The following is a 72,089-nucleotide window of genomic DNA, read 5'->3' as shown; positions in this document are numbered from 1 at the left end:
AGAGCTGATTTCTTTTTCATCTAATTAATTTTCATCCCAAAATCTTCTCTCTCGGGTTCACAGATAAAGTCACTTACTCTAGGGCTCATAGGGCTCTTCTATATCTGCCCCCAAATGCCTGGGAGGAGGGAATGGGCAGGAGCTCACAGATGGATTGGTGGGGACCTAATTCTGGATTTTTACCAGCCCCTTTACACCAGTCCAGCTGGAGTAAGGGCTGTTATGGTGTTGGACACCTGATGGCTTTGTTGCACATAGTTTTACAAGCTTTATCCACAGTGCTCACACACTAAGAAAGTCTTGTCATGTGGTTTATTTTGGGAGGAACTGTTGCAAGCAGCAGAAGCGTTTCTCCCTAATTTAATCTCCCCTACTAGAGTCAATTCTTAGGTTAGGTTAGAGATGCTCCCTAAGAATCAGGCACTGGCCTTTTAGCAGAGATTGCTGAAAGAGATGCTTGCCTGCATGTTGTGACCACCTCTGTTCAAGGAATGGTGTATACATTGTGGATGAAACAAGTTACACTAAGAAAATAGCCGTGCTCTGTCATTGATTTCTCTTCCAATGAAAAACCAGCCTGCAAGGCTCTGAAATCTGTGATCACTGAGTAGCGGGGTGATTAGTGGCCATTTCTGACTGGGTTTAGGGCCTTATGAATAGTAATGCCTTAGGACTTCTCAGGTTTGAGTCACGGACCATTCTGGTCCTAGGCCACCTCTTGGATCCTGGAGTTGAAAAGGTAGTACAGAACCGCATTTGCAGCGCTCTCTCTCTCTCTCTCTCTCTCTCTCCACTTCAGTTCAGCCCCAGACTTAGCTTGTCCAAAACAGAGACTCAAGTTTTGGGGGATGGGATTCGCTTCCTTCTTTCAGGCAGGCTGTGGGAGAGAATTATTATTATTTTTTTACTCTCTGCTCACAGGAGAGACAATGTCTTGGTGTTCTTCCAGCAGCTCAGGCCTGCAGCAATGCATGCTCACCTCTACCTGGCTCTTTCTCTTCTGGACCCAAAGTGAGCAGGGATTGTAGGGCATGGCTGGGAGAGGACTCTGGCACCTCCAGGGCACCCAAGATACTGAAAGAATCAACCTTAAAAATATCCTGCTGAGCCCAGGCCATGGCCAGCTTTTCCCTCCGCCATTCCGCGCCCCCCCCCACTACTGGCAGCTCTGAAGGGTTGCAGAACTGAACCCGAGACGATTGGATAATACCATTTATATACATCAAAGGAACATATATTACCTGTAAAGTGTATATCCCATTAATGTAGAACTGCTAAGTTGGGGGAAATTTTCCCAAGGACAGTTCTTGAAATAAGTCAGGATCTAGGGCCATAGATGCTGGTCCTTAAGGACCTATCAGATCCTTTAGGGTCTGAAGATCAGGGGAGAGATGCACATCTATACCAGATCTTTGGGTTCTGGTGTATTATTCCGAAGAGGAGAAACTGCAGGGGGATGGGCAAGAGTACCCATGACCTCTTCTTCAATACCCTGGAGCTGGGGGAAGAAACTCTCCTGTTGTGAGTGGAGGCAATTATTTGAGAAGCAGCACTTCTGGCTCTTCTTCTCCATGTTCACTGAAAGTGAGGGCAGCCTTAGAAATAAGGGGAGAAATGTGGGAAGGGGGGAGCCCAGCAAGCCAGGTCCAGCCCTGGCTCTGAGCACTGAGGTCCCCATTCCTCTCTGTCTGACTGAGAGCTTCCAGCTGCCCCCACTGCATTCTGATAGCTCCTTGCTCTGTTTCTCTGAGAGGAGGCAGGGTCTGTGAGGTTTCCCTATTGCTAGAGCCCTGTGCAGATACAAAATTTGTATCCGTGTCTGATCTGCGATATTGGCATCCATCGATATAAAGCAGATGTCTGCAGATTTGCAGGGCTCTACCTATTCCCTCTCTCTGAGCTTTCCCTCCTCAGTGGGAAGGAGAAATACCCACTTGGTACCAACAACATAATTTCATTTAATGTGGCCACCTCCTTCCCAGAGACAGTCTGCCCAGCTAGATTGCCATGTAGGAACCAGGTGCTTGAGAATATTAGAGAAGCATGGAGCTCAGTGCATCCTCTGACATCCATATGCCTGGATGAATTCTTCATAGACAAATTGAACACCAGCCAACTGGTGAAGATATTTGGGCCATGGTCCCATAAAAATTCTCCTTGACTTCCAGCTTCATTCCCATCATCCAGGGAATCACAGCAGCCAAACTATCAATTTGGGTTCCCTGCAGATGCTGCATGTCAAATACATTAATCTGTCTTTTTTTTTAATTAATCTTGCCAGTGCTTCCAGTTCTGGTTGTTTAGCTGAATATCTGAGTGGACTGCACAGGGCTTCCTCACCCTTTCAGCCATGTGAGGCAGGCGACTTCCCACAACCATTTCCCAGGAACCTTTAAAGAGGCCGGCTACTTCAGAGGGGAGAACAGAAAAATACCAAAAGATAGCAGTAGTTGTGACACCAGCTGAGGATCAATGGAACTTCGGAGTCTAAATAGCTCTGTGGATCTGGGGCATTAAGGTTGAATGGAGAAGAGCTGGACAGCCATGTAAATACACACAGCCATCTACAGGAGGACACTCTTCTCCCTCAGGATATAAATTGGCCTCTTCAGCAGCAGAGCACAGTCATGGAGGAGAAGAAGGAGAAGCCTCGTACCCCTAAGGCTGGGAAGTCTGCTGCCACCACTGCAAATAGGAAACGTAGGGTAGTGGTGGTCGGAGACCCTCTGCTGAGAGGGACGGAGGCGCCCATCTGTCGCCCTGACATTTCATCTTGGGAGGTATGCTGCCTGCCGGGGGCCCGTATCCAAAATGTTACGGAGGCATTATCCAGCCTTCTGACTACTACCCCATGTTACTCATCCATGTGGGCACAAATGATACTGCGAGGTGTGACACTGAGCAGATCAAGAGTGACTACAGGGCTCTGGGAGTACGGGTGAAAGAGTTTGAAGCGCAGGTGGTATTCTCTTCGATTCTTCCTGTCAAACGTAGGGGCCTGGGCAGAGACAGATGCATCACGGAGGTGAATGCCTGGCTGCGAAGATGGTGTCGCCAGGAGGGCTTTGGCTTCCTCAACTACGGGATGCTATTCGAGGAAGGACTGCTAAGCAGAGATGGCATTCACCTTTCGAGGAGGGGAAAGACCCTATTTGGACACAGACTGGCTAACCTAGTGAGGAGGGCTTTAAACTAGGTTTGACGGGGACAGATGAGCAAAGCCCACAGGTAAGTGGGGAACATGGAGACCTGGGAGATGGGTCGGAAACAAGAGGGAGCATGGGCTATAATGGCAGAGAGAAAAGAGGGTCAGGGCAAAACTGGGAAGCAAGATCAAACCAGTATCTTAGATGCCTATATACAAATGCGAGAAGAATGGGTAATAAGCAGAAAGAACTGGAAGTGCTAATAAATAAATACAACTATGACATTGTTGGCATCACTGAAACTTGGTGGGTTAATACACATGATTGGAATGTTGGTGTGGATGGGTACAGCTTGCTCAGGAAGGATAGACAGGGGAAAAAGGGAGGAGGTGTTGCCTTATATATTAAAAATGTACACACTTGGACTGAGGTGGAGATGGACATAGGAGATGGAAGTGTTGAGAGTCTCTGGGTTAGGCTAAAAGGGGTAAAAAACAAAGGTGATGTCATGCTAGGAGTCTACTACCGGCCACCTAACCAGGTGGAAGAGGCTTTTTTTAAACAACTAACAAAATCATCCAAAGCCCAAGATTTGGTGGTGATGGGGGACTTCAACTATCCGGATATATGTTGGGAAAATAACACAGCGGGGCACAGACTATCCAACAAATTCTTGGACTGCATTGCAGACAACTTTTTATTTCAGGAGGTTGAAAAAGCTACTAGGGGGGAAGCTGTTCTAGGCTTGATTTTAACAAACAGGGAGGAACTCGTTGAGAATTTGAAAGTAGAAGGCAGCCTGGGTGAAAGTGATCATGAAATCCTAGAGTTTGCAATTCTAAGGAAGAGTAGAAGGGAGAACAGCAAAATAGAGACAATGGATTTCAGGAAGGCAGATTTTGGTAAGCTCAGAGAGCTGATAGGTAAGGTCCCATGGGAATCAAGACTAAGGGGAAAAACAACTGAGGAGAGTTGGCAGTTTTTCAAAGGGACACTATTAAGGGCCCAAAAGCAAGCTATTCCGCTGGTTAGGAAAGATAGAAAATGTGGCAAAAGACCACTTTGGCTTAACCACGAGATCTTGCATGATCTAAAAAATAAAAAGGAGTCATATAAAAAATGGAAACTAGGACAGATTACAAAGGATGAATATAGGCAAACAACACAGGAATGCAGGGGCAAGATTAGAAAGGCAAAGGCACAAAATGAGCTCAAACTAGCTATATGAATAAAGGGAAACAAGAAGACTTTTTATCAATACATTAGAAGTAAGAGGAAGACCAAAGACAGGGTAGGCCCACTGCTCAGTGAAGAGGGAGAAACAGTAACAGGAAACTTGGAAATGGCAGAGATGCTTAATGACGTCTTTATTTCGGTCTTCACTGAGAAGTCTGAAGGAATGCCTAACATAGTGAATGCTAATGGGAAGGGGGTAGGTTTAGCAGATAAAATTAAAAAAGAACAAGTTAAAAATCAGTTAGAAAAGTTAGATGTCTGCAAGTCACCAGGGCCTGATGAAATGCATCCTAGAATACTCAAGGAGCTAATAGAGGAGGTATCTGAGCCTCTAGCTATTATCTTTGGAAAATCATGGGAGACGGGAGAGATTCCAGAAGGCTGGAAAAGGGCAAATATAGTGCCCATCTATAAAAAGAGAAATAAAAACAACCCAGGAAACTACAGACCAGTTAGTTTAACTTCTGTGCCAGGGAAGATAATGGAGCAAGTAATTAAGGAAATCATCTGCAAACACTTGGAAGGTGGTAAGGTGATAGGGAATAGCCAGCATGGATTTGTAAAGAACAAATCACATCAAACCAATCTGATAGCTTTCTTTGTTAGGATAACGAGTCTTGTGGATAAGGGAGTAGCTGTGGATGTGGTATACCTAGACTTCAGTAAGGCATTTGATGCGGTCTCTCATGTTATTCTTATCGATAAACTAGGCAAATACAACTTAGATGGGGCTACTATAAGGTGGGTGCATAACTGGCTGGATAACCATACTCAGAGAGTTGTTATTAATGGTTCCCAATCCTGCTGGAAAGGCATAACAAGTGGGGTTCCGCAGGGGTCTGTTTTGGCACCAGCTTTGTTCAATATCTTCACACATACAGAATGGGAAGAGACTGTCTAGGAAGGAGTACGGCAGAAAGGGATCTAGGGGTTATAGTGGACCACAAGCTAAATATGAGTCAACAGTGTGATGCTGTTGCAAAAAAAGCAAACATGATTCTGGGATGTAATAACAGGTGTGTTGTGAGCAAGACACAAGAAGTCATTCTTCCGCTCTACTCTGCGCTGGTTAGGCCTCAACTGGAGTATTGTGTCCAGTTCTGGGCAATGCATTTCAAGAAAGATGTGGAGAAATTGGAGAGGGTCCAGAGAAGAGCAACAAGAATGATTAAAGGTCTTGAGAACATGACCTATGAAGGAAGGCTGAAAGAATTGGGTTTGTTTAGTTTGGAAAAGAGAAGACTGAGAGGGGACATGATAGCAGTTTTCAGGTATCTAAAGGGGTGTCATTGGGAGGAGGGAGAAAACTTGTTCACCTTAGCCTCTAAGGATAGAACAAGAAGCAATGGGCTTAAACTGCAGCAAGGGAGGTTTAGGTTGGACATTAGGAAAAAGTTCCTAACTGTCAGGGTGGTTAAACACTGGAATAAATTGCCTAGGGAGGTTGTGGAATCTCCATCTCTGGAGATATTTAAGAGTAGGTTAGATAAATGTCTATCAGGGATGGTCTAGACAGTATTTGGTCCTGTCATGCGGGCAGGGGACTGGACTCGATGACCTCTTGAGGTCCCTTCCAGTCCTAGAATCTATGAATCTTTGAATCTATGTTGCAGAGTGCCTGTGACCTCAGCCCAATGGACAACAGTATGCCCAGCATTGGGCCCATATAAAACGTGAAACGTTTGCTATCCTCCAGGAAGACTGATGGGCACCACTAATAAAGGAAGAATAGAGTAAGTTTAATGGCGACGTAAATCCATAGGTCAGAAGAAAACATTTAAAGGCTATTCAGCCATGCAAAGTAATCTATGATGATCTTTCGCCAAAATGACCACACTGCAACTGAAAACTAATATCCACTGTGTTCTTTCAGCCAATATGTAGTAGTGAATAGGGTGACCATATTTCTCAAACTGAAAACCCCACCCCACACCCCTTGGCTAGCCCGAGTCCCCCTGCCCCTTCCCATGCAGGGCTAGCATTGCTGCTCGCCTAAGCCCCCCCAGCCTGCGCAGGGCTGCCCGAGCTGCTTGGCATCACTGCTCACCTGAGCCCCACTGTGCAGGGCTGACATTGCCACTTACCCTCCCCGAATGTTCCTTTGCACCCCATGGAGGGGCGCGCCCCACTCTTTTGGCAAAACTGGGCATTTGTCTCATTTGATTTTTGGCAACTGATCATCAGATGGCAAGAGCAAATGGGACAAATGCTTAATTTTGCCAAAAGAGCTTGGCCGTCCGGGACAGGGCTTAAAAAGAGGACTGTCCCAGCCAAAACAGGACATATGGTCACCCTAGTAATGAATGCTGCAGTCAGCTTATTGATGCAGAATGGGCGTTTCAAAGGTGCCTATTGTTTTTTCGAACACTTATACTGCTAAATTACTTAGGCGCTTTTGAATGCCCCACCTATAACGTGTTAAATACAGGCAATATGTATTGACTTCAGTTTGAAAAACAACTAAAAAACCCCTATCCCACGCTCTAGGCTGGCAAACACACCTTTAACAATAACAGTTAAATCTCAGCAGCGTTGAAACAATCAGTTCAGCAGGAGTTCAGCCAGACAGTTACAAAAAATCCTTCTGGCCCCTTCATTGCTGTGGGAAGCATACCCTCCTCTTTCTTCAAAAACTCTCCCAAACAGGGGTCTTTTGCTGTCACCAAATTCAGACTGCTTTGGGAGGCAATGTGTTCCAGGGTCAAGGACCCTGATGGAGAACACCCTGCCAGCTACGCCATCTCTTCTGTAATTCTGGATATCCACATCAAGGGTCTCTGCTGACCACAGATGTGGGGCGAGAGAGAATATTCAGTTCTTTCCTTTTCTTTGCATATGTTCCATTCCCATTTCTAAAGTTCTATATCTTTTTTTTATTATTATTATTATTTTAACCGATGCTCTAGACAGAGGATGAGGCATTTGATCAGAATCAAGAGTCAGTGATGATGATGAATAATTGGCCTACTTAGTTTCAAAGCTGGAATTCCAAAATAAAGCCCATAAGCCCATTATGTCATCTATGACTGAAATATCTCACTTTAGAAAGGGCTATTAATGTCTGATCCAAGTTTGTTTGAAAAACCGTTTTTAAAGAAAATACCCTCTGCTCCAATGGATTTTCTTTAAAGCTGATGTGTTAAATCTTTTTTACTGGGTTTTTACCTTTTAGCTTTAGAAAACTAGAGACGGATATAAGAGCTAATACAAACAGCTCCTGGCTCTAACAAATGATCCTCATCTAATGGGTTAAGAGTATCACAAATTAACCATGGAAATTTCAGATTGGAAGTCAAATTAGTGAGCCAAAAAAGACTCTCCTGGAGGTTGTTCCAAGCAATAATGAAGCTTGTAGAATGCCTTTCATCCCAGGTTTACAGAACACTTTAAAAACATTAATTAGTTATTATCTCATTCACCTCCAACACCAGGGAAGCAGAACAAAAGGGGGAAAACCAGAAGCTGTTATTGAAAGAAGTTAGCAAAAAATATACCCCTTTCTCCACTGTAGGAATAGGGAGGTGATCTTTACTTCTGCACATGGCTTTACTGAGACTGATAGTGGAATACGGCACACTGTTTTGGTCTCCACATTTTGAATAGATATTGAAAAATTGGAGAGGGTGTGGAAAGAGCCACAAAAATGTCTGGAGGCTGAAGAAAATGCCTTACAGTGAGAGGCTTTATAGCGCTCAATCTGTCCAGTGTATCAAAAAGAAAAAAAATGTTTGAGAGGTGACTTGGTTACCGCGTCTAAGTAACTTCGTGGGGAAGAGCTCTAGAGTACTGAGAGCTCTTTAAATCTAACAAAGAAAGGCATAACAAGAACCACAGGCTGAAAGTTAAAGCCAGACAAATTCAAATGAGAAATAAGGCACAAATTTTCAACTGTGACAGTGAATTAACCATTGGAATAAACAACCAGGGGTGAATTCTCCATTTCTTGAAGTCTTCAGATGAAGATTGGATGCCTATCTGGAACATATGCTTGAGCTGAACACAAGTTATTGTGCTCAATACAGGGGTAATTGATGAAATTTAAGGGCCTGTGATACATGAGGTCAGACAAGCTGATCTAATGGTCCCTTCTCGCCTTGAACAGTATGAATACTTCAGTTTGTTTACTTTGTGCATTTGACAGTACTTTGTACAATTACTTTCACTGTGTCTTCTGCATAGTCCGTTCCTTCCTCCCTGAAAAGACTCTTACAAACATCAACAGGGCAGCAGAAAAACCTTCAGGAAACTTTTCTAAAGCAATTTATTTACAAAGAAAATTCAGAACATGCAGTATTATTTAAGGAATGCTTCACCAGAAAATTAATCAGTTTTAAAATATCAAAACTGAGTGTGTCCCTTAAACAAGCAGAAGTCAGTCAGTGCTGACCTAGAGAATGGAATAGCTTTGACAAATAAAGAGGTGCCTTGCCAGTTAAACAATCAAACAAAGGTAAGTAAATATAATCTTGCAAAGAAAACATTCCTGGGGCTATATTGAGCTGCAGAACCACTGGGAGACAAGTTGGTGTGTGACATGGTGACAAAGTGAAAGTCAAGAGGCTTGGTATGTGGTCAGCCTGTTCCAGAGAATCAAGAACACACTGGTCAGAAGACTTGGGAATATGGTCACCACATCATTTCCTGCTCTCCCCCTTCCATGTCTACAGAGGTGCATCTGCTTGGGAAAAGGGAGGAGGGTGGCTGCTGCTGTGGCTCTCTTTTCATTGCGCACTGGTAATACTTTGCAGCATTTGCACTAATAGCGTTAGGTCAGTGCCTCAAGAGTTTGACAGCTTGGAAATATATATAATATTTTAAAAACAAGAAGGCAATGTAATTTTTTTCTAACCGTTCTTAAACTGAGTGGAAATAAACTGATTTTACCCAAATAGAAAAATACACTGTAATCCCATTTCCTATCGTATGGGGGTACAGCCAGTGTAAGGACTATCTAGTCTTGCACTCATATCTAAATGAGACTCAATGACATGCTTATTAGGGTCAGGAGGAAATGAAATCCACAAGCACGCATTTGTTGCCTCATCTTGGAACACACACCTCGTCTGCTGCAGTTGTAGCATTTGGTACTCCTCATGCTGCTGGTTTAAACCCCAACACTGATGGGCTGTATAACTTGAAGGAAAAGACCATTTAAATTTAATAGGGATGAGAAATATTAGGAAACTTGCTAGGACGTGGGATTTCTCTCAAGCCATGTGTGACTAGGCAGTGCTCTGTCCTCATCCGCTGATGGCCCAGACACTGCTCAGGCCCACTTTCTTTGAGTGTTCAGTCTGTAATTTTTTCCACTCCCTCCTACCAACATCAGTGCAGTGCAGAATCCCTACATTTTTGAGTCCAGCTGCACCAGGACCATAGGAGGAAAAGAGATCGCCTGGTTTTGAGTGCTTCAGCCTGGATTCAGCTAGCGCTGCCCTTCCCCCACCCCCTTTGTAACATTTCCTTCTGGGCTTTTATCAGGTTAGCCAGCTGAGGGCTAATTAATTCCTTACCTCCCCCAGTCTTTCCTTCTGATTAGCTAATGGCTCAATCAGCCGTCACTGAGGAAACTAACTGCGGCTATGGTGATCAGAGTGCTGACCAACCTGTCAGGCCACAGCACTCCGTCACATCAAGGTATGATTATATCACTGTTTAAATATTTCACTTCAGTTAGATCACTAAAGCAGAAACATTCTTGTGTGAAAACAGTTTTGAATTGGGGATAGTCATCAGTATATAACAGCACTAACATTTCGATATGAGCAGGTATTGCAAGCGTTAGCTAGTCCAGTTATACCTTGGTCCTGTCATTATCATTCCCCAAAATAGCACTCTTAAGAAGATTATTCTTCTAGAATTGATGCTGCAAGGGTAGTAAACACTAACTATCCCAATAAAAGAAAATTCTTCTACTAAGGGTCTTGGGTCCTGACCCTGCTAAGTATGGAGCACCTCCTGTGAGAGTCCTCAACTTAAGCAAACCAGTGTTATGGCTAGTTCAGCTCAGGATCCCATTTTCTCCAAACCCAATACTTTTTCGGGGCTCAGAAATTTTCTGTTTTGGCCCATCTCTAATAGAGAAGAGAGGCAAAATCAGGCAGTGGGTGAAGGTTGACAAACTTTGTTGGGTTTTCATTTAGGAAACCCCAACCCAGGGTGGTTTAGATTAGCTGGTAAAGGAAATAGTATTTAACTTGCCACTGGCAAGCTGTCCTGGTACCGCATTCCAGACAAACAGGGGCTCTCATGCTGCTCGTTGTAGGGAATGGGGGTGCGGGGGAGGAACACTTTAAGTAATCTAAAATATAGGAATTTGCACCAGGGACATCACAGGATCCACCCACTTTATCCTTTCTTGCATTAAATTCTCCCTGTTTGCCAAGTATAAATGTTGGCATGTGCTGCTATACACATTGGTGTTGATGCTGCATCATAGAAGGGTAGGATTTTCTATCTATCTTTGAGTTTTGTATTGTGCACCTTCCGTGTTAAATGGAGTGGCAATCACGAAGTGGACTTCATGGAGTCTGGCTCTTCTCCCTTTTTGGGTTCTATAAATCCTCCTTGGAAGAGGTTGCTTTTATGGGGATTGAGGAGGGTGGTTGACATTGAACATTCAATTGTAGTGGAAAAGCTTCATCAAATAAGTAGGTTTTGAAACATTTCCTTTAAAGAGGATCAGACTCTGGATTCATTTAATCTCCTCTGGAGTTTTATTCCACAGCTGCATCCCTCTACACTGAGAGTGCCTTGTCTGCAGCTCTCATTCTTCATTCTGGGTTTGAGATTGTTCAATACTAGAATATAGTTTGTAAATATGTTTAGATATTGTAGTGGGGCAGCTGCCCCACTCCCTGAGATTATGGGCTGCAGCAGGCCAGTGGACCTGCACAGACACACAGCCAATGAGAGAAGGGCTTACTGGGAGCCAATCAGGGCCCAGGTTGGAGACAGCCAATCAGGGCCAGTCTCAGCCCTATAAAAGACTGCACAAGGGGAGAGCAGTCAGTTTGTCCTAGGCCTTTGAGAGGGGAAGGTCTATCTCCAAACTGGGAGACTAGCACCGTAGACAGCGTAGTGCTGGCCAGGCTCAGGGAGCTCTAGCCTGAGGCCTGCCAGGCTGCAGGCCTTGAGTGGAAGGGCCTAGCGGGTGCAAGGGGCCGTAGGGGAAGCGGCCCAGGGAAGCTGACAGATGAGGGGACAGTAGGAGGACAGCGAGGCTGCCGCCAGAGGGTCCCTGGGTCAGGACCCAGAGTAGAGGGCGGGCCTGGGTTCCCCCCTACCCCCTTGCAGTACAACTAGCCATTGGCCGTAGGGAGCGGCTATTACAGACCACACCAGATCCCTGACAGGAGGGATTAGACTTTGGGGTGGGTGGTTGACCACAGTGGCTGGAACATAGAGACTGCCGATTGACCCCTCTCCTGCCCTGGAAGGGGGCGTGGAAGGACTGAGGGGCACTGCTGGAGGGCAGTGGTCCCAAAGAGGATGCCGCAAGTTGGTGAGCGACGAGGGCTCAGACACACCAACCGAGGGCGAGACGATGGACGGGACTCCACCAGGAGGGGGCGCTCCACTGGACTGAGCTAATTCCCCAAACAACCAGTAGGAGGCGCTGTGGTGGTGAGTCCCAACCCCGTTACAGATATGCAAAGGTGTTTTTACTTGTCTCATGCAACATGAGGAAAGTTCTTGCCAGTTTGCATCAGTGTTAATTTTAACTTGCTGAATATAAATCCTCTCTAAACAGTACCCAAATACTGTGATTTATGTCTGGGATCAAAATGAACTGCAGCATAAGAAATTCTGTGTTTCAACAGATTTCAAGTTCAAATAGTTAAACTCCAATTAATAAAATACACTTTTTAAACTTTCCTCAGCATTCAGTTTGTTGCTAAAAATTCCCTTTGATTTATTTAGGAATTTGAGTATGTTCAGCAAATCTTTAAGTGACTTAATAATCCATAAAGGGCTTCTATTTAATGACAACTTTAATACATAAAAGGCTTTTGAATTAGACTACATGTCTCAGGGGAAAAGAACATACACAGCTTTAGTTAATGTGCTTAGACTACTTTTATAGCTTATCATATGGAAAAAGTGTAAAGATGACTTTACACTTAAACTCAATTTATGGTCCATTCTACAACAATCAGATCTGAATATAGGAGACGGGGGAGCCACTCTTCCTGTAGAGGCTCATAAAGAACCAAAGACATTCACAAAATTTATTTTCCATTGGTGTTGTACATCACAGGGCTAAAATGTCAAAGAATGGTGTACAGAATTGTGCACACCCACTTGCACATATGTACCTAATTTGTGCATAAAAATATCACAATTGCATGTGCAAATAGAGTACTTGTGCATCTATGTGGCCAGTTGCATACTGTGGCTTGTCACACATGGTGGCTGTGTACAAATACCTGGTTTGCCATTATTGTTTTTAGAATCTGCATGTACCTAATGTACTCTGTTACCCATGCCTGTCTCTGAAAACTTGCCCCATAAAAGTGATGATTATAGATAAGCAAAGTATTTTAGATCCAATAAATAGAAGTGTGATGAGCTGAAGGGGGAAGTTAATTACATCCAATGATGATGTTAAGTAGGTGCTGTTTTTTTGAAGGCACAGAAGAGAGGAGCAAGGGTGATCTACCTTTGAAGTGACAGCATCACTTCTCAGTAGCAAGCTGTTTATAAGACAGCAGCCAGGGAGAAATAACAATCATCCTCAGAGTGTTAAAAAGAGTGTTGTATGGTAAAAATGTATTCTGATATTAACTAATCTTTGTGATACTCCTTCAGCATAATAGGTGGCCCCCCTTTCATAGAAACCAAGGCACACAGGTGAAGTGATTGAGTTAGGATCAGAGCAAGGAGTGAAGCCTCAAGATCCTAACTTACAAAGGCCAGGCTTCTTCTTCAGAGAAGAAAAAGGGGAGGTGGAGGGAAATCAGAAGCTACTTCTGTCATTTTCACCAGCCAGTGATTATTCTACAGCAAGAGGCTTATAAAAGGTGCAAGAACTCACTGTAGAGGGTGTTATTTGTTGATCCTTAAAAAATATATCTGACAGGAGTGCCAGAGTGCAGATCAAGAAGTGTCAGGTTTTTTGCAGTGTGTTCCAGAGATGTCTTGCTAAATGAAAATACCTGTGTTTCATCAGCTATTGTAAAGGTGCTGCTTTTCAAGAACAAAATATTGCTAGATATAACCAACACTTATTAAATAAACCAGTAGAAATGTACATTATCAGGGACTAACAGCTAAAGTGACAATCCTGGTTGCTCAATCAAGTGGAACTATTAAAAGAGTTTGGTTCATAGCTCTCTAGTGTTTAGGGCTCTGATTAATATCCCTCAAAAATCCTCCTCAAATGTGCTTATTAGATTTTATTTATGTAACAACGGTGATAGTCCTGTGTGCACAGTTGGTTCAAGATCTGAACACTCCTAAAGTTTGGATGTGTTTGGAATTCAGGTTTCTGTTCAGGCCCATATCCATATTCATAAGCTGCATCAACTATTCTAGGACATATAAGAGCCTAGGTACAGTGAGCCTGATTCTACATTGCCTTGCACTTCGTGTATTCATTTACCCCTGTGCAAAATGAGTATAAAATGCTACCACTTGCCCTACATGGGTGTAATGACTGCCTTAGCTCTTTGTGTAATGGGGAAGCATGCCCGCTGTAACCAGAGCAGGCATGTTTCTCACTGTGGGTTTGATCTTGCAAACATCTGAGTGAGCAGCATTTACTCAAAGGGATTGTCCTGTTGAACACATGGGTCTATCATAAATCAATGGCTATTCTTGGAGCTGAGCTGCAAAATTCATATCCATGTGTTCTAAAAGTTTAAGGGTTTTGTCTCATGGGCTTTATTTTTGCCCAGTCTAGTATCGATGTGAAATCACTGAATCACTTTTTTTTTCAACCCACGTTCTAAAATAGTTGAATATCTAGTAGATACTCACCTACTTAATGCACTCAGATTTATTTTCCCCATTCGTCTGAAGATGATCAGAAACCAAGCAGAGGGCCTGATTTCATGCGCCACTTATGCTGGTTTTACATTGACTTCAATGAGGCTACGTCTTCACTACCCGCCTGAATTGGCGGGTAGAAATTGATCTATCGGGGATCGAATTATCGCGTCCCGACGAGACGCGATAATTCGATCCCAACAATCGATCCCCAAATTGATGTTTGTACTCCACCAGCACAGGTAGGAGTAACCGCCGTCGACGGGGGAGCCGTGGAGGTTGATTTGCCGCCATCCTCACAGCGGGGTAAGTTGGCTCGGATACGTCGAATTCAGCTACGCTATTCGCGTAGCTGAATTTGCGCATCTTAAATTGACCCCCCCACCCATCGTGAAGATGTAGCCTTCACTTTTAATTTATACTGATATGAGATCAGAGTCAAGTATAGCGTGATTAGTATTCTGTCAAACGGCCACAACAGATAGAGCTACAGAGAGGAAATATTGGGAGGTAATTCATTGGCAGAAATCAATCTTATTGACTGTTTTGTGTTACAAGGATTCACAGTCACTTATTTTTTCTAGTGAGAATTTGACATGTAGAGTCCCCAAGGCTAGTAGTTTGTAGATGTTAAACGTTTAGAAGCATTGCAGAGGGAGGAGTTATAAAACAGTGAGTGGCGGGTTTCTAGGTGTATATAAAAAGGCAAATGAGCTGCTTTCTCCTTCTTAGAGGCTTTTGCCTTCTTAAAAAATAGAGATTTGATGGAAGAGGCTGGCATAAAACTAATGCTACTGGGTCAGAACTGCATATTTCATACTGTATACAATTTCATTGTATTCCTTCAGGGAAGGTCTTAAGTATGTCATTCAATAGAAGGTTTCATGGGCATCTCAAGCTAATAAAAGTGCACTCTAAAGAGGTGACCTAGATTGCTTTTAAAAACTAAGACACAAGCCAGTGGAGAAAATGCTGGGGTTTTTAGAATGGATCAGTGCTTACGGTAATACTCGGGAGAGTAATAATGGGACCAGATGATGAGCAGAAACTGGAGAAGGGGAGTAGCAAAGGAGGAAAATGCAGAGATTCCTGTAATAGGGTATGTCTACACTACGAAATTAGGTCGAATTTATAGAAGTCAATTTTTTAGAAATCGCTTTTATACAGTCGATTGTGTGTGTCCCCACTTAAGACCATTAACTCAGCGGAGTGCGTCCACAGTACTGAGGCTAGCGTCGACTTTTGGAGCGTGGCACTGTGGGTAGCTATCCCTCAGTTCCAGCAGTCTCCTCTGCCCATTGGAATTCTGGGTTGAACTCCCAATGCCTGATGGGGCAAAAACTTTTTCACGGGTGGTTCTGGGTACAAGTCGTCAGCCCCCCTTCCCTCCATGAAAGCAACGGCAGACAATCATTTCGCGCCTTTTTTCCGGGGTCCCATCCACCGGACCCGCTCAGCCCGCTGCCTGCCTGGATGATCGGAACCCCAGGCAGGCAGTTGGCTGAGCGGATCGGCCCGCTGCCAGTCTGGGGCTCCGTCTGCCGGCTCCTGCCAGCCGGGGTCCTGCTCAGCCCCGCTCAGCTGGCAGACCTCAGTGAGGTCGATCAGGGGTGCCTGGACAGAATGGCTATCCTCCTCTTAGAGCACCGAATGGGAGTGACTACAGGTCATTCTCTTCTTTAAGTTTCGTCTCATGGACATTCAGTCCTGCCTGGAATATCATGGGAGCTGGAGGTTTCTGCATCAGGCTGCTCTCCCAGCCGGCATTACTGCGCGGTCGCACCTACCCAAGCCTGCCCCTTGTTCCCATGGCTCATGAAGCCTGGACAGTAGTAAGAAGCAGTTCAACTTGTGGAATGACAAATCCAGAATGAAGGATTGTACTCTATGAGCCAAGTTAAGATTATTTCAGAGTCCTAGATAGCATTAGTCCCTATACAAGGCTTCATGAAAATTCCCCCTCCCCCCAACAAAAATGTTAATTTAACAGAGCAGCTGAAAGAGTAAGGAACCCGGGACTATAACGGGGAGAGAGAACTTCCATATTATTTAACTTATAATTGATATAATTCAAAGTAAAATTTCACAGCGCGGTCTGTTCTAAGACTAAAAATGCAGCAGGGAAGTCAGAAAAGGAACAGTGACCTGTTTCCGCCCGGTTTCAAACCGGTGACATTTTATGTGTTAGGTGAACATGATCACCACTACACTACAGGGCTTTCATGTGTTAGGTGAATGTGATAACCACTACACTACGGGGCTTCTCTTGTTTTGCCACAGACTTTGCCAAATGGACAGGAATGTTTTCTCTAGCTACAGAAGCTACCTAATGCAATGTCTATATCTATGGCCTTCCCACTCACAAAGCAGTCATGCCCCCGCCCAAGGCTGACACAGCGACCTGGCTCGGGCAGGATCGCTAGCGAGGCATGATACTTTTGCCTTTAAGCAAACACAGCAATTCTTTCCTGGCCTCTGCCACTGAATGCCTCCATGTATTAAGCTGTGCCCTATCAGTGTGGGAGGACTGCATGAGCTCAGAAAACATGTCATCGCAAGGTGTGTTTTTTTTTTTTTTCCCCGCCTTCTAATCTGCAATAACCTCAGGGACAGAGATGATAGGGGGAACGTAGACACATTCTGGGGGGACTGCACGGTCACCTGTGCTGCTGAATTCGCCACGCTGGCCAAACAGGAAATGAAATTCAAAAGTTCCCGGGTTTTTTCCTGTGTAACTGGCTAGTGCATCTGAGTTGAGAGTGCTGTCCAGAGCAGTCACAATGGAACACTCTGAGATAGCTGCTGGAGGCCAATACCGTTGAATTGCATCCACACTACCCCAAATTCGACCCAGCGATGTTGATTTCAGCGTTAATCCCTTCATCAGGGGAGGAGTACAGAAATCGATTTTAAGAGCCCTTTAAGTAGAAAAAAACTGCTTTGTCGTGTGGATGGGTGCAGGGTTAAATCGATGTAACGTTGCTAAATTCAACCTAAACTTGTAGAGTAGACCAGGGCATAGACTGTTCTCCAAATCTTTCCTGTATATTATGGGTGTGGTAGGGGTGGCTGGGTTTGGTATATTAGTTTTCCTGCAAATTCCCACTGGCTTCTAGAGGAAATGAAGCAGTCCCCACCCCCTTGGTTTCAGCAGTGGCCCTTCCCTCAGTCTTTCCCTACCAGAGACAGCAGGACTGGGGACATTGCCATGGAGGGGTTTGACCCTCTTATTCCTGTGGCCAGAAGCAAATCCATGGGTGAAAGAAACTCATTATAGACAAAGGGTAATATTTCCAGGAGGGCCTGAGTGACTTAGGTGCCTAAGTTTTAGTTACAAAAGCAACTGAGTCACTTACGCACAGCTTTCACTGAGCGTCAGGTTCCTTAGTGCCTCAGTCACTTTAAAATGGAACTGAGGATTCTAAGTCACTTGGGTCCTTTTTGTAAAATTTCCTCTAAGTGACTAAGTGGGCTGAGCATCTTCAACTGCCAGTGGACCTGCTCCTGCTCCCATTTAAATCAGAGAGTGTTGTCCTTGACTTTACTGTGAGCAGGATCAGGACTATCAAGTTCTCAGCATCTCACAGACTCTAGCCCATTCATGAAGTTTTGACTGAGTAAATATTTGGTAAAAAAACAGTGAAGGGGTCAAGATTGGGCTTGTTGACTTCAGTGAGAATGGCAGGCACTGAATGGGAGCTCAGGAAAAACAGAGAATAATAAAAGAGCAATGTAGCTGCATCAGGGGCTCTGAAATAACCTGAAAATCAAACAAGAATCCTACAAAAAGTAAAACAAAATGTTAAAAGTAGCTGTTACCAGATTTGCCCTTTACTTTGGGGTATGCTCATTTATTAGGGTTACTCTTCTGGGCAGTGGTTTCTGTATTTCTATCAATGTACTGCTTGTGTCACTTGTGTTCTCATATGGAGCTCTACTTCTCCCTTCTGCAAGTCCCCTCCCAATGGAGCTATCCTGCAGGACCTAGGTTCCCCAGGATCTGAGTTCTTCCAGCCCCAGAATCAGATGAGCATACACACACACTTGAGAGGACCAGGTTAATCAGCACCTCCAAGCTGTCACCCTCCTATGCCATGGGCACCGCACCAGAATAGAGTACACCTGAGCAGGCTGGGTTGAGCAGCACTTCCAAGCTGCCACCCTCATATGTCCCAGGTTTAGCATGTCCCTATCCCCACTTTCATGTTACAGTTGTTCTGGTAGTAACCCACTTGATGTGCAAACCCACCAGGATTTTTGGGTGCTGCAGGGATCTTTAGCTTAGGTACGTGGAGTGTCTCTGCAGAGAGAGAGAGAGAAGCAACCAGCTTAACTATGAAAGTTATTTATTGCTAGATGGTAACCATACAAAGGGAGCCAAACAAACAAAACAGTTATAATATTAAATCTAACTTAAATTGGATTACAAAAGTCAGGTTTAGAAAACTATAACTGATCACACAAGTCAGGGTCAGAAGGCTATACCTTGAGAGAGAGAGCTGGGTTCTCACCACTCTGTGAAGCTTGAATCGATCGGGGGTCCCAGGTGATGGTAGTAGCCAAAGGTCTGGAGTACTGGAGACAGGCAGAACCCCCAGCATGATCAGTCAGGAGAAGATGAAGTCCCAATGGAACTGATGCAGATTTTGGATCTAGGCATCAGCGCACTTAGCTGAGCATGGGTAGGGGTTTTTGTAGGGAAAGAACAATGGTTCAAGGGAGAACACTAGATTTGTTTCTGGGTAAACTGATGGCTTAAGGGAGTATACCAAAGTTTTTTTTGTTTGTTTGTTTGTTTTGTTTTTTCTGGCTAGACAATAGGAACTGATCATTCCTGGCTATGGGTGGTGTTCCTTCCAGGGAGCTCACAATGCAACTAGGCAGCTTCAGTATTTTGGATACCAATAAAGGGCTTATTACTAGAATTGGTCTGGTAACTACTGAGCTGGGTGTGTGCAGGCATGGGTGTTAACGTCATTAAGATCTGGAGCAGAGATCCTCCATCATGCAGTGCTTTTCTGGTCCCAGAATTCAGTGCGGTTCTTGCCTTGGAATCTCTTTATGCTAATAGAGATGCCTCCCTGTCCCCTCTTCGATGCAAATGAGGCTAGGGGAGTTTCCTTAATCCTATCACCATTTCCAGAGGGGTTTAGGTGTCTCCCACTGCCTTTTCATTGCTTTTTGTAAGTCTTTCTTCTGATTAGTTTTGGTTCAAGCACAGGCTGGATGGGGAGGTCTTTTGTGAGTCAGACAGGCTGGGTACTGCGCCCTGGTTCCCCAAGAATACAGAGCTGATAGGTAACATAGCACAAGCATGTAGGGACAAAATCAGAAAGACTAAGGCACAAAATGAGGTACACTTAACAAGGGGCATAAAAGGCAATAAGAAGATGTTCTGTAATACATTATGAGCAAGAAAAACACAAAGGAAAATATAGGCCCACTACTTAGCAGGGAAGGAGAGCTAACAATGGATGACATCAAGAAGGCTGAGGTGTTTACTGTCTATTTTGCTTAAATGTTCACTAAAAAGGTTATTTGTGACCAGATGCTTAGTACAATTACTGTTAGCAAGAGGAAAGGAACACAAGCCAGAATATAGAGAGAACAGTTTAAAGAATGTCTAGATAAGTTGGATGTATTCAAGGCAGCAGAGACTGGAGAAATTCACCTTAGAATAGAAATTACAGAACCATTAGGCTTATTTATGAGAAACTATGGAAGATGGGTGAGGTCCCAGAAGAATGGAGATGGGCACACATAGTACCTACCTTCAAAAAGGACTGGGAAAACTATAGACCAGTCAGCTTAACTTCAACATCTGGAAAGGTACTGGAATAAACTATTAAATCAATCTGTAAGCACCTATAAGGTAACAGAGTGATTAAATCATAGCCAACAAGGATTTATTTGAATCAAATATAATACCCTTCTTTAACAGGGTCACTGGCTTAGCAGATGGGCAGAAGCAATAGACGTAATATATCTTGATTTTTAGTGAGGCTTTTGATACAGTCCCACATGACATTCTCATAAGAAAACTAGGGAAACATGGTCTAAGTCAGGGGTAGGCAACCTATGACAGGCGTGCCGAATGCAGCATGGGAGCTGATTTTCAGTGGCACTCACACTGCTCGGGTCCTGGACACCAGCCTGGGGGGCTCTGCATTTTAATTTAATTTTAAATGAAGCTTCTTAAACATTTTAAAAACCTTATTTACTTTACATACAACAATAGTTTAGTTATATATTATAGACTTCTAGAAAGAGACCTTCTAAAAACATTAAAATGTATTACTGGCACGCGAAACCTTAAATTAGAGTGAATAAATGAAGACTCGGCCCACCACTTCTGAAAGGTTGCCGACCCCTGGTCTAAGTGAAACTACTACAAGATGGGTGCATAGCAGGTTGAAAGACCATACTCAGAGAGTGGTTAGTAATAGTTTGTTATCAAACTGGAAGGGCATCTCTAGAGATGTCCAGAAGGGGTGTATCCTAGGTCTGTACTAATCAATATTTTCATTATTGACTTGGATAATGAACTGAGAAGTATGATTATAAAAATGGCGATAACACCGAGCTAGGAGGGGTTGCAAGCATGTTGAAGGACAGGATTAGAATTCAAAATGACCTTGACAAATTAAAGAATTGGCTTGAAATCAATAGGATGAAATTCAGTAAAGACAAGTACAAAGTACTACCCTTAGGAAGGAAAAATCAAATGCACAACTACAAAATGGGGAACAACTGTCTAGGTGGTAGTACTGCTGAAAAGGAATTGGGGGTTATAGTGGATCACATATTGAACATGAGCCAATAATGTGATGCAGTTGCGAAAAAGGATAATATAATTCTGGGGTATAGTAATAAGAGTGTGGTATATAAGACACAGGAAGTAATCATCCTGCTCTACTTGGCATGTGCGAGGCCTCAGCTGGAGTACTGTGTCCAATTCTGGGGGCCACACATTAGGAAGGATGTGGACAAATTGGAGAGAGTCCACAGGAAAGCAACAAAATGATACAAGATTTATAAAACCTGACCTATGAAGAAAGGTTTTAAAAAACTGGACATGTTTAGTTTTGAGAAAAGAAGACTGAGGGGGTGACCTGATATTTCTTCAAATATGTGAAAGGCTATTTATGAAGAGGAAAGTGGTCAACTGTTCTCCATGTCCACCGAAGGTAGGACAAGAAGTAATTGGCTTAGTTGAAATGGAGATTTAGGTTAGATATTAGGAAAAGCTTTCTAACTAAAAGGATAGTTAAGCCCTGGAATAGGTTCCAAGGGATATTATAAAATTCTTGTCATTAGAGGTTTTCAAGAACAGGTTGGACAAACCCCTGTCAGATATGGTCTAGGTTTACTTGGCAAATCATTTTCAAGATAACACTTAAGGGACACCAAATTTGTCTAGTATGCCAGGAACTTTGAGACTAAAGTGATCCTCATCCCTTTGAAATGAGGGACACTTGAGAGGTATGTGAATGCTGGTGCAAGAGACCAGCCTTAAAGTAGTAGAAGTTGAGAAAAATGAATGCAATATAGTGATGCATGTGACCCATGTTAAATGATGCAAGTGAAGTAGCTTAAGCTTAAGAAATGCCCACAATATCTTTTCACTCAGATGTTTCTGATGTCCTGTTCATAGGACTCTTTCAGATGCTAATGAAATGTTGTCAAATTATTTCAAGCTGTAACTATACTATGTATACTTGGCATTAGTTCCTTTTTCTATTATTCAGTCAATACTCCATCTACTCTCCCTTATAGGTCACTTGTTTATAATTTAATGCAGAAACATAAACCAAAGAGAAGCATAAGCATTTAAAGCTCCCTCTTCTTACCAGGAATAGGAGGGATATTTTTACAGCTCTGATCCTGCAGGCAGCTCCATATGAGGAGAAATCTGCACGTTAGGCCCATCATCATGAGTGCAGGAATCTGCCTGTGCGGAACAGTTTGCAGGGTTGGGGCCCTATACATGCAGTGTTGATAAATAGTTAAAGATGTATCCTATTCTTATTTCATATCTAAATATAGATCATCTGTACAAACACTGCTTCCATCTTCACTCAGGGATGGTTTTAGAGAGCCGACAAAAACAGCCACCTGCTATCCAAGGAGGAAAAATAAACATTGGTTAATTTCCAAATGCTTTACATTTAGCTCTGTTTTGCTTTAGATCAGTGTGTCCAGGGTCCGGGGAGCCACACTGAAGTTACTCAGTTAGGGCAAACTGCAAAGAATGGGGCAGACAATCCCAAAAGCTGGTGGATATTCCACTACTTAGATTTACCAAGCCAGCACAAAACAGCTTCTATAATACTTCACTGGTTTCCGAGAAGCCAAGACACAGTTCCCTATAGCAATCCAGCCCTGGGCTTCCACCCAGACACCCAAATCAAATATGATGATTACTGAAAATCTTATTCATCATATAAGAAAGTTCTACCAATCCCAAAGGATCAGGCACATTACCTCCCAAGTTAATGAATATTTCACAAGTTTCCCAAATACCCGCTTACAGCCAATTCTTATTAACTAAACTGAAATTTGTTAAAAAAGAGAGAGTATGGGTTAAAAGATCAGTATAAATACAGACATGAATACAGTACTATGAAACTAATCTCAGAAGAGATGGTGAGCTTTGTAATTGCAAAGAGTTCTTTCAGAATTAGTTCATAGGTTATAGTCCTGTTCATATCCAGGGTGATCCAGTTGGGATTGGAGATCTCAGTCTCACGACTCAAGCTTCCCCTGCATAAAGCATCAAGCAGATCTGAGATTAAAAGGATCAGGACCCAAGGGGTTTTTATACAGTTCCAGGCCTTCTCTTGACAGCTCAGAGTCCTTAGGGGAGTAATAGGTAAGCATGGAGACTCTGAAGTAGACCTAGTTCCTAAGCATCACTGGTAATTAGCTACATGGATTAACATAAGGCAATTGCCTGTTTTCCATCATTCACAGGTGTTTTGCTGTATACTTCAAAGGGAGATCAATACAGTGTTATCACTGTTTCATAGAATCATACCCTTTAAGGTCAGAAGGGACCATTATGAGCGTCCAGTCTGACCTCCTGCACAACGAAGGCCACAGAAACTCACCCATCCACTCCTGTATCAAACCCCTAACCTATGTCTGAGCTATTGAAGTCCTCAAATCATGGTTTAAACTAAAGATTTCAAGGTGCAGAGAATCCTCCAGCAAGTGACCCTTGCCCCACACTGCAGAGGAAGGCAAAAAAGAAAAACAAAACAAAAAAAACCCCAGGGCCTCTACCAATCTGCCCTGGAGGAAAATTCCTTTCCGACCCCAAATATGGTGATCAGCTAAACCCTGAGCATGTGGGCAAGACTCACCAGCCAGACACCCAGGAAAGAATTCTCTGTAGTAACTCAGATCCCACCCCATCTAACCTCCCATCACAGGCCATTGGGCATATTTACCACTAATAGTCAAAGATCAATTAATTGCCAAAATTAGGCTATCCCATCATACCATTCCCTCCATAAATTTATCAAGCTTAGTCTTGAAGCCAGATATGTTTTTTGCCCCCACTGCTTCCCTTAGAAGGCAGTTCCAGAACTTCATTGCCCTGATGGTTATTTACAGTTCATTTAAATGTTAAAAATCTCCTTTTGATCTCTGAATTAACAGAATACAGCATAGACAGGGACCATCTGGTTACATTGTTAACCTCTAACAATATATATGTAAACACACAAACATTATCTACCAATATGTCCCTAAAGGTTGAATTTGGGTCATTTATCCTGCAGGACGCTTAACCCTTTCTGGCCATGTGTCGCAATCAGCTTGCTTTTTAAATACTTATCACCATGTGATTTGATGACGCAATGGAAGCTTCAGAATTTTGGGGTACCATCTGCTTCACTGTGTTACAAAAATGGCATATAGTACAGTATATTCTCTTTAATCTTCCTCGTTTGAATTTAGTTTCTGAGATTTTGCCCTTCAGCATAAACCGTGACATTTAAAAGTCATGATACCTTATAGCATGCCCAACCTTTACCATCCTACTTAAAAGCGTCTTACTTAGAAATAATTATTACCTCTCCATGTAGGGAACAAAGTCTGTTCAGAAGAAATCATTTGACATTTTTACCATTCCCTTTTCTCCTAATAATAGGAAGGTATTAGAATAGGGAGAATATTGTGCATTGTTGACTCTTGCTTTTTTTAATTCTTTAGCTTCAATTTATCAAGACTTACTTGTGTGTATACATACACACACACACACACACGCGTATATAATTTGGTATGAAAACAGAAAACAGTTGTCAGAAGACCAGTTGCCTGATAAAACATTAAAGACGCTGATCTAAAAATAAACAATCTATTTATATGGAAGTGATGGTGTGAAGATAAGCCCTGAAGACAAAATGAGATTGCCAGCATAGTAACTGGCTTGCTCAGAACAAAATATGTAAACTATTCAAACTATAAGAGGGCTTAAAGTAGACATAAATTGCAGGTTAGCAAGGAAAAACTGTACCTGGTGAGACCCTGCACTATTACTGCAGTTCCACTTATAATTGAGGTGAATCATCATGATTCAGAGAATTAACAGTAGACAAATAAGAAATAGCACAGTCTCAGATCTGTGCCACAGTATTCCTATATTATGTGAGGACCCTTTTGATTCCAAAATTTGTAGGGGGTAAGGAATGTGATTATGGGGTCTCATTAAGTAACCAGGCTCACAGAAAGCAATCTGCTTTACAGATGGATAAACTCTCTGAGGTAGAGAACGTGCTAACTGGATGTTCTGGGGGAGTAAGCCAGGGGGGAAATGTATTTATTTCAGGTATGTGCCATTAGGCTGTGGGGAATGTGTTTACTGAATAGGACGAGTTGTATGGAGATAATACTTTTGTAGCCAGGATGAGAAGTGCAGTATTTTTGCAAATTGAAATCAAGGTCATAGAGAATTATATTGAGTATAAATACATTAACAAATAAACCAGAGTTGAATCAAGGAGTCTTAGAATTATTTAAAATATTTTTTCTTAATTAACATAAATTATACCTTTATAAAACATACATATATACAATAAATTAAAATCCTGCCAAGAGCTACAGAAGAAATTACTGTATCAAATTTAAACTCAAATATGGGTCCCAAGAAAATTTATTGCCAGTAACTGGAAAGCTTTCCATGCCGTCTTTTCCTTGCCACGCAGTGCATGGTCAAATGCATCATCTCAAAGTTCATGAATCTGAGGACCAACAAAGACACACCTTCCTTTATCTTAGCTTCACTTAACCTTGGAAATTGTCCATGGAGATACTTGAAAGCTGCTTGTGTTTTGTCAATGGCCTTGACAAAGTTCTTCATCAGATCCAGCTTGATGTGTAAGGGTGGTAACAAAATCTTCCTTGATTCAACAAGTGATGGATGCTGAACACTTTTCCTCCCAGGCTCCAATGACTGTCGGAGTGGCCAATCTTTCTTGATGTAGTGGGAATCTCTTGCACGACTATCCCATTCGCAGAGAAAACAGCAGTACTTTGTATATCCAGTCTGCAGACCAAGCACGAGAGCAACAGCCTTCAAATCGCCACAAAGCTGCCACTGATGTTGGTCATAGTTTATGCACCTGAAAAGTTGTTTCATGTTGTCATAGGTTTCCTTCATATGGACTGCATGACCAACTGGAATTGATGGCAAAACATTGCCATTATGCAGTAAAACAGCTTTAAGACTCATCTTCAATGAACAGTCTCCACTCATCTGGATCGTGAACAATGTTGAGGGCTTCCATCACACCATCAATGTTGTTGCAGGCTACAAGATCACCTTCCATGAAGAAGAATGGGACAAGATCCTTTTGACAGTCACGGAACATGGAAATCCTAACATCACCTGCCAGGAGATTCCACTGCTGTAGTCTGGAGCCCAACAGCTCTGCCTTACTCTTGGGTAGTTCCAAATCCCTGACAAGGTCATTCAGTTCACCTTGTGTTATGAGGTGTGGTTCAGAGGAGGAGGATGGGAGAAAATGTGGGTCCTGTGACATTGATGATTCAGGACCAGAAGTTTTCATCCTCTTCCTCTTCCTCATCTGACTCAAGTGAGAATGATTCTGGTGCATCCGGAACCAGCAGTCCTTCTCCGTGGGGTACTGGGCATATAGCTGATGGAATGTTTGGATAATGCACAGTCCACTTTTTCTTCTTTGACACACCTTTCCCAACTGGAGGCACCATGCAGAAGTAACAATTGCTGGTATGATCTGTTGGCTCTCTCCAAATCATTGGCACTGCAAAAGGCATAGATTTCCTTTTCCTGTTCAACCACTGGCGAAGATTTGTTGCACAAGTGTTGCAGCATATGTGTGGGGCCCACCTCTTGTCCTGATCTCCAATTTTACAGCCAAAATAAAGGTGATAGGCTTTCTTAACCATAGTGGTTATACTGCGCTTTTGTGATGCAAAAGTCACTTCACCACAAACATAGCAGAAGTTAGCTGCACTGTTCACACAAGTACGAGGCATCTCTGCTCACTTTGGCTAAACAGAAATGTGTCCCTTTGCAAAATCAAACACTGACAAATAAGAGAGCACGACACTGTATGATTTCTAGAGCTGATATAGGGCAATTTGTTCAGCAGAGTGATGTAAGCTTCGTTATGATTGCATCATCCATGACTTCTAGGAATAACATGATGCAATTCATATCATGTATGATGCAATACTAGCTTCAGATTGCATCATTCATTGTTTTGCCTAAAAAGCAAGTACTGTCCAAACCTAGTCATAGATTTATTCATAGATCCAGTCAAAGATGTGTTTTAGTCATTTCTGGTTTAAATTGAGATCCCTTCCCTTTATAACTCACTTATCCTACGCCATTCCCAAGTCAAGGGTCGTATATACTGACCCAATAGCATATCTTGAAAACTAGAGCCAATCAACAATTTTAAGCATCATTTTCATTCAATTAGTAAAATTTGACTACATTTGTTTCAGAAGCATTTTGGCTGTAGAGCAGTGTAATTATTACTTTGCACAATGTATAACTCTTGCCAGTCCACAAAGATTTACCATCATTGTTTCTCCTCTCTGGCTTTCCCTTTTTCTTTTCTTTTTTTTGTCCTTTCTCTGTAGTGAAGTTTCTTTCCATTCTACCCTTAGGAGATGAGGTGGATTTACTATGCTAAGTCAGTGGTTTTCTGCTATTTTTTCAGCTCTATTGTTCTCTTTGCTGATTTAGTCCTTTAATTTTTAGTTTATCTTCCTCCATTAAGATTGGCAAGGCATTATACTTTCCTTAAGTGTTCCATGGCATATTTTATTTTTATTTTAAATGTATAAATGATGCTGTAGGCACACTGAGAAACAAATATATAATCGGTAAGAGGGGAAAAAACAAGAGCAAAAATGGCAGCCAATCCTACCCAATGCAAAAAGCACCCAGTCAAGAAAAGCATAACAAACTATCTCCACCCCAACTCTGATAAAAAGCTGCTAGTGAATTTCAATACTACCCCATGATATAGAGCACCAGTGAGATCGAGGTTTTCACTGCAGCCTTGATATCGCCTCATGGTTTCCCCTTCAATCACTAGGTGTGCTCCTATTTGGTGTGGAACATCTCCAGCATTGTAACTACCCTCCACTGCAGCATTATTCCAGATGAGAGAGCCCCACCAGGATGAGGGTCTTGTACCTGTGGAATTGATAGAGAAGTCCCTGACATTTCTCACGTTTTTCTTTAAATTGATATTTCTGAGCCCAATTCTCCCCAGAGATATGCATACATGATATGCTGGCTTCAACGGGAATTGTGTGAACACACTGTATCCAAGGGCAGGTTTGGTTCCCCTGTTAGACAGAATGACCTTCTTTCACTGAGTCATTTTTGCAGGGTGACATTTCACAGATCTGCAGCCTGAATGGAAAGGTGAATGCTTAAAGTTGGTGTAGTTAATTCAGCCTCACCAGATGCAAAGAGAATAATTTAGAATTTTTAGATGGGTTGATCTAAGGGAACCCAGTTTGCTCTGATATGCCTGTGTAAACCTGGAGTAATTCCACTGGCTTTTCTGGAGTTAGTCCAAGCTTACACCAGTGTAACTGGGGGTAAAGAATCTGGATCACAGTGCTTTTCTAGTCTGCACTGATTTGCTAATCGGCTGCTGGTATATAACTGCTCAACTGTAGCAAAGCAGTTTAGAAAAACTTTGATCTAATTTGGTATTTTGTCTTGATAAATATGCAGAAGATTAAACCAGAATCTAAATTCTTGGCAATAAAGCCAAAGAACAAGCAATTATTAAATATTTTCATCCATTTAGTATTTTGCTGGAAAGTCTGCATGAAAGATGAATATTTTATTTTCCATGATTGTCTTCCACTGCATACATCCTTTTATAGGCTGGATTCTTGCTCATTAATTAAGACAACCTCTCTCACAAAGGCAAATTAGTTACCTCATACAAATTCTGTCTCTGTCAGAACATGATGTGATCTCAAGTCTCTTTCATATCACCTTGTAATCTCTTAGCATTCAAGACACTTTCAAAAATACAACCATTAACCCAATTTCTTAAACTTCACATGAAGTATGTTAATTATGTCTGGCACAAGGTACAGTGCTTCACAGATGAAAAGATGGAAGCAATTCATCTTATTAAATAAAGCTGTTGAGAACTCTGAAGCCAAAATATTCAATGAGTTACTTTATCAGCTTCACTGTGAGACTTCAGGGACAGTTCCTCTTCAGAATGAGCTTTCCTGGGTGAAAAAAGCCAGGTGTTTAGTAATCATTCATTCTCTTCAGCTGAGGAGAAGAGGCTGAGGTTACTGGGCTTATTTAGTCTGCAGAAGAGAAGCATGAGGGGGGATTTGATAGCAGCCTTCAACTACATGAAGGGGGGGTCCAAAGAGGATGGAGCTAGGCTGTTCTCAATGTTGGCAGATGACAGAACAAGGAGCAATGAACTCAAGTTGCAGTGGATATAGGTTCGATATTAGGAAACACTATTTCACTAGGAGGGTAGTGAAGCACTGGAATGGGTTACCTCAGGAAGTGGTGGTATCTCCATCCTTAGTGGTTTTTAAGGCCTGGTTTGATAAAGCCCTGGCTGGGATGACTTAGTTGGGGATTGGTCCTGCTTTGAGCAGGAGGTTGGACTAGATGACCTCCTGAGGTCTCTTCCAACCCTAATCTTCTATGATTCTATGATAAAGGTGTGTTGTTATATGCACATAAGTCTTTAAGACTGAAATTGGTCTTCAGTTAGCAAAATTTTGCATACGTACATTTTGCTGAGCTACCCAGTGTGGGGAAAGTGGCCAGGAGTCCATATCCATAGGGGTAAAAGACCTCATTTTAAAGGAGAACTTTTTTTCCACTAAAGCAGGGGAGAATGGGAATAGGAAAAAGTGATTTTTTTAGAACTTCACATATCTGAAATTCCTTGGGGGACATTTCAAATAACAGTGCTTCAGGTAAATGAAGCTTGGGTAACTGAGTTTCTAATCTATAGGAAAGTCCAAAACTTGTTGTCTCGGCCCATAGAATAAATTGCACAGTATAGTCCATACTAGTGATGAGTGAATCTCTAAAAATTCAAATATTCAGCACAAAGAAGCACCAAAAGTTTGTGTGCTTATCTGAATCTTTGTCCAAAGTTCTTCGGTTTATCAATTTAGTCTGGAAATCTCATTTTCTCATAAGATTTTTCAGCACTGCTTGCTTCCAGTTGGGCTTCATATAGTAGGAGAACAAACTTTCTCATTGTATTTTGGTTCTTATGATGAAGTACCTGAGTGCATGAAATTGCAAGCTGCTAATAAAATAATTTAATCCGATTAGGTCATGGAAAAAGACTTGATTTAAGTTTTGGGTGAAGGCTCAAGTCAATTCTTCTTCAATCCAACTCAGCCCAGCTTGTAAACACTTTATTGAATGCTATCCAGTATGCTTACTAATGATAAAATAATAGCAATGAAAGTAGCCTTGTTTAAAAGAGACATGATAGGGTGCTAAGGATAGACATGCTGGGATAGTACATTTGGCATAGCATTAAGTTATGAGGCCAAAGGCTGGATATCAGAGCCATGGGAGGAATGGCGATATATCAATACAAATCCTTATTAAGGAATATCATATTGAAATTATAAAATGGTCTGAAATAGATTTTATAATGTATTTAGAAAATAAATTATTCCAAACATCTTAACACTTAAATAAAACACATATATGGAAAACAATAGCAAAATTAGCTTAACCATGGTCATGGGCTTTGAGTTTGTTTTGTAAGATCTCATTGATTGGGGATAGTCTTTGTAAATCAAGGGTCGCTCAGATCTGGGTTCCATTTTGGATATTGGATAAAATGTTCTGATATGGGCACACCTCTGCTTAACCGTTGAGTTAAATAGATCCCTCCTGTGGAAATACCCATGGGAGGACAAACCATGAGGTTGTCTTCAGACTTCCCTTCCAGTATTGCCCTCACAGGAAAGGGGTGAATTGGTTTTAGGGACCATGGAGGAGGGAGAGATGCAGCTTTCTAACTCTACAGATCCTAAGTATTCATAGGAAAGGGGCCCATCCAGTCCCAAAGATGCCCGATCCCTGCATTCTTCACCTACGGCTGCTGGCTATTGGAGGAGCCATGCACTGCCATTTCCTCTCCCCAGCCTGTTCTGTCCAATCCCAGCTCTACATTTTTCCTAAACCATATACTTGGGAATAATGGATGTATATGTAGAATGCTAACAATTTCTGAACAGAAAAAGGGGCTATATTTGTTGGATAATGTGTGAACAACAAATAATTCAACTACCTTTACTCACCACACACATGCACAAGAGCCTGCCTCGGTCTTTAAAGTGGTTCTCTATTTCCTTTTTATATTATCCTGTATAATGACTGTTAGAACACACTGCACCTTTATAACTGAGCACTGCCTACAGTACAAAAGATAATGATTCTAAAGAGGGTTATACTACAGGTGAGATTAGGGCTCCTTCAGTGAGATCTCTGCTGCAATGCAGGGACCAGAACCAATGCCTTGTAATCTCAAGTTTCATAAAATATCAGGGTTGAAAGGGACCTCAGGAGGTCCTCTAGTCCAATTCTGTGCTCAAAGCAGGACTAATCCCCAAACAGATTTTTGCCCTAGATCCCTAAATGGCCCCCTCAAGGATTGAGCTCACAAGCCTGGATTTAGCAAGCCAGTGCACAAACCACTGAGCTAGCAGATCACAGCAACTCATATGGGGCTGATCCAGAACCATTAAAGACAATGGAAAGAATTCACTGGCTTTAGTGGTCTTTGAAACAGGCCTTTGGAGCTAAACCTTGGTCCAGTTGCAATCAATGTCAAATTTTCCCAAGAAAAGAGGATTTGGAGTCACAAGCAGCTTTAGTTGTGCTGTGTGGTCACATTCCCTTAGAGTGAATGAGTTAATTATCTTCTTCTTCTTTTGTAAAATGCTGGTAATAATTAGATGTTCTGGTGGATCACAGTTCACTTAATTTTCTCACAGCTTTTATTAAAAAATGACTTCCAATTTTTGCTCAATGCTGCATTTCCTTCATCTTTGCTCTAATATATTTCTGTTGCACCCGTTATTGTTCTTTGGAATCCTTCATTTCTTTTTATACACATTTAATGGGGTGAAGCTGCTAGAGTGGCCGGAGGGACAGAAAGAGACTTGATTGGCTGGGTGGGCTATCAGTCATCCAGAGAAACGGGAGAGGACTTCACTTCCCTGCAAAGGTGTGAGTAGGGAAGCCCTCTATAAAATTCCCTGGGTTCTAATTTGAAGTGAAGCATCGTCTGGAGGAACATGGGCCTGTTGGAGTTATTGGTGTAGAAGGTATTCCCTGTTTTCTGTCTCTGTTTAAAATAAATCCAGGTATTTTTTTAAATTCCTCCAAACTGGGTCTTGCTGTTTCACTGGAAGACCTTGCTGCATTCTGCGACATGCCTATTTATTATTATTATTATTATTTTATTTATTATTTATTTTATTTATTATTTACAATGATATTGATTTTCGGAGCAAACACATTTCATAAAACGCCATACAAAGAGAACCAAATACTTTTCTAAAACTTGCTTAATATATGAAAGGTAAAGAGCCACATTCAAATGTGTCTTATCTGGCCAGAGCACACTGAGGAAGAAAAAAAAAATCGTCTGAAAGGCCTTTTATGGACACTTTTTGATAGTGACAAAGTCTTCTAAAGACTTCTGCTTCATGTTTACCAATCAATAGCGTTTATAATCTTATCTTCTTCCTTTTGAAATGGAAAGTTCAGACTCTTCTCTTTACTTCCTTTGGGGGAAACAGCCCAGGAGTGCTCTAAAGAACTGTTATTGTATCACTCCATGTATATGACTTCACTTAAGCTAGTAATCTATATACTGTGAAAAATGTCTGACTTGTTTGAAAGAGCATCACTCAAAAGCATTGTGACATTCATGTAAAACAAAACAATAGCTTGGCAGTTAATTATATTCGCTAATGAAGAGCCAATTTGTGTGGTCTTTAATCAGGTAAAGCTCCCTGTCACAGGGTGGCTGGTAACTAATCATTTGCCTCCCAGCTGATGCTTTGAGGCTAGGGATCAGGTGATAGCTGGAAGATCACCTTGTCCTCATAAAACCCAGCAAATAGTTCAGTTGAGCTTGAGAGCTACAGGGAGCAGGAAGGATCCTGTAGGAGTGCCTTGGCCAGGGGAAGAACCCAATTCATTTGTGTGTCGCCAGTACATGGCCTGTAGAGGGTAATGCTGCTGGAGGCAAATGAGGAAGGAGAAGGGAGCAGAGCGCCTTACTTTGACGTGTAGGCAGACAGGCTGTCATTATTTAGCCTCATAGGGAGTACATAAGCATCTCCAGAAGACGCTGGCCCAGTGGGAAACAAACACGACTAAAATGTTTAACTTGTGTGAAATGGTTTTATTTTTAAGAGCTAAAACTGAAGCCCGAAGAAAGGGGCTGGAATGCTGTAGCTAAAAGTATTCTTTAGTGGACAGGCTGGGGAGACAGCAGCCCACTGGTTTATACTCCCATTGACTTCATTGATAAGGTGTATGAGTGAAGGATCAGGCCCAAAACTTGTATAGTATGGATAATGAAAAGGGACAGTTTGGGCTGTTTAAAAGGGTGTTGTCAAATTAAATATCTTAGGAAAAATCCTGCTATACTGTGCCTGTAACTCTTGCTGAAGCCAAGTCTGAGGCACTTTTTACATACGGATAGCTTGAATGGTCAGGCACCAGAACTTTTTAAAGCCGTTTTGTAGATTGTAAATTCATTAAAACTGAAAATGTTTTAAATCTTTTTTTAATTTCCAGCCAGTTTTGGTTTTGGATGACCAGGCTGTCGATGTAAGCAATGCAGGAGAATGTTTTTATAAATATGGGTTTATAAATATTGGTCTTAAAAGAACTGCATCTGGAGTCTAAGCATGATCTGACATGCTACTCTGGCTTTTCAGTCTAAAAAGAAATCGGACCAGAATGCCGGCATGAGGCCAAAATGATTAGCTGCAGAAATCAAGTTCATATATGAGGAGCCATCACTATCCAATCAGGCTGATCGAATAAAAAATAGTTCTCTTCATCTTCTGAGTCTTATGATCAAATATAGTCAAAACAATCTCTTAAAATGGAAACCAAGCAAACAAAAGCTATGCTAAATGTCTGTCGCTATGTTGTTAAATATAGCCAGGTTAATTGTTGGAGCAGGAGTAGGATATCAATTTTTGGATGATTGCGCAGCTTTACTTGCTGCTGCTGCTTTAGAGACTATTGAGGGATACTACACCAATAGCTGGATGGAAGTGTTCTGCCCATCTGAGAATGGAGACCATCAGAATGCCTCTTGTGGGGCTAGGGCATAGACCCAGGAGAGGAAACAGCTGCACACTTTAGAAATCAAGTGCTGTGGGGAGTTTACGTTTCTTGCAGCCTTGACTCAACTGTTTCAGAACAAGGGAAACGGGCATGATCCTCCTACCCTTGTGCATCCCTGTGGAGCCCCTACCATAGATGGTGGCTATCACAGCTTGCTGATAGAAAGCCCACGCACCAGTACTCTGGCTGCCTCCTGCACGTGTGTGAAAGGAAAAATATTGTTCCCTGCACCTTCCCTACCCCCTTGCATACCCATGAAAGAGCAGCCAGAATTTGCCCCTTGAAGAAACATGTTTCAACTCTCCACCAACGTTCTGCTTTCAATAGTATTTGCAGTGCTTGGCTTGAAATCGGGTGCCCAATACCATCTTCACTTTCCCATGCTTGAGTTCAGTTGTTGTTGTTGTTGTCAGTATTGCAGACATGCCTAGATGCCTCAGTTGAGATCAGGGCCCCAGTGTGCTATGGGTATATCCAACAGAGTCAGTCATGGATTCTGCCCCTAAGAGATTACAACTTAATAAGATCAGAAGTAGCATTATCCCTGTTTTACAGACAAGCAACTGAAGCACAGAGAGATGAGGTGACTTGCCCATGGTCACTCAGGAAAAAGTCAGTAGGAGAGTTGGGAACTGAACCCAGATCTCCAGAGTGTCAGTCCGATACCTTAGCCAAAATTCCTAGTAGTGGGACAGGAGTTCTGAGTGTGCCAGGAGTACAGGAACATGTTGCTCATGCAGTGTACATGCAAATGCTATTCAGGTACAAGTTAGATATTTCTGCCCTTAACCAGTACTTATACTGAGGGCTATCTCCCCTCCTGTCAGACATCTAGAATCCGAGACTTCTGGCATCACTGTTTGGAAATTACCTACTTCAGTCTGAATATTACAAAAACTATCAATGTATTTCGAGAAATAACTTAAAAGAAGTTTGTTTGCAGAGTTGTTGTAGCCATGTTGGTCCCAGGATATTAGAGAGACAAAGCAGGTGAGGTAATATCTTCTATTGGACCAATGTATGTTGCTGAGAGAGATAAAGATATTACCTCACTCATCTTATCTTTTCAAGAGAAGTTTAGGCCTTGAAAATATGTGCAGGACAAGAACTATATATTTCAGCTCGGTATGTTATTTTTATTTAAATAATTTTGTAAATCACTTATTCCAAAGCACAGCATATAAAGTGGGCCCAGTGACCAGCTACAGAAAATCTGCCCTTACCCCCATCATGCCTATGCTGATCCATGTCTGTGCAGATGGGAGGGAGAGATAGATAGAGGGAGAGTCATCCTGAATAAAATAACCCAAACAGGAAAGATTTGCAGCATAAATCTGCTAACAGAGGGAGAAAACAAGTATGGTTACAATCTTCAGGATAGCAGACATGATTTTTATTAGAATTGGTTACTTATACAGCCCTTATTTCTGACATGAATTTTCAGTCCAGAGAGATCCTGCACTACAAGGGCAGCTAGACTAGCTGTCATCTAATCACTTCTACTATATGCAGGGCCGGTTCCAGGCACTAGCTTGTCAAGCAGGTGCTTGGGGCGGCCGCTCCGGAGAGGGGCGGCACGTCCAGGTGTCAGCAGCAATTCGGCGGATGGTCCCTCACTCCGCCTGGGAGCGAAGGACCTCCAGCTGAATTGCTGCCGCAGATTGCGATCGGGGATTTTTTTTTTTTTGACTGCTTGGGGCGGCCAAAACCCTGGAGCCGGCCCTGACTATATTCAAGTCAAAACACCTTTTTGATATTCACAATCTGATGGTAAAGCTGGTTAATGAGGAAACCTATTGATCTGTAGCTTTTTAGCTGAGAGCATAAAGGCAAAAAAGCAGTATTCTATGAATGAAGCGATAGGTCTCTTGTATGTGAATGAGACCGGTTTCTCTTCTTTAATTTTCTGGCTTACTCCATTTCCTTTCCCATGATAAATGCAGATTTTGGAGAAAGTCAGGGAAAGGAATACAAAAAGACAGGAGTTTCATTTTCACTTGTCCCCATGGCAGAGAATTGTTTTCACCTTTCTGAAACACGTAACCAGATATGTGAATTTAATTATTTGATAAATTTGAGCATTTCATTTTATCTCCCAGGAGTGAAATCTGATTTCTGTATTTCAATAAAAGGCTGAAAAGCTTGCCTGCAGGATATTGGAAAGCAGCCAGCTACTTGCATAGATTCCTTCCATAACTGTCAATGTGCCCACTGAATTTCTGAATATTAAAGTTCGTGCTGGATCAATTGCTGATCTCGAAGAGACTTAAAAGACAAGGGGCCTAATTCTATGTTCCATTTACAGTAGCCTTAACAAGGCTGCATCACCATTGATTTCAGTGGAATTACACTGGTGTAAAACTGGCATTACGGAGTGATGCATTGGGCCCAAGAAAACATGAGAGAAAAGGAGTATTATTAGGGAAGGGATTTATTGCTATTCACCAGCCTGAGTACTTTCTATGTAGAGGTAATTTCAATCAGAAATTATTTGGAACAACTAAAAAAGGAAGAGAAATATTCACTTCATTAGCTGCTTGCTGAAGAACACTGATTTTTATTAGAGCTGTAAAAAATGTGCAGAGATTTTAAACTCATGATTTTTCTTCAAACATTTCTGAAGTTTATATTTAGGACATAATAAGATACAGGGAGAGGCACATTCTCTGCTGGCTGCCCATTGAAATGCACCAGCTTAAATCAGTGGTGAATTTGATCCATGATTTTCATATGTGGAACCTATGTAAACTCAACTCAGTCAGTTGGTCCCAACTCTATTTCCTTGCTGACTTCAGTGGGAGTGGAGTTAGGCCACTGAGTGCTCTTGAAAATCCCACCCATGTTTCTACCTTTTTTGTTTTGTTTTTCCAGTCATATGTAATTAGTGACAAGATGTACAAGATTGCCCAAGAAATGCAGGACTGCACCCTGTTTTGTTACCAGATTATCTTCTCATATATATGCATTTAGAGGCTGCTTAACAAATATATTTTTTTAGAAGTTGCCAAACTATAGCTGGAGGAGAGAATGATTTATTTTTTCAAAGGCGTTAAATAAAAGTTTGAAAACCGTCTACCTGTTGGTCCCATTGAGGCCCGATTCAACACTCACTAACATAAGACGTCATTAACTTCAATAGAAGCAGTGTTGGGCTCAGGAGAAATCTATTGTGACAAATGACATTAGACTGATACAATATTGATAACACTAAGAAATGTAAGATGGTCCCTAATGAATGAAAAGACTGAAAAAACCACAGGGGACTTCCTGAAAGACATTCTAGTGGTTTACTAGAGTGAGATGTTGGCACTGAATGTGAAACCACAGCATATTTGCATTGTCTTGTGTAAGCACAAATTCATGATATGTTGTGTATCAAGAGCAGAGGGGGACAGAGACCCTATTCCAGGGATTTGGAATGAACAAAGGCCCAAGAAATGGCCCGGGAGGAAGCAGTTTCAGAGAATTAGGAATTTAATGGTGGGGGATGGAATCCCAGGACACTATTCCTTTAAAGGTCCAAGATCAGGAGCCCTCTAGGTGGGGCAGAACACTGTTCCAGCCAATCGGGAGGAGCTCTCTGGAGGAGGGCAGTATATAGACCGCCTTCTCCCTAAGAATGGAGGGAGACACTGAAGGAGAAGAAAGCTGGAGTCAGAGGACTGGTGGTTTAGGATAAGAGGAGGAGCACTATGTGTGGCAGAAGAACCAGGGCTAACTAAGAACTTTTGTGTTTATTGTTATGGACTTTATTTTGGGGACTCTGTGGATTGTTTGAACCATTTGTTATGGACTGAGGACTGTTGGAGTCTTATTAAACCATCCCTTGGGGGTGGGGGATCCAATTAAACACAAGAGAGATGGAGGGGGAGGGGAAGTGGGGGAAGGGGGAAAGGGTGATTAAGGGACTTGCAAGAGGGAGCGAACAGAGCAGAGTGACCTTGGGCCATGAGGGGGATGCTCAGTAACTGGTCACCCTACTACATTCTGCTAACTTGACAGAAGTGAAGTCAAAGTCCTAGTGCCTCAGCTACCTCTGAAGAGGAGCTTTGCTCTGTGGACCTCCTCCTGAGCTCACACTGGACACAGCCTGTTGCTGTGGTCCATGGTTTTGGCCTCAATAGGGTTACCTTGTAAAAACAACACTATCTGGGGCTGGCCTGAACTGCCTGGCATCACCGCTTGCTTGAGCCTCACCCCCTGCGTGGGGTTGGCCCAAGCCACCTGGCATCACCGCTCACCCAAGTCCTGCACTGCCTATGGCTGGGGTTGACCATCTGAGTCCCGCGCCGCCCGGGGCTGACAGCCGGCACCTTGTATCGCCACTCACCCCCCTGAATGTTCCTTCCTGGCCCCCTAGGGGGGCACACTCCACTTTTGGGGCAAAACTGGGCATTTGTTCTGGTTGCTCTTGCCAAGTAATGATCAATTGGCAAAAGCAAATGGGGAAATATGCCCATTTTTCCAAAAAAGTTGGGACATCGGGGGCAAGGGTCCTGTCCCACCAAAACAGGATGTATGGCTACCCTAGGCCTCAAACAAATGTTGTATTCTACAGTATATCTGGCGTGACTTATTTATTCATGTTTCAGGACCTCTGCACTAGGTCCTGATTCAGCAAGGTACTTAAGCATGTGCCTAACTTTCAGCATGTTAGGTAGTCCTACTGAAGTCAATGGATGCTTCAAATCTGGCACATGCTTAATTATTTTGCTGATTCAGTGCCCTAATGTTGGAGTAATTTAATTAACTTAAAGGATATATCTTCAGCTGATATGAATTAAAACCCTTCTGAAAATTTACCATATGTTAAACAGAGAAACCTTTTCAGTCAAATATTTTAAGGAGTTTGCACTGATTGACCTTGACCAATTTTATATATTTCTCACTGGTGAAATCCTCTACATTAGCAATGTTATGACCATCATTCTTTCCTTCAAAACAAAGTTACAGAGCTGTATTTTCCCCACATCCTTCCCAGACCCATTCTGAGATATGGAATAGCCAGTAGTTCTCAAACTTTAACAACCCGAGGACACCCATTTTTGATTTAAAAAAAATTTTGCGGACCCCCAAGTCCTGTGCTCAGCCTCAGGCACTGCCCCCCACTCCACCGCTGCCCCTCCTCTTCCCTGCCTTTTTCCGCCCCTCCCCCCCCGAGCGCACCCTATACCCGCTCCCTCCCAGCTCCTCCTGCTCACCAGGGAATTGGGAGGGGGGGAGGAGTTGATCAGCGAGGTCCACGGACACCATAGAGTACCCCTGGGGACCCCCAGGTGTCCACGCACCACAGTTTGAGAAACGCTGGAATAGCCCACTCCATCCATCCTATTTCTCTGGTGTCTTCCCACTAATCCTGGTAAGTTATGCACAATCTTTTAAAACCCACTCATATTTCCTTCCTTATGTTTCTGTATTCTGGGACTGAGTGCATTTAATTTGGGTATGGCAACTTGTCATTATTTTTCTAATTGAGTATCATGATTAGAAGTTTAATCATGAAAATCTTCTAATATTTGACTCTGCTCCTGAAAAATATACCTGAATCTCTGCCATGTGAACTTTAGCACCCCCCAGAAACACACAGAGAATTAATTTTGGCTGTCAGCAGCATGAAGATTATATGTCACTGTCTTCCCACTCATGCTTCTTAATGGCTCATTCTCACTGTTTGCTATAACATCCATAAGAATGAAGGGTAAGTAGAGTACATCTTTATTTACTACTTCAAAACTTCTTACAGACATAGCTTTTTTTCAGTTTTGTTTCCATATCTTATAATTATTTCTCATGTCAGATGTCTTCCCTCCACCCCCAAAATAAACCACTGTCTTTATAGCTATTTACTTTGTGAAACCTCCTCATTTATCTAAATACCAGATGTCCGGGGTTCTTTCTTTTTTACATTCCTGTTACACTTATTTTTAATGGTGCACAGTTGGATTTTTTTTTCTGAATAATATGAGACCATTAAAGATACCATGACCCTTTGCAAAAGCAGACATGTTAGCTGCAACTGTCCTAGCCAAATTCCATATTGGGAACTGAATTTCCTTCCAAGGAACATACCTATGGGAAGGGGAAAGTGGAAAAGGAATTCCAAAAGGTCCCCTCAGGGTGTCTCCTCCTAATTCTTCCATGAGATGGGTGAGCTTCCCCCACCCCAAACTCTGGATCTTGAGGTGTAGGGGACTGGGAGAGACGTGGGGAATCCCCTTGGGTCACATGGCCTTCTTAATGGAGGTCCTGTGTGTCCACATGGGCTTCTGGGCTCCTTGTTGTTCTAGGAGTCTCTGGTTACTTCCTCCTTTGCACTTTTCTACGAGCACCGTTTGATGCTGTGTAGCTCTCTCTCTCTCTCTCTCTCTCTCTGCCACTTCAGATGATCATATTTTGTGAGGAAGATGGTATTTATTCCATGCTAGCATCTTGGCTGAAAGTGAAATAAGAATGAAATGGACAGTTTTCCTGAACTTCAGCAATTTGGGCATGACTCTAGAAAAATCTTCAAAGAATTGTCCTACTCACTGAGGTCCTGATCCAAAGTCTATAGAAGTCAATGGGAATCTTTCAGGTCTTACACAATTTAGTGAAAGAATTACATATTAAAATCAATGGGAGTTGAATTAGGCTTTGAGAATGGATATAGTGCTGCCCATACAACATGGGAAATGCTAGTAAGCTAGGCCACCTGGAGGTCACCAAACCATGTCCTTATCCCATGCAGAACCATCATGTGGCACCTCCAACATCTATTAATGTCAAAATGTTGTACCAGTGCTATGGCATGTTTGTCTGACTTAGTGTTGGTAACCATTTATTTGTAACTATATATTGTTGACACCTTAAAAAAGAGAAATGTATTATTAATTTTTGGTAATTTTATTAGCATAGTGGTTCATTTTCAAAAAGGCACAACTGAAGCTATAAACTTGAGCCACAGAGAAGGAATCCAGGAATTGCTTGTGGACAGAAAATAGATCCTAGAAAAACAAAATGAATAATGCAGAGTACGTTTGTCAAGGCTAAAAGTTGGTTTTAATATTTCATACTGACATAAAAGGTGTACATGTTTTTAAGGCTGATTCTTTGACAAAATATAGTCGATGGAATTAGTAAAAATATTACAAAATAAGAAATAACAGATCTTAACTTTTCTTTCTGATAAAACACCAAAATATGAATAGATATAAATCTCCAAAGGATTAAAGGGAGATAGCAAGAGGAGGTTAATCATAGTTTTCAATTAAAATGTGAGTCTGGGCCATGATAAATATTCAGTGACTAGATAATCTCTAGTGAAATAAAATGTCATTTGTTCTCCAGTGTGCATTCTGAACTACTGCTAAACTACCATCACTGTGCAGTTCTTTCACAAAGGCTCCAGGATAATCACAGTTAGAGTGGCCAGGAAGAGAATCCCAGGGGAATGTATTAAGAAAGAAGGAGAATAACATAAAAGCCCCCAGAGGAAATGCCAGTGATAACTAGCATGTGCTCAGTGACCTAAGCTGTGTTAAATGCAAATTATTTGTGTCTGAATTATGCAGTATACGAATTTAACGTATATTTGACAACTCCTAAAAATATTTAACAAACTTTCAGTGGCTCTATATCAGAGTATTAAGTACAACTACCCTCATGTTTGTAGCCTTATAGATGAGCTTTACAAATCCTTCTTGCCCAAAATAGGGATATTGTAAAATGCGTAGTAGTATAATGCAGCCACAGTATGTGGCAAAACTTTTAGATGAGTTTGACACAACACACATGCTAATATTGCTGCATGCTACAATGATTTCACCTTAAACAGAGATGAGGTTTAAAAAATCAGGATTAGCCTTACCTGGGTTGCCTGTGAGACCTGAAGGCTACTTAGTCACCATATCCTCTCTTTCCTGAAAAAAATCTGTTTATTGTTTCTTAATGAATCTGTGTTTGGGCCTCCAATGTCTTCGGAATAACAATTTCTGGTGCTATCAAACCATATTATTTTGATGTGAAACTGAAAAAAATTGCAGTGAAAGATGTTACATATTTCCCTTTAAGGGACAAATGACATAATCTTTTATAAGATCAAGAACACCAAAACATTTTTACTGGGACTGAAGTGCAAAACAAAATGAAACTTAGGGGATTTTTTCATCAGTACTTTATAACACTTGGTGTCAGCAGATCAGTGTTCTACATCAGTGTTTCCCAAACTTGGTATGCCGCTTATTTAGGAAAAGTCCCTGGCGAGCCGGGCCGGTTCGTTTGCCTGCCGCGTCCACAGGTTCTACCGATCGCGGCTCCCACTGGCTCCCATAGGCCAATGGGAGCTGCTGGAAACAGCAGCCAGTACATCCCTCAGCCTGCGCCGCTTCCAGCAGCTCCCATTGGCCTGGAGCAGCGAACCGCGGCCAGTGGGAGCCGCGATCAGCTGAACCTGCGAACGAGGCAGGTAAACAAACCGGTCCAGCCCGCCAGGGGCTTTCCCTGCACAAGCAGCGTCCCAAGTTTGGGAAACAGTGTTCTACATCATGCTTCAGGGTGCTTTTGAAAACCTTCCCCCTGCATTAGCAATGTGATTCCATCCCAACTGGGTAGCAATCAAAGCTGATCCTGTTGTAGGGGTTATTTGAAACATGACCAGTCATATCAATTAATATTGCCACTGTTATACAATTGCAACAAATCTTGTACAAAGTATGTCATGTAAGGTGTCAATGGAAAAGTTGCACTCTATCAAATATGATTATCCTGTTTGTATGCACATATCATCTTCATATCTAAAATTATGAATAATGATTATGTACTAGTATTTCAAATATTTGCTCCTGGCCACAAATAATTTACATCCAGTCTGGTCAGCACATTGTGAATGAACTATTCGAGTTGATGGCCCATTAAGGTACACTTACCTCTTGCAATGAGCCAAAAAAGAAGCTTGTCCCCGCGTCATGGGCTGTCCTGTGGACATTTGGCCAGAATATGGGTAATGGCTGCTCCTATGATTCATCAAAGCATGCAAGGGCATGGGACTTGCTCATGAGACCCTGGACTCCATCTTGTGCCTATAATTTTCCACAAACTAAGACTGAGAGCATTCCCTCCACATGGGAGAAAGCATTAAAGGCCCTGAAAGTATCTCCATTTTGCCTCTTTCCTGATCTGATCTCTGGACTATACTTGCACTAAAAGGAGCAGTCCAATCAATGGACTGAGGACCTTCCAGTCTTTTGGAAGTTACCAGAGACCTTACAAGCCAGTAGTCTGTAATATCGCTGCTTCAAACCTGAATGAGTGTACGTATTTGTATTTACAATGAGTGTATGCATTTGTTTTCCTTGACCGTTTTATCTCTCTCCTCTTTCTTTTCTTTTATAAATAAACCTTTGGATATTAGATTCTAACAGATTGGCAACAGCGTGATTATTGGGTAAGAACAGAGTTCTATATTGACCTGGCTGTGTGGCTGATCTTTTGATTAGAAGAACCCTTTGTTTGATGAAATTGGTTTTAAATAACCACTCATCATTAAGTCTAGTGTATCGGTGGTGAAACAAGGGCTGGGATACCTAAGCGGACTGCATTTCTGACTTCTTGTTAACCAGTGTGGTGAGACAGAAGTTTACTTTTGTTACTGGCTGGTATATCTTACGGATGAATAACCACCAGTTTGGGGTGGGTCTGCTCCATTTCTCTGGTACAGGAGATCAGTGTTCTTTTTTCAAATTTCAAAACTTTAATAAGAATTTTCTTCAAATTATGAAGTTTAACAAAAACAGGCCCATATTTTCATAAAATGTTGTCCTCACATTTCTACTGCTTTCTGAAAGGGGGTGGGGGGGAGGGTGGAAGGAAAATTTGTTTTTGAGGAAAATGGTTTTATTTTCTTAACTTTTTACCAGCTGTACTCTCTTAACCGTTACATGACTTTCTCTATCCATCTGTGACATAAATATACTTTTATTGTGAAGATAAATTAAACACTCTTGTATCTTGCTTTGATCTTCTTCTGTAAAACCAACATGAAATGAGTTGGCTGTCTGTCACATTTCTGGTGGACTGGGATAAACACAAAAGAAATAATACCTCCACAGTTGGCACTCCCTGATGGCAGTGAAGTCATGGGCTGAAACAAGCATGAAAACAGAACTAAACTCTCCCATTCTCAGAGGTGGTCCCTTGACAGGGTTGCTTGTATTCCTGGTGCCCATGCTGTATCTGTCCTGTGGATTAAAAGAGGACTTCTATCTTCAGAGCTGCTCTTCTGACCCCATGCACTAGCACTAAATTCAGTTTTTATAAGGTAATGTATTAAATAGTACTTTTAGTCAGGGGGCATTGATTGGATTAAGCTCATATGCCATTAGATTATCTATACTGTACTCTGTGAGGAGGACAAAGTACTTCAGTCAGTTTGGGATGAAACAATAATACAAGAAAAGATCCAATGTAGTCTTAACTAACTACAAGCAAAAATGTAATGAACAAAAAGCAGTGGCCTTTTCACTTGTTCAAAGATCATATTATTTAAGTGACATGCCATAAATAATAACTACAAAATTTCAGTGTAAATATAACAAAACTCTCAACTAATTAAATGCCCAAATGGCTAATGAGTCAACTAGACAATACTGAGTAATAGATCACAGGATGCCTCAAGGAAAAAGGGAAGACCTCTGGTACACAGTGAGTACAGGGGACAATAAAACAAAGAAGGGAGCTTGGCTTGCTCATGAGATTAGCAATAAAATATGAAGTTTGTCCCCAAAAGGTGGCTGGTTCAAATCCAGCTGAGGTTGGTGTTGATCAGGGCTGGCTCCAGGCACCAGCCGAGCAAGCTGGTGCTTGGGGCGGCAGATTGAACAAAGCGGCATTCCGCCCAATCCTAGGGCGGCACGGCTGCTTTTTTTGTTTTTGTGTTTTGTTCCGCTCCGGCCACCCTGTAGGGGGTGGCGGTGCGGAGGACGGGAGCACCCTGCAGCAAGCCCGGCAGGGCAATCCTCGTCCTTCCCTCCCCAATGCCCGGACCGGAGCGGAGCCCTCCCGGCAGGCGGCGCGTGGCACGGCAGGAGGGGCCGCGTGGCAGCGCCCCGCTGTAACCGCCCTCCTTCTCTCTCTCTCTCTCTCTCTCCTGCCTGCTCCCTCCTCCTCCCCCCGCTAGCCGGTCCCCCTGCACCCACGCTTTGGCGCACAGATTTATTTATTTATTTTTTTTGCTTGGGGCGGCCAAAAAGCAAGAGCTGGCCCTGGTGTTGATATATATTGTTACCATCTGGTGTCTTTGTTGGCTTAGATAATATGGGTTTAGTGGCCTTAGTGCAGTTCCTAGTGGACAAGTTGATCATTTTTGGGGGGGGGGAGAGAGGGAGGAGCGGGAGACATTGCCAAAGTAGGCAATGTTGTTGATGTCTCAGCTACAAGGCTAATGACTGAACATGGAAGCTTTCCATTTCACCCCTACAGTCCTTCTGTTCCAAGTGAAGACTCTGTTCGAAGAACACTGATGGTTTGAAGTAGTGTGTTTGTATTGCTTGCCCTTGCAATGTAGCGCTAGGTTCAGTCTTATTTATTAAACATCTTAATGATCTGGGAGAGGGACTAATTCACACTGATACTAAATTAGAAAGGGCTGAAAATACCACCAAGGGGAGAAATAATACAAGGAGAGAGATTAGAGATGTGGACAGAACGTTACAAACTGAAGTTCACCTTGGAAAATGCAAACCAATAACTGTGGGGTGGTGGTGGAATATTTTGAGATAATTATACTTAATGGGAGGGCAGAAGCTGAGAAATAACTGGTTGTATGGATTTAACATTAAAGTGGCTCATACAAAAGCTCTTAGTGCCCTAACAATAAATAATGTAGCAAGAGATGTAGGGTAGTGGAGACAAAACTAGGCTTGAGTTGGTAAAGTGGGAGCCATGGAAAAGAGAGGCAAAATAATTTTGGGCTGCATTGCCCAGAGCAGGGTCATTAGAAGGCTTGAACCAAAGAAATCTGAAATAACTGGGAGTTTTTCCATTGCCTTTGGCTGAGGCCCACAGTTCCTCTCTGTGCTTATGGAATTATGTTCAGTTCTTAGCAGCATATTCCCAAAAAGGCATTTACAGAGAGTGTTTGGAGAAGAGCAATAAAATGATTAATGGCTTGAAAACTGATTTCTGAGAAAAGATAGTAAGAGCTTAATAGGTAAATCCATTACTCATGCAACAGCAGGTAAGCATGATAACAGACGTGTAAGGAACCAAATGACAGTGCTGAAAAGGAATGATCTAGTGTGATTCATAAAGGTAAAATTAATAATAATCTGCAGACATTACGGTAGTGAATACTTATGCTGAATATCTGCATAACTATGCTGACTTTATGCCCAAGAGAAGAGGTTGGAAACACCATTGCTTGAGACTAACAACTAGGCTGGATAGAGCTCTACAAAATGAAGGGAAACATCCTACACTGGCAGAGAGATGGGCTTAGAGACCTGTTATGTCATCCCCATTTCTAGATTCTATTATTTTAGTGAATTAAACATCACACCACTTCAATTAGTGTACTCTGTTACAAATTGGGACATTTGGGCATATTTCTCCGTGTCTTGAGTCAATTTCTTCTCCACTGGAAATAGTGACAAAGATATAAATAAAAGGGGATAAAGTAGACCTTGAAAATGACAGACCTATTTCTATATTAACCAATGGACATGAAAAAGAATAAAGATTGAAAGGGTACCTACATTCATCCATTCAACAGACGACAAATTGATTTACCTAGGTAGACTTCTAGAATTTGTATTGTATTGCAAACCAAATTACAGATGAGATTGAGTGGCACCCCATGAGCCTCACAGAAAGCAAATGATAGCAACTGAACTGAAAAAAGAAAATTTGCCAGGCATTCTTCCAAAACTCTATTTAAAGTTATCCTAATCTGAACAGCTAAGGCAGCAATCTAAAATGGGAGCAGTTTCATTCCAGTTGCATTGAATTCTGCACTAACCTGAATTCATTTGAAATTACAGAAAACCTTAGAGCATGAGGATTGATACCATGTTCTACCCTATAACTGCTAAGAATGAAACTAAAGTTACATGAGTCAGAGGAGATGATGAGACAGCTGGTAGTGTTGTGTTTACAGGTTATGAAAGATAAATTGTCTGTATCTCTCTTGCCTCTCATACTTTGTCCATTACCATGGTATCCAAGAATCTCTGTGGGATCTAAACAGCTAACAAATAGTTGAGTTTCTATATGTGTGATGGGATGTATCGATCCCGCACTGGGCAAATGGAGACTGACTGATCACTGTGGGCCCATCCCCTTGCCTCTGCTGCACTGCTCCAGGCGGAGGGAACAGATAAAAGAAGGCAGCTCAGCTCAGTTGGGGCTGGCTGAGGAGGAGGAAGGATGTGTGCTGCAGGTTCCTGCAGAAAGAACCCCCAACCTCCAGACTGCTGAGGCTGTAGACCCTGACTATGCTGCGGCGGCCCAACTGACTGTGGAAACTGACAGGGATGCCAAGTCACTGCCAGCCGAGGAGATACCGGAGATGGGCTTTATGGTAGGAAGTGACCCAGGGAATGCATTAGGAGCCAATGCTTGAACCATTAATAGGGAGTTTACTGATTTCATAGGGCCCTGGGTCGGAACCTGGTGGATTAGGGAGAGCCCAAATTCCCCTGCCCCTGCCCCACACTCTCCACCAGGCTTGGCTCTTTATATAGACGGCTTGTTTGCTCTGCCCCGCCTAAGGGTCCAGAGTTCCTGCTTGTGATAGCTTGACTCAGCAGGGAATGACTGTGTGATGGGATGTATCACCCCCGCACTGTTCAAATAGGAAAGACCCCTGCTGGACATGCTGAGCCCCCGTGACAATCTGATTTACATATCTATGAAACCCAACCACTTTTACATATGTGAAAAATGGGGAGGGAAAGGATAGTTTATTGGATAAACCAGTGACTGGAATGCAGGATATCTAGGCCTCTGCCACAGACTACCTGTGAAACCATGGGCAAATCACTTAATCTCTGACCCTGTTTTAAGTCTATAAAATGGGCATAATAATACACCCTTTATGTGTCTTATCTGTAGATAGTAAGCTTTTTCGTGTTTAGAAGACTGGCATCAGTCACAAGAGGGAATTTTCCATTGTCTTCCTTTCCCATCCACCTTACTGGGAGGATTCATCAGAGAGGGTCTTCCCTTCCCTTCCGCTGGCAATGTTCAGAGAGGTTTTCTTCTGCGGGGGGGGGGGGAGGGAAACAGTTTTGGAGCCTCTAGCTGCACAGTTTACATGATCTAGCTATCTAACCAGCTTCTGCTTCTATGCCCATCACCATGATATCTGAACACCTGGTTTGATGCTTTATTTAGTGATTGACCAGAACAATTTGGAACTCCCACAGCTTATGTGATTTGGGGTTTTCAGGATATGCTCAGGTGTGTGTTAAACATGCAATCAGGAAAGCTCCAGATTAGAGAGCACACATACAGCTGGACCCGGCATAGAGAATCTCCTCTACCAAAGAGGGAACATAGTCAACTAGATAGCAAATCTTAAAGTTACAATTTGATTTGGGTCAAAAGATGAACAAAAGTTCAGGCAAGTTCTTAGTCTGGCCAGGCTGACTTATTGGATCCTAATTATCTGACTCAAAGCAGCTAATATTTGAGAAGCCGGTGGCAGAAACATTTTGAATTAGTTCAGCTTTATTTAAAAAGTTAAATTCCAGCAAATGTTCTATAAATGATATTTTATATAGGATGACAGATAGTTCAGTATAAAAGGCAGTTTGTATTTGCATTTTGTCCATCATACTGTATATAGAATTTGAAATGGCTAAGTTAATGGCAATTCTAATACAAATTGATTTGCAGGTGAAATGAAGATCAATGATTCTGAAGAAGTGAAGTCAGGACAAATCCCAAGAATCTATGAATCAAATGTGACAGGGGAATAATTGAGGAAATACAGCATGATGGGGTCACCCAAAGAGAGCTTCCTTAATTATGCTGAACAAACATGTTTAATCATCTGCTGGATGATGTGAGAGAGCTTTTGACTCACCAAGATAAACATATATAGCCAGCTAAACAATTAACACAACTGCTTCTGTTTCCGAGATCCAAACCCACCTTTGATGCTAAACTTCTTGGATTTTTTTAAATTGGTGAAAGTCTGCATTTTTTTTTTTTAGATTTGTGAGTTAAGTTTAAGTGCAATGAAAATGCACCCATTTTACAGCATTCGTTCAAGATAAACTTGAACTACCCAAATTATTATGCATCAATGTTTACATGACTGGACTGGGACTCAGTAGATCTGGGTTCAATTCCCAAGTCTACCACAGACCACCTCTGTCCCCTTGAACAACTCACTCACCAACTTAGCCATCTCAATCAGCCTATCCCCTTGCACCTGAGAACAAGAAGGATGCAAGAGGGGAAATTGTGGCTCAGGGATGCTACTCTGCAGATGGCACAGCTTACACCTTTCTTAGGGTTGCACCTAGTCACAGTCTAGCTGTTGGAAATAGAAAAGACTGATTATGTCTTTGCATCATTCCCTTTGCCAGTGGAAGAAACTTTCTTTACAGTTAGGTATATGGGGGGGTGGGATAGCTCAGTGGTTTGAGCATTGGCCTGCTAAACCCAGGGTTGTGAGTTCAATCTTTGAGGGGGCAATTTAGGGATCTGGGGCAAAAGTCAGTACTTGGTCCTGCTAGTAAAGGCAGGGGACTGGACTCAATGACCCTTCAAGGTCCCTTCCAGTTCTGTGAGATAGGTATACAATAGGTCCCACACCCCACTTGTGTGTTTGTATGTATAAAGCATCTAGCATGCTCTTGGACACTATATGAATACTAATAGTAAGTGGACCCCATTTTCCATCTGTACAATACTCACATTTTTTTTGTACTGTTGTTACCCAGGGTTTTCAGCACCCAAAAGAGTGGTAACTTAACTTTTTTTCTCCAGGCAGTGTCAGGAATAAATCAATGGGGGCACTGCTCATCCATCTGATATATAATTGATAGAAACCAGAGTGCTTTCACCTAAAACTACCTTTTGGTATGAGATCTTAAGCACACACCCGCACACACACAGTCACAATAGGTTTAGAGCATTTCAAAAGTTTATATTTACTGATGACGGAAACATGGAAGCATGTCCTTTGGAATGGTGGCCAAAGCATGAAGGGGCATACAAATGTTTAGCATAGCTGGCAGGTAAATACTTTGCAACGCCGATTACAACAGTGCCATGCAAATGCCTGTTCTAACTTTCAGGTGACATTATAAATAAGAAGCGGGCAGCATTATCTCCTGTAAATGTAAACAAACTTCTTTGTCTTAGCGACTGGCTGTTCAGGAAGTAGGACTGAGTGGATTTGTAGGCTCTAAAGATTTACATTGTTTTGTTTTGAGTGCAGTTATGTAACAGAAAAATCTACATTTGTAAGTCACACTTTCACTAAAGAGATTGCACTATGGTACTTGTATGAGGAGAATTGAAAAATTCCATTCTTGTTTCTTTTTTACAGTGCAAATATTTGTAATAAAAATAATGTGAGCACTGTACACTTTTGTATTCTGTATTGTAATTGAAATCCATATATTTGAAAATGTAGAAAAACATTAAAAATATTTATAATACATTTCAATTATTGTATTACACTGTAATAATTATGTAGTATTTCTCTTATTGTAGTGTAATAAAAAAATTAATCATGATTAATCAGTTTTAAATCGAGTTAATTTGTTTGGAGTTAATCACTTTAGTTAGCTGTGATTAATTGGCAGCCCTATTTCCTACCTCAAAAGGGTGTGTGAGGCTAAATACATAGACTGTCAGATGCTACTGTAAAGTGGGCTCATTTGAGTGATTTAGATAGATAAGATTCTCCCTCAGATTTGGATCTGAGTGGGATATGAGCTGGAGAGTAGGCCATGGAGGGGATGCAGCCTGTGGGAGAATAGGCTACAGGCCACTCTGGGGCATGTCTCTCTTTTCCTCTCTTGTTTTGGACAGAAATTCCATCCTTTTCATTCCAATGAAAAGTTGCAGTTTAATTTTAAAAAAAGTCCCAATCAACTCTTCCAGGAGGAGAACCTACTCTTTGCTCATTGTACCTTGTTTAACACGATGATTTTAATGTTCATATCTTTTATAGAAACAATTGCTTTACTCAGCATTTTCCATGTGAAATACTGTGAATCGAATTATCATGACAGAGTATTGGATATTTGGTGTCTTTGTGTATGTGTTGTCTTTGTGTGTGTGTGTGTGTGTGTGTGTGTGTGTGTGTGTGTGTGTGTGTGTGTGTGTGCTTAGAATTTCTTTAGCACTTAAATATTTTCTCATCTGCTCCAATGACATGAGTTAATTTCCTGATCTAATTTCATTGCACTGAGTAGGAGAAAGAGCACCTCAGTGCTCGGTGACAATGTTAGCAGATGGCTAATTACTGTTATTTACAAACTGTCCAAATTACCTTGCCACAAGGGGAGAAAGGGATCTACATTTTATGAATAAGATTAAAACAGTATCAAATTAAAAATGTAATTTTATTATAGTGTCTGTTTCAGAAGTGATTCAGAGGTCTGTTTTGTTGCTGAGTAAAATGTGCAGCTATTTTTACCTCTTCCTGTTGTAGTCCCAGATATACCACAGTTTACATAAGAATTGTCATTTTATGTCATTTCAACAGTCAGAAGGCTTTTTCATTTTTGTTTAGCAGAGGAGAGTTCTAGGCATTGAAAGGTGTGGGTTTGCTGTCCTCTTTGGCCAGGATTTATCATGGACAGTGGTAATATAAGCATGCCCTCACCTCTCCAAAGCAGTTATTGAGAATTCGCTGTTGTTATGATTTGGTGGGAGAACTTAAAGGACAGATGAGCCTGATCTGAATGTACTATGATCTGGATTCAGATATCATGAAGGACCCATATCTCTGTAATGAGCTGAGCCAAACCAAACCGTAGAGCCCAACTTCTCAGAAACTTTGGTCCACTTCCGAGCCACAATACGATCCAAGCTTTACAGCTCGGACCCTGTTTAGTATCAAGGCTTTTGCCCAACCCTTTGCTGTGCACTAACTGTGATGTCCTGAGGAAGTAAATCCAGGCGCACTCAGTACAGGATGAATGAACTCTCCCTCTCCCCCCTTCTTCCCCCCCCCCCCCCAGCATAGCTCCAGTTCTAACAGCTCATTCATTAACCTAAATTACTGTGTGTTCTTTGTATTGCAGTAACATTGAAAATCCTCTGCCAGGAGCAGGGTTCCACTATGCTGGACTTTGTTTAAACATATTGGCAGATTCTGTTTCTGCCCATTGAGCCAAGTTGGGTACTCAAAATTACATTAGCTGTAAAGGGAAAACTCACTGCAATGATTTTTCTCTATACTACTTCATCCTCCTTGTAGCAGTGACCATGTTTGTTAAATGCCTGCTGTGATGGTGGTTCTTCTTGAACAGCTGCTTTTTGCTCCAGTTCTAGCAGCTATTGAGACTGCAAAAACATGATACACAGCACACCATTGGTCTCTTGCTGGAAGCTGTGGTGTTATCTGATTAGACTATACTCAGGGAGGAGGGATAGATCAGTGATTTGAGCATTGGCGTGCTAAACCCAAGGTTGTGAGTTCAGTCCTTGAGGGGGCCACTTAGGGATTGGGGCAAAATCAGTACTTGGTCCTGCTAGTGAAGGCAGGGGGCTGGACTTGATAACCTTTCAAGGTCCCTTCCGGTTCTAGGAGATAGGATATCTCCATTAATTTAATAACCATGCAAATCATTGTTTCAACCATGGTTATATAATTGTATAAGATTTGTTTCAAAGTATGACTCATGGCTAGAAAGGGTTAAGCATCCTGCAGGATAAATGACCCAGATCCAACCTTTTGAGACATGTTAGAAAAGTATCCAAATGGTAATTTGGGCCATTCCAGGGTAGATAGGCTAGAATTTTGAATTACAAACCTATATTGTTAGAAGTGATACTGATTCTTTTTATCTCAGATCTGCTTGATGCTTCGTGCAGGGGAAGCTTAAGTCATAAGACTGAGATCTCCAATTTCAACTGGATCACCCTGGATATGAACATTAGACTATAACCTACGGACTAATTCTGAAAGAACTCTTTGAAACTACAATTCTCATCATCTCTACTATGAATCTGATCTCAGAACCGTACTCATGTCTGTATGTGTATTGATCTTTAAACCAATACTCATTTCTTTTTTAATAAATTTCAGTTTAGTTAATAAGAATTGGCTGTAAGCAGTTCTTTGGGTAAGATCTGGAATATCCATTAACCTGGGAGGTAATGTGTCTGATCCTTTGGGATTGGTAGAACTTTCTTATATGATGAAGATTTTCAGCAATTCTCATCATATTTAACTTGGGTGTCTGGGTGGAGACCTAAGGCTGGGTTACTTTAAGGGAACTGTGTTTTGGCCTCTGGGTAACCAGTAAGGTATTATAGAAGCTGTTTTGGTAAATGTAAGTAGTGGAATATTCACCAGCTTTGGGGATTGTCTGCCCCATTCTTTGCAGTTTGCTCTAATTGAGTAACCTCAGTGCGGCTCCCCTGGGATCCCGGTCACAGTGCTGCAGTCTGGCTAGGATACACATTCCCGCAGAAGCACCCTCTAGCAAGAAGGGCCCAGTCCCTTAGTTACTTCCAAACTCATTATCCCTTCCACAGATGTATTGAGCCAGCCCACTTATGCAGAATACCAGGTTTTGATTTAGCTTAATATTTATTACTTGTGAAAATTGCCAGCCCTTGAAATCCCTCCTCCCACTACCTTGCCAGTTTGTGTCAGTGCTTTACTGGGACCACCTTTAGGAGTGACGGAGTAGTTAAGTCTCTATGGGTCTTCAGTCTTCAGCCTCCCAGCTGGGAAAGTCAATACCATATTGTTTGATGTTAAGTAAAGTGGCAGGACACATCATGATTAGGTCAGTCATTTGAGGGGGAAAACTGAATGACCGAAAATGTTGAACTGTAATCTGTTAACTAATATTTTTATAAAGCCATTCCCAATAGGTCTCATCCTGAGCAGTAGTGGGCACTTGTAACTCCCACTAACTTCAAGGGGAATTGCAAATCCTCAACATTCCACAATTCCATTCAGTACCTCTTCCAGCTGTTTTAGATTCTCTCTTTAATGTAGTATCCTGTGTAATTTGCACCTGAAATTTATAGCTCATTTTTTAAAAAAGGATAGGATTTCCCATACTTTATTTCTCCATGGCACTCATTTTGGGGATCTATCAATGGAAAAACAGACAGCATTAATTCAGGAGGAAATAGATTTTTATAACGTATGCCTACCTTTTTTTGGAATTTGAACAAAATAAATATACAGATAATGATAAGACTGATCAAACCCAAATGGATCTTTTAAAGGTAACAAGTACAGGTTATAACTAAAACTTGCATGGAAAGTGCATGTATGTTAATAATGATAAAATAACCATTAATTTATTTTTAACTTATTTGGGTAAGCTGTCCCATTTAGAGAAAAACATGCTTTCTACTTGTTTTCTTAGTAGTTCTGTCTTGTTTCTCTGTACACACATTTTAAGAGAGTAAAATATGCCAAGCACAAACTATGACACACTATTGAATCATTTTTGCTACAACCTGAGCCGTTCTTCAAGCTGAGATATCATCCTGCTATGTTTGCTCATTAGAAATTACATAGTAAAAAGCACAGCATGCAATTCCTTCCTCATTAAAAGAAAGTATATACTGTACATGTTTTCTAAGATACGATTGAGATGGCTATATTTCAAAAATGTCTTGGATGAGAATCTTTTTTTTTTTTTTATTAAAATCCTTAAAGGCATGAAAGTCAATTTATTAGACTCATGAAAGGTGAAAATGATTTTGGAAAACACTTTCCATTTATTGAAATGGTATTTGAATAAATGTAATAAAATTGTATTCCAGATTGAAATATATGTAAATAAAAACCAAAATAAATCCTCTGTGATTTATTAGATTTTTCTAAAGGGTTCACAATCAGGTGTAAGGAATTTTGCAGGTATATTTACTTAACTTCATTCCGGTGAACAATCATAACTGCAATGATTTCTTAGTAAACCAGATAAGTTAGCAGACTAACCAACATTGTGATGAGTATATGAAAATTGTTCCAACTCTGTGAATGAAAACCACTATATAAGAGCTAGATTATCCATCTCTTGCCTTCTAAATGTTCTGAAAAATCAATTTGAGTGATATGGTATAAACTTCAACTATGTAAACACGGAACTCTTTTTTGTTGAATGAATTAGTTTTTGTTGTTTGAATCAGATATCAAAACCCTTTATAGAAAAACATCCCTCTCCCACTATAAGGTAAGCCTCACGCATAAGGATTTTGCTTTCAGTGAATCATAGAACTGGAAGGGACCTTGAGAGGTCATCTAGTCCCAGTCCCCTGCACTCAAGGCAGGACTAAGTATTATCTAGGCCATCCCTAACAGGTGTTTGTCCAATCTGCTCTTAAAAATCCCCAATGATGGAGATTGCACAACCTCCCTAGGTGATTTATTCCAGTGCTTAACCACTCTGACAGTTAGGAAGTTTTTCCTAATGTCCAACCTAAACCACCCTTGCTTCAATTTAAGCCCATTGCTTCTTGTCCTATCCTCAGAGGTTAAGAAGAACAATTTTTCTCCCTCCTTCTTGTAACATCCTTTTATGTACTTGAAAACTGTTATCATGTCCCCTCTCAGTCTTCTCTTCTCCAGACTAAACAAACCTAATTTTTTCAATCTTCCCTCATAGATCATGTTTTCTAGACCTTTAATCATTTTTATTGCACTTCTCTGGACTTTCTCCAATTTGTCCACATCTTTCCTGAAATGTGGTGCCCAGAACTGAACACAATACTCCAGTTGAAGCCTAATCTGTGTGGAGTAGAGTGAAAGAATTACTTCTCGTGTCTTGCTTACAATACTCCTGATAATACATCACACAATGATGTCTGCTTTTTTTGCAACAGTGTTACACTAAAAAAAAACCTGTTGACTCATAGTTAGCTTGTGATCCACTCTGACCCCCAGATCCCTTTCCGCAGTACTCCTTCCTAGGCTGTCATTTCCCATTTTGTATGTGCCATAACTATAAAGGGAAGGGTAACAGCCCTCTTGTGTACAATACTATAAAATCCCTCCTGGCCAGAGACTCCCAAATCCTTTTACCTGTAAAGGGTTAAGAAGCTCAGGTAACCTGGCTGACACCTGACCCAAAGGACCAATAAAGGGACAAGATACTTTCAAATCTTGGTGGGGGGAAGGCTTTTGTTTGTGCTCTTTGTTTTGGGGGTTGTTCGCTCTTGGGACTAAGAGGGACCAGACATCAATCCATGCTCTCCAAATCTTTCTGAACAAGTCTTTAATATTTCAAACTTGTAAGTAACAGCCAGGCAAGGCGTGTTAGGTTTAATCTTTGTTTCCACAAGTTGTAAATGTTCCTTTTGCTAGAGGGTTTACCTCTGTTTGCTGTGACTTTGAACCTAAGGTTAGAGGGGGTTCCTCTGGGCTCTTTGAATCTGATTACCCTGTAAAGTTATTTTCCATCCTGATTTTACAGAGATGATTTTTACCTTTCTTTCTTTAATTAAAAGCCTTCTTTTTAAGAACCTGATTGATTTTTCCTTGTTTTAAGAACCAAGGGGGTTGGATCTGGACTCACCAGGAATTGGTGGGGGGGAAAGGAGGGGGAATGGTTAATTTCTCCTTGTTTTAAGATCCAAGGATTTGGATCGGTGTTCACCAGGAAATTGGTGGAGAAGTCTCTCAAGGCTATCCAGGGAAGAGTTATAGTACTTAGGAGGGAAAGATTCTGGGGGGGAGGTAGACCGAGTTTCCCAAATGATTCATAAATAATTTGGGTGGTGGCAGCAAAACCAGATCTAAGCTGGTAGTTAAGCTTAGATGTTCTCAGGCAGGTCCCCACATCTGTACCCTAGAGTTCAGAGTGGGGAAGGAACCTTGACAGTATGTGTGCAACTGATTGTTCCTTCCTAAGTGGAGTACTTTGCATTTGTCCTTATTGAATTTCATCCTATTTACTTCAGACCATTTCTCCAGTTTGTCCAGATCATTTTGAATTTTAATCCTATTCTCTAAAGCACTTGCCACCTCTCCCAGCTTGGTATTGTCCGCAAACTTTAAGTGTACTCTCTATGTCATTATTAAATCACTGATAAAGGTATTGAACAGAACTGGACCCAGAACTGATCCCTGAGGAACCCCACTTGTTATGCCATTCCAGCATGACTGTGAACCACTTATAACTACTCTCTGGGAATGATTTTCCAACCAGCTATGCACCCACCTTGTAAGTAGCTCCATCTAGGTTGTATTTCCCTAGTTTGTTTCTGAGAAGGGCATGCAAAACAGTATCAAAAGCCTTACTAAAATCAAGATATACCACATCTACCACTTCCTCCCTATCCACAAGGCTTGTTACCCTGTCAGGAACTATCAGGGTAACAAGAAAGCTATCAGGTTGGTTTGACACGAATATAACAATGTGTAATAGGATGAAATGACACAAAGCTAGATTTTTTGCAAATCTTCCTAATAGTGACTAGAGATGGACAAGTGTTTGGATCTGGATCAGATTTAGATTTGCACCACAGTAAAGTTGGGAAACTCTTGGTATTTGCACCAAATTAGGGTTATGATTAGGGGTCTACAAAATTCACGGTCCATTTTGGTCAATTCATGGTCATAGGATTTTAAAAATAATAAATTTCATGATTTGAGATATTTAAATCCTAAATTTCACGGTGTTGAACTGTAGGGGTCCTGACCCAAAAGGAGTTGGGGGGGGGGGAGTTGCAAGGTTATTGTCGAGGGGGTCTTAGTATTGCCACCCTAACTTCTGTGCTGCTGCTGGGAGCGGTGCTGGCTTCAGAGCTGGGTGACCGAAGAGCAGCGAGTGCTGCCGAGAGCCCAGCTCTGAACACCAGCACACAAGTAAGGATGGCATGGTATGGTATTGCTAGCCTTACTTCTGCACTGTGCCCTTGGCCAGCAGCTGCCAATCTCCAGCTGCCCAGCTCTGAAGGCAGCAGTGCAGAGGTAAGGATGGCATGGTATAGTATTGCCACCCTTACTTCTGTGCTGCTGCTGGTGGGGCACTGCCTTCCGAGCCTTCCTGCTCTCTAGCCACCCAGTTCTGAAGGCAGCGCAGAAGTAAGGGTGGCAATACCATGAGCCCCCTACAATAAATTTGCAACTGTCCATGACCTCCTTTCGGGTCAGGACCCCCCAATTTGAGAAACGCTGGTCTCCCCTCTGAAATCTGTTTAATATAGGGTAAAAGTATACAAAATACCCGATTTCATGGGGGAGACCAGATTTTATGGTCCATCATGTATTTTTCATGGCTGAGAATTTGGTAGGGCTCTAGTTATGATCTAAGTTAAGACTGAATGACTGCAAAATCATGTGAGTTATGACATGTGAACACACGATGGCAGGAATCTTACATGATCAATTGATTTCATGAGATTTTCACTTTATGGGCCAAAACCTTACAAGAACTGGGTTTCAATGAACCAAAATCAACAAAAAATGTCTGACCCAGAACCCAAACCACAGGAGGGGTTCAGATTTAAGGATACATGTCTCAACCACTCTGAAATTTGAGAGATTCTTATTGGAAATTTGGTCCTCCCTGACAGTGGCATCTATAAAAAGAGTGGGCATACAGACCCAGGTTTGACAAAACACTTGAGAATATACCGAAGGGAACAGCCCTGCAATAAGGACAGACTGGTTCACTTCAAATTTTATTACCGATGTAATAGTAACAATTAAAAACCAGTGTATTGAGGTGTAACAATTATGTAATTAGACATGATCTTTTCATTAGATGTCGCTAGGTATTGTGCTGAACTGGCTATTGTTTACATATGTACCATTGTTCTCTTCTGGATAGGATCAGGACTGGTAAAGTGTGCATCACCAGTGCTATACTGCTGAAAGCTAACAGTCTCCATTTAGCTCCAGTGGTGCGGACCTGTACAGTAGTATCTGGTTCTGTCCACATTATCCAAGTGACCATGCTGGGTGGTGTAAGTGACAACCACAACATCCTAGGTGGCCACATTTTGTTACAATATCTTAAATAATGAGGAGTTATTAGCCTATAAATACGGTAGATCCTGAGAGTAAAGCTCCTATAGAATGCAAGGTCAAATTCTTAAAAACCTACTGTCTTCTATTAGGTAAATCACTACTCTCTTTATGAAGAAGAACAGGAGTACTTGTGGCACCTTAGAGACTAACAAATTTATTAGAGCATAAGCTTTCGTGGACTACAGCCCACTTCTTCGGATGCTGTTTAGCTTATCCTGGACCCCCTAAAGAACATTATATCAGGGTGTATTGAACTTCAACTACTTCATACCCTCAGCTGGAGAGATGGTTGGTTAAATGTTGACTGAGTGGTAGTTTCTGAAACCATTCAGTGCTTTTTAAGTGCAGAACATGTAGGATTAGAAATATAGACTGTGTCCCAGAAACAAATATCTTAATTATAATTTCCTTAACAAACTGCCCTGGTTCCACTAGGTCATGATCTCCTCATCACAACCTGCTGTAATTACACCATGGCGAATAAGGACAACCCATGGAATTATAGAACAGTCAGATTAACTTCAGTACCCAAGAACATAATGGAGCAAATAATCAAACAATCAATTTGTAAGCACCTGGAATATAATAAGGTGACAAGTAACAGTCAACATGGATTTGTCCAGGACAAATCATGTAAAACCAACCTAATATCCTTCTTTGACAGGGTAAGAAGCTTTGTGGATGGGAGAATGCAGTAGATATGATCTGTTTCTACTTTAGTAAGGCTTTTAATACTGTCTCACATGACCTTCTCATAAACAAACTAGAGAAATATAGCCTAGATGAATCTACTAGAAGGTGGGTGTACAACTGGTTGGAAAAGAGTATGCAGGGTAATTATCAATTGCTTCACAATCAAGCTGGAAAGGCATTTTGAGTAGGGCCTTGCGGGGATCAGTCCTGGGTCCAGTTCTATTCAGTATCTTCATAAGTGGTTTGGATAATAGCCTAGAGAGTACATGTTTAATGTTAGCGAACAATACTGAGCTGCTAGGGGCTGTGAGTGCTCTGGAGGACACGATTAGAATTCAAAATGATCGTGGCGAACTGGAGAAATGGTCTGAAATAAATAGGATGAAATTGAATCAGGGCAAATTCCAAGTACTGTACTATACTTAGGAAGAAATATCAATTGCACAAATACAAAATGGGAAATAACTACCTAGAAAGGAGTACTGCAGAAAAGCATCTGGGGGTTATAGTGGATCACAAGCTAAATATAAGTAACAATGTAACACTCTTGCAAAAATAAACAAAATCATCATACTGGATGTATTAGCAGGAGTGTTGAAAACAAGGCATGAGAAGTTATACTCAGCACTGATAGGGCCTCAACTGGAGTATTCTGTACAGTTCTGGGCACCACACTTTGGGAACGATGTGGGGGAAAATAGAGAAAGTCCAGAGGAGGTCAATAAAAAACATTAAAAGTCTAGAAAACATGACCTACAAGAAAAGATTGAAAAAAATGGGTTTGTTTAGTCTGGAGAAGAGAAGACTGACAGGATATAACAATCTTCAGTTACGTAATAGGTTTCCGAGTGGTAGCCACGGTAATCTGTATCAGCAAAAACAAGGAGGAGTCATTGTGGCACCTTAGAGACTAACAAATTTATTTGGGCAGAAGCTTTTGTGGGCTTCATAAACTGTTCTGAACCACTGAGGACAGGACAAGAAGCAATGGGCTTAAATTGCAGCAAAGGAGGTTTAGGTTTAGACATCAGGAGAAACTTCCTAAGTGTCCAGGTAGTTAAGCAGTGGAGCATATTACCTAGGGAGATTATGGAATCTCCCTCATTGGAGGTTTTTAAGAAAAGGTTATACAAACACCTGCCAGGGATGGTCTGGATAATACTAAATCCTGCCTCAGTGCCGGGGACTGGATTAGATGATTTACTGAGGTCCCTTCCAGTCCTACATTTCTACGATTCTCTGGAGCTGGAATTGCTGCTAATTTTTGTCGGCGTGTACCAGGCCCAGACGGTGGGGCTGTCCGGGATCAGTAATCCTCTCTGTATGTGCTATTGGCAAAAAAGCAGCTTCGATCACCAGCACCATTGCAAGACAACTTAGGAGAGAGAGGACAAGCACTTTTACAACTCCAGTCAATACTTGGAGACGGCAGCTACTTCCTTGGTACAAAGATAATTATACCCAAAATTATAATAGATTATTAAGAACTGAAGTAATAATACATAGTGCTTGCAAAGTGGTTTACATGTTCAAAGCACATTAACGATATTAATTAATTCTCACAACACCCCTGTGAGGCAGTCAAGGAAGCATTATTATCTTTATTTTACAGAGGGAGAAAATGAGGATCAGAGGGATTAAGAGCTAGATAGTGGCATTTAAATGATAGGTCTGAGCAAAAGGCCAGTGTGTAGGTGTGTCACCCCAGTGGGAATCGGGACGGAGTCCCACTTCCCCCTGCAGCACCCACCTCTCACAGCAGGGAGAGAAACAGACTGCAGCCCTGAACAGGGTGTAGCTTTCTCACTTAATTGTGTCTAGCCAGCTTTTCTAGCTGGCTCATGGTGAGCAGAGCCATGGCTCCTATCTACTTCTCTGTCCTCCTGCCTCACTCCTTCTAAGGCCTTGTCCACACTTGCGGTGGCTTGTAAGGTACTGTGATAGACCCAGGCCAGTTGGGTACAGCAGAATAGCAGAAGGCAGCTATATTGGCCACTGGATTAACAGTTTTCTGTTCCCTGATTGACCAGAGCAGGGGCTGCTGCAGGCTAATGAGAACACCTGACTCCAATTAACCTGCAAAGAGTCAGGTGACGGCATTAAGCTAATGTGACCACCTGATTCTAATTAAGGCCCCACTGATACTATAAAAAGGCTCACTCCAGTCAGGCAGAGGAGAGCTAGGGAGCCAGAGGAGAGGAAGTGCGGCTGAAGGGCTGGTTAATGAAGACACCCTCAAATTATTGATAAGGGAGCCCTAAGGTAAGGGTGAAGAAGGGAGAAGCAGGAGAGCTGGGGGGAAGTGGCCCAGGGAAATGTAGCAACTCTGGCAGTGAAAGGTTGGCTCCCAACAGCTGCTACCATTAGGGTCGGTGGGCCAGAACCTGGAGTAGAGGGCGGGCCCGGGTTCCCCCCAACCCACCACTACTGGAACACCTCCTGGGAGGGGAAGTCAGGCCCCCTGTCAGGACAGGAGGCTAAACTGTTCTAAAACAAGCCCTAGGGACAACAGAGACTGTGGGAGTTCTCTCACCAACCTCCTTGCTGGCTTATGATGAAAAGGGCTCAGTAGACTGTAACCCTGGCCCTAGAGAGAGAAGGGCTACATGGAGGGTCACAGAGAGCCACTGAGGCTAGCATATACTGCCTAGAAGTGCAGGACCCACAGGGACAAGGTTAGAGCTCTGTCACAGTACATATAGCTGCGCATCACAGTGAAAGGCAGGCTGTGTCCACACTCCCTGTGGTGCGTAGCTGCATGCAGTAGTAAAAGGCTCTGGCAGGCAGGAGTCAATGGGGAAAGGCTCGGCCATGGGAGAGGCAGTAGGACAGTATGATGCTAAAAATAGCAGTGTGGCTATGGGAGGCACTGCTTGGGTGTGTAGAGAGCCTTGGAGGGTATGTACCCTATGGTTCAGGAGTGTCTCTACTCGCCTAAGCAGTCCTCACCAGCTACACTGCTATTTATACCTTTGCTAGCTGGGCATGCAGTGCCTGTATTCTACAAACTATTGCAAGTGAAGACTTAACATCGGGGTCTGTCCACTCTACAAGTTGGATTGTAGCATGGGTAAGGATACTTTAATCTAGCTAGCATGGGTAACATTAATAGTGGAGATGTGGCAGCATGCATTAGCAACCAGAGAACAACCCCCGTGGGGACCCTGGATATGTATTCTGGTTGCTAGCCCTGTGCACCAAAGCCGAATCTTCTGGTGGAACGTTTTATACCAGAATGAAGAGGTAAGGTGAAACTGTAAAAAGATTAATGGAATATTGCTAATTCAGAAATGTCCTAGAGGCTGGGGAATAGATTCGTTTGTGATATTACTACTGAAAGACAATTGCTGGCAGAGGGGCACTTACCCTGCCCCATAGGAGCAGTATTGCCAACAGCAATGCAAGAAGCAGTGACAAACTTACAAGATTTCACTTTGATTGCTGGGGAAATCAAACTGATTCAATAAAACCAAAAACAAAGTCAGCTGCAAGGGTCTCAGTCTCATAAATGCCTCAAGATCAGACATTTAGCCAGAAAATGCAGAGGTGGCTATCAGACAGCATCTCAAGCCGAGGAGGTAGAGCCCAAAACACCAAAGGAAAAGGAAGAAAGAAGAGGCCTTTTTACCTTAAGGGAGAGGAAGACTAAAAGGGAAAATGTGGGACCTTAGAAAGTAATGGTGGTGTTAAACAGTCAGTCCATGCAAATGGAAATAGATGCTGGGCTTCAGCTACTGTGATCAATGAATATACACATACTACCTGGGTGTCATGACCCACCAGTTGAGATTACTGCATCTATTGCTTGAGTTGTCTGACACTTCGAAAATATAAAATGTTGGAGAAGTGCTAAGTATTACTAGCTAAGTCATACATGTGACTATGGTAAACAATGGTTTGCTCTCCTGTGGCCTGTAATACTTTATTTAACTCTCATGGTTTTGGGTATGGCTGGATGATGGTTAAAGGCCTGTGATATACAGGAGTTCAGATGGTCCCTCCTGGCCTTAAACTCAATAGCTCTGTTTTGTTGTACTTTCAGGAAATTGTACGTACAAATTAACAATAAAGATGATTATTATTACCGTAGTGCCTAACAGTGCCAGCTAAAATCAGAGCCCCATTGTGCTAGGCATTGTATAAACACATAGTAAGAAAGAGTCCCTTGAGATGCTTATAATCTAAATAGACAAGCCAGGCAAAGGGTAGGAGGGAGACCAGAGGCACAAAGTGAAGGGATTTGGTTTTTGGTGTCTGTGATTTTTGTGCAGGCAAAGCTCTAAAATTAAAATGAAAAAATAGGACTACAAGTGAGTCAATCAAAGGTATTCTGCCACTGCACACAAGTGCCCCTGAAGATATTCCCTTGGGGCTCCTGAGGGCAACGGGCAATGCATCGTACTGACTATGAGGTGTTGATGGCAAATAGGCATGGATTAGTAAAATCCAGTGAGTGCCTGTGCTGCTATCCCCAGTGAGTACAACCTGGCAACAATGGCAGTGAGCATATTGCTGCTACAGAAAGTATCAGCAAAAAGCATCCTCTTACACAGTGAGCCAACCCTTCGTCTGGCAATGTGCCCTGTAATTGCAGGATTTCTTGTTTACTGGCTGTAGCTCCCAACTCTGGGTGCTTACACTTCACTGGCTTTTGGATCAACTGCCAGGATTTGACCCATAATTATTAGTTCTCTGAAGCATTTTGATTTATTAGATTAGATTTAAAGAATTATAATCTGCTCTATTTACTTCCATTATCCATCACAGGAAACAGAATATTTACACACAGCTTCTTTTTAAAGAAAAGTATTAAATTCCCTTCAGCAACAGCTGAAATGTGTGAACTGAGACATATTTAGCATTTCTTTTAAGTTAGAGAAGCTCCTCAGATCTGGAAACCAGCTAAAGTAATTCAAAATCCGGAGTAGAGCTGGACAAATAGTGGGGGGGAAAAAAATTTCTGAAACATTCAGCCAATCCTACAGTGCAGTTTGATCAAGCACGTTTGAATTTTAGCTGCCATTCAAGCAAGCATGTGTTTTTTTTGCATTAAGGTTCATGGAAAATGACTATTTGAATCATACCTGAAATTCATTTTATGACTAACAAAATTTGTTGTGGCCAGACTGTGAGTGGTTTATTGTCCATCTAAGAATTTCATTTTGGGGCTTAGCTAATCATGAAAATAATAGAGGATCTGCCACAGGGAAGAAAAAGCCATTAATTTTGTTAACCAAAAAGTCTCCCTATCCATTAAAAGTTGCCTGACTATGTCCAAGGTCCAGGAATATAAAATTAAGCTCTGGACTTTCCTAGATACCCAGTAAAAAGGGAAAAGCTGAAACAATAACATAAATCTAAAATATAATTTGAAAAAACTCTGCCCCAGCATGAGACTTTAGAGAAGTTTGTCTTTTCTGAATTCATTCATTCACCCAGTCCTTCATTCTTTCCTATTATAAACCCTCTATTAAAAAAAGGTGGCCATCCCATGTTTATCAATTTTGTAGTGTATTTTCTTCTAACAAAATGAGCTCCTTTCTGTATCTAATTTGTCTGTCTAATGCCCTTGTTTGCATGGTAGAAAAGCATTTTAATTAAGTACAGTTACTTAATTATATATTTTCAAATCACTAATTCTTTTCTGAGTATTAGACCTTGCTGTTGGAAGCATTATAATTACCCATGTGTATCAAAAGCATCAGGGACACCCCCTGCAGTTCTTCAAGCCAGAGATCTGTTCCCCCCACCCCTCAAATTATGGAACTTGCTAGCTAAGTAGCTTTTCAGTTGCATAATCAGGTTTCACTTCTTTTGGAGAGATCAAAACTGATGTTCCAGTGCTCCTATTATTGTTTCATCTTAGGATCATTATTTCTATTGAGAAATTTGTCATTATTACTTTAAAAGGACACTGTTAAGCCTGGCGGGACAATCTTTGATACAGTATGGGAAATGCATGCTTACATTATATAATTGTTTTTTCTACAAAGCACATGACTTGGCTCATTACAGACAGGTTGTGAGCGCTTACTCATAGAACATTTTCCCTACTCCAGTTGTATGCTTCATTCACGTCAGTGATGTACTGAAAAGTACAAGAATCTCTCTGAAATTCTGTAAAGTGAAACCCAGATGTTTCTCCTCTAGTACTCTAGCTCTATTTCCAGTATGGACAGGCAAACTCCTTCTTCCTGATTTCAAACCCAGTTAAATATGGGTTCAGAAATTCAACCCTGTCTTGAAAGGTTTTGAAAGGTCTGTGTATTATGCTTTAGGAGTGTGGAAAACAGGTTGGGGGTAGAAATAATGAAAGCAGAGAGAAGTTGAGTGGGTAGAATTAAAAAAAACCCTCAAATATTGTGATAAAGGAATAGAGTGGTAGAGTTAAAATGTGGGGATGGGGTGGTGGAATTAGAATATACAAAGTATACATACCACACCTCATCTCAACCTACTTTTGAGAGCTGTTCCTTTATCGTTAATATATACCTTGGCTTTGAGCCTCATCTGGAGTAAAGCAATATCACTCTATTGACACCATACTTGAGTAACTGGTGTTTATTATTTGCATTACAGTAGGAAACCAAAGTCCCATTGTTCTGTTATTGTACATATACTTGGTAGGCGTGGCCCAAAGAACTTAGTCTAGTCAGGTAAAAGAAGCATTATTATCCCCATTTTACAAATTCACTTGAGCAATTCAAGTAAAGAGAGAGAGTGAGTGACCTGCAAAGGTAATACACAAAGTCTATAATGTAGCAGATACTTGATCCCAGTTCTCTTGAGTCACAGCCTAACGCCTTAATCACAAGACCATCTCTCCTTTTTTAGTTTACTTTACTGGAGCAACCTTGGTTTATACCAGCTGAGGTTCTGCTCTTAAAACATGCTCTCAGATGTCCTCTGGAACACAATGGAATGTTAGACATTTACATTCCACACCATGAAATGGGCTTTCTGCTCTGAGTAGACATAGCTACAATTTGGAAGCAATTCAAGGGTTGAAGGAAGTCTTTCTCTTGGTAAAAACCAAATATTAGGCACCTCAGCCTTTTTATTTGTGTACTTCAACTCCAACATTTTAGTCTTTTTATTTAATAAAGGAATAACTTTGAGAGCAGAAGAGTATAGGAGGTAATAATTGGCATTTGTGATTTTTGTGATTGGTTATATGCCAAGATTCTGTCAAAAATAATCACATATCACATCTTTAAAACAGTTTCACAATAATCAAAGTACTTTAGTCCAGGCACTAAGTACATTTTAAACAGCTTTTAAAAAGTTATAAATAACTCGGAGCTGGCAGAGAAAATGCAGAGAATGAAAGCAGAAACCAGAACAGGGCCATTGTCTTCCAAATTCCACTATGCAAGAGTCAAACAGCAGTTGTGCTAATCCTCCCACTAAATTGAGATAGAACCTTAAATTGTCTCTTTAGCTTTCTCATCACTATAGTACAGGGGTGGGCAAACTTTTTGGCCCAAGGGCCACATCTGGGTGGGGAAATTGCATGCAGGGCCATGAATGTAGGGCTGGGGTTGGGGTGCAGGAGGGAGTGCGAGGTATGGAAGGGGGTGCAGTATGCAGGAAGGGGCTTAGGGCAAGGAGTTGGGGCAGAGGAGGGGTGTGAGGTGTACGAGGGGGTTCAGGGAAGGGGGTTTGGGCTCAGGAGGAGGTGTGAAGTGCGGGAGGAGGCTCAGAGCAGGGGGTTGGGGTGCAGCAGGGGGCTCAAGGCATGGGGTTGGGGTGTGGCAGGAGGTGCAGGGTGCAGGAGGGGTTCAGGGTGCAAGCTCCGGCCCAGCGCCACTTCCCTGGAGCAGCTCTGGGGTGGCAGCGGCATGCACTGGGGCCAGGGCAGGCTCCCTGCCTGCCTGCCCTGGCTCCGCGCCGCTCCTGGAAGCGGCTGGCACCACATCCCTGTGGCCCCTGGGGGACAGGGAGCAGAGGGCTCTGTGCGCTGCCCTTGCCTGTGGGTACCTCCCCCGTAGCTCCCATTGGCCGTGGTCTCCCATTCCTGGCCAATGGGAGCTGCGGGGGGCTCAGAGGCCGCAGGGACATGGTGCCGGCCGCTTCTCGGAGCGGCGCCATGGGGGTGGCAGTCCCGCGGGGCGGATCCAAAGTTTGCCACCCCTGCTCTAGTAGTTTTAAATAATGTTAGTTCTTTTGATTTAATAAGGTGGAATAAATCAACAGATTTTATTTTTATAATCTATTTTTATATTTTATCAACAATTTAAAAGCAAAACTTGTAAATACCACTCCCTGTTTGCATAGCAGTCATAATTTTAAAATGATCATTGACTGCTGTCCAGTAGCAAGAAGACATTAGCTCTGAATGTGTAATGTGGAAGAGCTAGTTTGTGTGATTTAAAAAAAAAAAAAAAAGGTAAAAAAAGTATGTCTGGTGCTCTCTTTAAGATGCCAGTGAATCCTCCTGAGTGATCAAATCAACATATTGTGCCTGATTGTCCCCTCATGCTGGTCTATGCCAGAGTTAATCCATTGACTGACGAAGCCGCATTGATTTCCATAGTGGTGATTGAGAGAAGGACACCCTTTAATGCTAAAATATGAACATTTCCCTGCTACTTACAACAGCAAACTGCAAGTTAGGACCCAATCTTGCAAACTTCATTCATCCCAACCTGAATCTTTGAAGTCTTCTGGTGGGCTGCTCTAGATTGGGTGTGCTGCTTCCTGAGAAGCATCACTGAAATGTCGAATGGCCATTTCTCCAGTCTCTCCCTCCATCTTGCTGGTTTGGGTAGCAGGGGCTTCTGGCCCTTCGTGTGTTATGACATGGAGTTAATTTATAGGCTGTAGGTAATTTTTAGTTGCCAGTAGTGCTAGCAGAAAAAATACTGGTATTTGAAGAGAGAGAGTTAAGAACAGGTACCTGAGATTGCCTGAGATAAAATATAAAAACTCCTCATATGTACTTAAATGTGTTTCATAGAGAAGAAAATTTGAACAGCTTTTCATATTGATATAAAAGTGGGAATCCCAAGGATACTTTTCAGTAGTTCTGAATGGCTTCCTCCTAACTTTAGATCCTTATCTGCTCTTTGTAATGATCATCTTTGAATTTGCAGTCAAATACACTTTTCACTGCATTTGTTATTTGACCCTGACTAATTCAAGGGCAGTAAGTGATATGAAATTCAAGAGCTGAGGTAAGAGAGAATGTGTGGGTTCTTCTTTGAGTGCTTGCTCATGTCCATTCCATATTAGGTGTGTGTGCTTGCCACATGCACCGGTGCCGGAAGTTTTCCCTTAGCAGTATCCATAGGGGACCAACTCTGGTGCCCTCTGGAGTGGTGCCCGCAAGGCACAGTATAAGGGGCGCCACTAGCTCCCCCCACCCTCAGTTCCTTCTTGCCGCCAGTGACTATGCTGGAACATCTGCTACTTCAGCTAGCGTTGTCTCACTCTGTTTGCACAAACTCTGTAGAACTTGTAGTATAGTTGTAGATAGTTATTGTTACAGTTAATTACCCTTAGTAGTAGTTCTTTAAGTCTTCGTTGCCAACTATAAGCGGAGTTCTTCAGTTCATGTAAATTGTCATAGCTTCATCAAACTTGATGGAACTACACCAATTTACAACAACTGAAGGCCTGGCCCATAATAGATGAAAGGTACAGCTTGAAGCAGTACTACCAAATGAACTGCAGGTTACATAATAGAGGATTCTTAGATTAAAAGAACTTCATAAATTTGTCACTTAAGTCATTGGTGTTGCACCATGGAATGATTTGACACAATGGATATGTAAGGACTTGTCTAAATGAACACTTAGTTTGTGGCAAGCTATGGTGTAAATCTACACCCACACCAGCCTGCTGGGCACTTGGTGTCTGTGTGGCCCCTTCTGCCGCATACTAACAATGCACTTTGATCTACTCCACTTCGAAACGGGAGTAAATTAAAGTGCACTAGGGACCTTTTAGTGTGGCAGCAGGGTCCACATGGACACTTAGTGCACAGGTAGATTTTTGTCAACAGTTTGCCATGAAGTAAATGTTCATTTAGACAAGCCTTAAGGGAGTTCTGCAATTACACCTTCTTCAAACTCCCTCCAGGTGTACTCTACACTTGCTTAGACTTCCTTAGGTTATCTCTAAATTGGCGCTGGAAAGTGTAGTTTCTAGCTTGGTTACACCTTCAGGCACTAGCTCTGATTGAGCTGGCATGCTAAAAATAGAAGTGTAGCCACAGCCGTGTAGGTGGCAGGAGTGGCAAGCTGCCATGAGGATAGTCCCCTTCGAGAACCTAGGTACTTACTTGGGTGGCTTGATTCTCCCATTGCTTGCGCTACATTGTAGCACAGCAGCTACATTTCAATTTTTAGCATCCTAGTTCGACTAGAGCTAGTGCAGCTATGTCTGCATGAGCTGGAAATTGGACCTTCCAGTTCCAGTATAGGCATAGCCTTAGATGCTCAAAGTGTAATTTGCACATCCCTTTTCACATCACCTCTGAACTTGCCCTCTTAGTGTAACTGATTGTAAAAGGGCTAAAGGCGCATGTATGCTTCTGTGTGAATCCCATGATAATGAACAACAAGAAAAGGTGATAACATGGATGGAAGAAGGTGTGCATTATAACAGGCCACCCGTGACCTTACATTAAAATTTCTTGCAGCAGGAAATTTTAAGTATGTTGGATTAACCAGCAGGGTTTGTTTTAGCTTTCCCTTTCAGAGTCCATTGGGTTTTTTTGTTTGTTTTTTAGTGGCTAAAGAATTTTCCAGTAACCTCTAAAACCATTACTGGGATGAGAGATACTCATCCTATCCTGTGACCTTGGTTGGTTCTCCATCAAACTTTAGAAATGTGAGCTAAAACTGTGGCTCCTATCTCCAGTCCTTCAGTTTAGTCAAAAGAGCTAACTTACAGACAGAATTTACAGACTCCATATAGCAGACCTTTTATTAGTTATTTTAAACAAGTATAGAAAATAGTTAACTAAGAGACACAAGCTTGCTCTTTCGTTCCATAAGAGCTGAGGGGAAGGATTATAATTTGGTTGCTTTACAGGTTATGAATGGAACAGTGCCTGTGAAGTTTGAATTTTAGATGCAGCATAGAAAAACTGGGCTGAACTCTGAGCTGGGGAGCTGTCTGTTTCATTTATGGTACGTTCATCTATTTTACCTTCTTGCTGTAAACAGTATCCCTGGAGGATAAGACCTTGCTGATCTCCTCCTCCTCCCCGCTGACACTGCTAAATAATACATTGCCATTAGTTATGACATGCCATCAGATGAAGAGAAATCTGGACCCAACTGTAAGAAGAAAATGTAAAAACAGCAGCTTATCTTTTAGAAAATATATATGCTCTAGTTCAAACAGGAATTATTTCAGGGATGTTCTATGGTCTGTGTTATACAAGTCAGACTACATAAGAACGGCCATACCAAAGGTCCATCTAGCCCAGTATCCTGTCTACCGACAGTGGCCAATGCCAGGTTCCCCGACTAGATGATCACAGTGGTCCATTTTGGCCTTTGAATCTATGAATAGAAGTCTGCATCTTACTGGAACTCAACATCTGACTGAAATACTTCTGGGAGGAAACAGTTTCCTGTTCATGTGCTGGGAATGGAACCCTGGTAAGAATTGTTAAAAACCATGCTCAGCTTGGAAATATTCGTTTGCAAATTCCGCACCAATAACTCTCCAGGCTCATGTCTGGCAGAGAGATTCCTGCTCAGCTTGACTGTAGGAGCAGCAGAAGCAATCTGTTACTTTTTTGCAAATAAACAGCAGCAAGATCAAATGATAAACTGAGAAAACTTGGCTTTTTATTTCATTAGTTTTACAAGTAATGATTCTGCGAACTGGGATACAAAGGATCATCAGCATGTGATTCTGTAGGTAGAGAGTTGTACTAACCAGGGTTTTCAGAACCCAAAGCAGTGATAACTTTTTCTCTCTAGGC

Source organism: Trachemys scripta, chromosome 3 (assembly GCF_013100865.1).
Source record: "Trachemys scripta elegans isolate TJP31775 chromosome 3, CAS_Tse_1.0, whole genome shotgun sequence".
NCBI classification, from domain to species: Eukaryota; Metazoa; Chordata; order Testudines; family Emydidae; genus Trachemys; species Trachemys scripta.
This window is presented reverse-complemented; position numbering follows the sequence as displayed.